General features: G+C 41.7%; 3 protein-coding genes across 4 annotated transcripts in view; 1 reads left to right on the top strand and 2 right to left on the bottom strand.

Moving 5' to 3' along the window:
- The first annotated feature begins 2,442 nt into the window (after nt 1-2,442).
- LOC111961665 (protein APCDD1-like) lies at nt 2,443-23,392 on the top strand. Its single transcript, XM_023984100.2, has 4 exons — nt 2,443-2,916; nt 14,969-15,146; nt 15,456-15,975; nt 16,272-23,392. The coding sequence occupies exons 1-4, from the start codon at nt 2,856-2,858 to the stop codon at nt 17,037-17,039; spliced, it is 1,527 nt and encodes a 508-aa protein (XP_023839868.1). The 5' UTR covers nt 2,443-2,855; the 3' UTR covers nt 17,040-23,392.
- An 8,381-nt stretch (nt 23,393-31,773) lies between these two features.
- On the bottom strand, nt 31,774-62,303 carry LOC111961637 (vesicle-associated membrane protein-associated protein B). 2 transcript variants are annotated; one of them, XM_070438676.1, is made up of 7 exons: nt 62,032-62,303; nt 58,498-58,715; nt 54,713-54,865; nt 37,765-37,868; nt 36,674-36,754; nt 35,569-35,751; nt 31,774-35,004 (listed from the first exon to the last, which is right to left on the bottom strand). In XM_070438676.1, exons 2-7 carry the CDS (start codon nt 58,595-58,597, stop codon nt 34,849-34,851), a joined length of 777 nt encoding a protein of 258 aa, XP_070294777.1. In that variant the 5' UTR covers nt 58,598-58,715; nt 62,032-62,303; the 3' UTR covers nt 31,774-34,848. The 2 variants fall into 2 exon arrangements, with proteins under 2 accessions (XP_070294777.1, XP_023839827.1); XM_023984059.2 differs by lacking the exon at nt 58,498-58,715 and having other exon boundaries at nt 62,032-62,300.
- A 7,894-nt stretch (nt 62,304-70,197) lies between these two features.
- Nucleotides 70,198-72,089, bottom strand: part of LOC111961645 (ras-related protein Rab-22A-like) — a 55,507-nt gene continuing 53,615 nt past the window's right edge. Inside the window, exon 5 of the mRNA XM_023984078.2 lies at nt 70,198-72,089. This exon is cut by the window's right edge and continues 2,869 nt beyond it. The gene's annotated coding sequence lies outside the window, so the exon portion shown is untranslated.

The raw sequence follows: 72,089 nt of genomic DNA, 5'->3' as shown, positions 1-72,089 counted from the left end.
GTTTTTTCCTTTGTGTAATGAAGAAGTACGGTCATCTTGAACGAGGGTCACTAGAAGTGTACGTTAGATAGAGGCGCATGACCAGAAAGCTAGCTACAGTTTGTTTTAATCCTGTATTGAACACAGATCATCCTGTCTTCAATTTTATCGATTATTTACGTTAAAAAAATACCTAAGTTGTATTAAAGTAGTTTGAAATGTTTTGGCAAAGTTTACAGGTAACTTTTGCGATATTTTGTAGTCACGTTGCACAAGTTGGAACCGGTGTTTTTCTGGATCAAACGCGCCAAATAAATGGGCATTTTTTGGATATATATTCGACGGAATTAATCGAACAAAAGGACCATTTGTGATGTTTATGGGACATATTGGAGTGCCAACAACAGAAGCTCGTCAAAGTAAGGCATGCCATTATATTTTTATTTCTGCATTTTCTGCATTCAGCCTGCAGGGTTGAAATATGCTTCTCTCTCTTTGTTTACTCTGTTGCTATCCTCAGATAATAGCATCGTTTGCTTTCGCCGAAAAGCCTATTTGAATTCTGACATGTTGGCTGGATTCACAACAAGTGTAGCTTTAATTTGGTATCTTTCATGTGTGATTTCATGAAAGTTTGATTTTTATAGTAATTTATTTGAATTTGGCGCTCTGCATTTTTACTGGCTTTTGGCCAAGTGGGACGTTAGCGTCCCACATATTCCAGAGAGGTTTTAACAAACTATAGTTTTGGCAAGTCGGTTAGGACATCGTAGTAATTGAAAAAAAATGAAAAAAGACTATGTCCCGCACCAGAGCCGCCACCGCGGTGAAATGCCCACGCAGACACTCCCCTATAGGTTCAGGTTTTGCGGCCGGAGTCCCCACCTTTGGGGGGGGGATACTGTCACGTTCTGACCTTAGTTCCTTTTTTATGTCTTTGTTTTGGTTTGGTCAGGGCGTGAGTTGGGGTGGGCATTCTATGTTGTTTTTCTATGTTTGTATTTCTGTGTTTGGCCTGGTATGGTTCTCAATCAGAGGCAGCTGTCGATCGTTGTCTCTGATTGAGAATCATACTTAGGTAGCCTGTTTTCCCACTATGGGTTGTGGGTAGTTGTTTTCTGTGTCTGTGTTTTACCATACAGAACTGTTTCAGTCTCGTTCATTTCTCTTTTTGTTTTGTCATTCAGTGTTCAGTTGCATTTCATTAAAATGGACACTTACCACRCTGCACATTGGTCCGATCTTTCATACTCGTCATCAGACGAGGACGAGTATCGTTACAGAACTACCCACCAACCAAGGACCAAGCAGCGTGGTAAATTGGAGCAGTGCAATCTGGAGAAATGGACATGGGAGGAGATATTGGACGGTAAGGGACCCTGGGCACAGACTGTCACGTTCTGACCTTAGTCCCTTTTTTATGTCTTTATTTTGGTTTGGTCAGGGCGTGAGTTGGGGTGGGCATTCTATGTTCTATATTATATGTTTTGTTCTATGTGTTGTATTTCTGTGTTTGGCCTAGTATGGTTCCCAATCAGAGGCAGCTGTCAATCGTTGTCTCTGATTGAGAACCATACTTAGGTAGCCTGTTCCCACCTGTGTTTGTGGGTAGTTGTTTCCTGTTTTTGTGTTTGTTTCACCATTCAGGACTGTTTTCTTTGTCATTCACTTTGTTATTTTTGTCTTTTTTCGTGTTCTGTTATATTAAAGCAACATGGACACTTACCAAGCTGCATTTTGGTCTGATCCTTCATATTCCTCATCAGAAGAGGAAGACAACCGTTACACCACCCAAATMTCTTTAGGMCCACCCACCAATGAATTTCTGGCTACGCTACTGGTGTGTGCGAGTGTATGAAAATTCCAGCCATTTGCGTGGAGTGGATCAAAGCTCCACACACCCGGGGTAGAAACTCCTCAGGGAACCAATTGGCTGGCCTGTGATCAGCCCAAAAGCCACCCACCTCTATTACCCGTCTGTGGGGCTGAGCCAGAGCCCCAGTCTGCCCACTGATCCCAGAACCCCTGCCAACACTGCCCTGGCAGCCACCTTTGAAATCCCAGCAAACCYCCACTTTACCTCTGCAGTGGTCAGCAATGTCAACTCCGCCCTTTGAATGTGTGTGTGTGTGCCTCAGCAGTGAGGTGTGATCTGGGGGCTGTGTACTGTGTTGCTATGTAGCTTCCACAAATTAGAGGCATATTCATTTACAACGTACAGTGAGGCGAGTGGAAAAGGAGGGAAATCACTAAAAAAACATTATACATGGTAATTCTCTCAAGTATTAAGACTTTTTCACTTTATAGATATGTTGGGGATTTGATTGTTTCTCACTTAGCCTGCAGCTATTTCTTTGCCCTTTTGCAACTTACTCTGAAAACTCCCAGAGGCTTCAGTTGGAGAAGTTTTAAACTCTCTTTTACTCTCTCTTTTATTCTCTCKCTCGCACACTCACTCCTCTCCGCTCAAACCAACAGTCAGACGGGGGGAGCACACACACAGCCACACATGCACAGGACGCAAACAGAGTGCAGCCCAGGACCAAGATAGACAACTGAGAGAGAGAGAGAAATCCTCTTCTCTACCACTGAGTTTAGTGTGAGGAGGTTCAAGCAATTTATTCTGACTGAGTGGATTGCATTTCATACCATGGGAGGACAAGCTGAAATGGAAGAAGAAACCAACAAACACTATCTGTAAAGGACCACATTTCAAACTGGATTATTGGGCTTTCCTCTCTCAATCTTTGGCATGGTGATGTCCTAAATTACTAGCACGTATTGAAGAGGCTGCTTGTTCTGGACCACAGTGGGCTTTGAGGGTCTTTCTCTGAGTGCGAGTGAGTGTGTGTGTGTGTGTGTGTGTGAGAGGGATCATGTCAAAAGGACATTTCACTCGCCTGTTGAGGGGACTTTGGGTACTGTGGCTGTGGCAAGGTAAGTTCACACTTGCGCTCTCTCTGTCTCTCTGTCTGTCTGTGTCCTCTGGTTGCCCTCGAGACCCAGTTTTTGTCCACTTACTGTGCATCTGGACAGTAACAGCTTTAACAGCCAAGCTTCAAATGAAACTGAAGCCTGATTATGTGCATATGATTCCATGATGATATCTGATTTATATTATGTCAATTATGGTGAATCTTCACCAAAATGTATTATTTTCAGAAGTAGATTTTAAAGGCTACATGTATTAATTTACATGTTATTTAATTCACTGAACATGATTTCAGATGAATGCCTACTTTGATGATTTATTTATTTAACTTGAGGAATCAGATTACATTGCAGCACCATGAATTTGATACAATATTTCCCCATACAGTTTTCATGATCTTTAAAAATATATTTAACATGGATTAAAAAATGTATGAGCACRTATATCTAAAGCACATGGCTTTGAAACTATCGCCGAGAATCAGATTCCTCAAAAACATAATCTAAGGTGAACTGCTTTTTCTGCGCTGTTTACCAAGGTGTTAAAGGATAGCTTAAACACTTACAGAAATATGAATCATGTATGTTTGACCTGTCTTTAACAACTTGTTGCTAGTTGACTCATCCAAAGTTGTAACAAAGCAATACAACTGAATGATTGCATACATAATCAGTGATCAAATTAACTAGCGAATAGCTYGTTTATTTTTACCTCTAGGGCTGTCGTCTAACCGTTGAATTGCTGAAATGTTGAAATCACCGTATCAGAAGTTGTTGAAACTTTGAGCAGGTATCCACCGTTTAAGGGGCAGTAGTTAAAAGCATCCAATTGTTCACACCGGCTGATCTGCTTTCGAAATGTATGTTAAACTTGTCTGACGTGAAGTTAAATTCAGAGAACAATTGACAGTGCCTCTAACAGTGTGTCTATCAGAAATAGCCTGGAGTGGACATTAAATTAAGAGAAATATCCTGAGGACTTTAGCAATGATGCAACTTGTTGATGAAAGATTAAAATCCTTGCAAAAAGTCCCATATTTAAAGTTATATTATAACCTTATAAAAAAAACTGCTTMCTGAAATTAGATTAGTGAAGAATAAGTCTTATCAAAGGCTATCATTCTCTCTCCAGAGAGACAAACAGCATAGTAAGCTCAGGAGTCCTTCTTGAAAAGCCTTCTTAAAAAGCCTTGCATGGTTCCCCAGCAGCAGGGAAGCGTGGTCCTGGAACTAATATTGCCATTATGGTAGTAGATGGAATAACAGGACACTACCATTAACTGACCCTACCTCAGGATAGCGTTTAGAGTTGATTTTCCTCCCAGCAGCCTTGGGGGAGACAAGCATTTTGCCCATCAGGGCCCGCTAAGGTGATGCGCGAGGAGACGGTGGGAGGCATCTGCCCACTCATAATCACCGTAATACACCCGCTGCTCAGGGCCAATAGATTGGTATTTGAAGAGCTGTTTTTCTTTTGCTTCAGCTCAGTCAAGTAGACAGGAGCTTTTGAGTCCCTGGGCCCAGACACATGCCATGAGTCTAGTTTACACCACAACCCAATACTTTTTCTCATTGTTTGTAGATCAAAGTTGTTATCCAAGGAACTTCCATTCACTTTCATTAGTGGTTGGACATACAGTGAGCTCTAAAAGTATTGGGACAGCGACCATAATTCCAAAAGGTTTATGAAGTGAGACAAAAATGATTGGTGTGAAAATCACACAATTAATATAGGATAAGAATCCACAGCACACAATTAAGTAAGCAATTATGTTATTTAKAACCATATACAGTGAGATCCAARAGTATTGGGAGACTGACACATTTTTTGTTGTTTTGGCTCTGTACTCCAGCACTTTGGATTTTGGACTTTGGACTTTGGAGCTTGTGACAGGTGGAATGCTAGTCTCATGACAACGCCACGCAAACAATGCAAGACTACTTAATTCGAAGGGTTTCCAAAAAGACAATAACCTAAGCAATGACTTAAAGGAGCAATGCAGCTGTTTTTTTATAAATACCAAATCATTTCTGGGTAACAATAAAGTCCCTTAGCGTAAAAGATCTCCATTTAAATGGACAAAAAAAGCTTTTTAGCAAAAAACTATTTCTCAAGCAAGAATTTTGTTTTTACTGGCTGGGAGTTTTACTGGCTGGGAGTTGTCTTAGTGGAGAGGGGGAAACTGAAAACTTGCTATTATTAGCAGACATGTTTGGAACTCTCTTTGTTATTGGTCTGTTAACCAATTACCACATGGTGATGTCACCACGGAAAGCCGAAACTCCGCCCATGCCAACCTGCTGATTAGAAGCTCCTTTGTAGAGTGTATTTTCAATCAGCAAATGTCCGGAAATAACACTAATCAAATTTGTTCACACTTTTGCAGTGTTTGTTTTATCAGCTCTTGCACGATATGATATAAAACACAGGAAAAACTGAATGTTGACTGCACTGGGCCTTTAGACTAAGAATCTTCCATATTGATTCAGACTTTTGGGCAACTCTACCTTAACGTTGCAACAACACAGCAACAATGTCCAACAATGTCAATACTTGGCTTATTTACATAATTCCMAATGATCTCACCTCTCTCTTAGTTGTACCCCCTCCCCTCCTCCTGAATCATATTGGYGAGATATGACTGAGCAACCCTGGGTTTAAATTAGACTAAATAGAGTCAAATAGAACCTTGCATGTGATAAACACCATATCATATGAGAAAAGCGTTGACACCCAGCAACTGTTAGAATTTCACCCAACCCAAACAGATAGAATTAAAGAGATAGTTCACTTGTCAAAAAGGTGAACTATCTATTTAAGATGAAACCAACCCACCAATTAGCTCTAGCCMCATAACGTCAATAGACAATCAACTTCCCCCTCTTTCGCTCTGTTATCTTCTCCACTGTTCTCTGTAAGTAGCCCAGCATGCATTGCATGTTAGGTGCTGACTGTTGCTCTTTGGGATTGTTTCAAACTTTGACAAGTTGGATCTCTGTTTTATATCCCTGACCCAGAGTGAAACATCCCTATTAGAGTATATTCAGTAGAACCACCCTACTGGTGCAAAGTACAAGTCTTGCAAGATGGAGGTAGCATAAACCATASAAATAGAATTACTAGAATGGACATTCATTTTTTGTAAACTAAATAAATAATGTTTATACGGCCTAAAGACCCTCCTGCTGTAGAACTTACATGCAAATGACAGAGTGAAAGCACCTACCAGAGCTCGAGTAGACTTGCAATAACAGCCACTGAATTCTCAGAGCTCAGAATCCCAATTTCATCCCTGCCTTTCATCCCTAACATTCCTATCACCCTACTCATCTCACTAACCCATCTGACCTCATTCATTCAAATGTATATCACCTGTGTATATATTTATATAACAGTAGCCACCGTCTGGTTCCATAACGTCACTGGAATTTTTGATGGTAAGCTCCTGCCTTCACCACAGTGTCTGTGGGTGAATATTGGTAGTGTTTGGAGAGAGGAATGTGCGGAGTACTGTTGGGTTAATAGGAGCCAGAGTGAACCACAAGGGAACTGGCAGGCCTTATTGGAAGAACACCCCCCCCCCCCCACCCCCTTCATCCCTTGACTAAATAAACAGGGCCGCTGGATTAAGTTAGGTTTAACTTTGATGAAAAGACAACAATGGGTGGCTATACGACTTGAGGGGACACTCGAGGTGGGGAAAAAACAAAACCGACCTGGTGCCCCCTGTGAAACGCCCTTAAACCCGTGCAGAAAGACATCTCGGTTTGACTGACTTTGTTGTTTCCAGTGAGGATGTCTTTGAGAGAGAGAGAATGTGAATGGCTGAGGCTGCTATAGCGCGAGGAGGATGTAACAGCTTGAGGAGATGAATGGCTGTTGGTACATTGARACCTACGCGTCCCAAATGGCACCATATTTCCTTTATAGTGCACTACTTTTGACCAAGGCCCTTAGGGCTCAGGTTAAACGYAGTGCACTGTATAGTATACAGGGTTCCATTTGGGACACMGATGTTGTATTTACTGACCGCACAGACCGTCCCATAGTGCCCATATGATAGGAGGTGCCCATATGTAAGGTCATCATGYATTTCCAATAACKTACCTGATTTAATAAAGGCAAGTAAAAAATATATATAATTTGATATGATAAACATGTTATACCAAAGTCACATTTGATTTAAGCTGCTATTTGGATAACAGTGGCGGTTAGTGCCGTTTATGATGAGGGAGGACAACAACAAAAAATTCATGAACATGGCCTTATTTCTATTAGAGCATGTTGGATGACTGTCATTCATATTCCATTCMCGCAGTTCAATGTAACATCGTAGTTGAGGCTACTACATGAAACATACATTTTCCCTATACCCACCATGAGGTTGCTACAACCTAGCCTATGAATGAACGTTTACAACATGGGCGCACACAGGTCRAGAGAAACATTTGAGATGACAGACAGGGACACATGGACAGACAGTGACACATTCAATACCGCCTTGCACACTCTTGCCTGCAGTAGCGTATATAGGATGTAATCATTAGTCCAACAGTTGTAAACAAGAGTTCCTATTGGACAAATGCAGGTATGTTTATCCCCGTTTYGTTTGCTTCCGTTTAAGAAACGTTTTTCAACAGAATCRGCAGRATGAATACATCSCTGATCAMAGCAGCCAAGTTGTATTCATTCTAGCTTCTATGCACTCTTCTCCTYTCACCTTTTCCCTTCGTTTGTGGACTTCAATGAACAACACATCAGCTGTACGTGACCAGGCGAAAAAACCTTTCCAAGCCAAACCATGTCATAACCGCTACACACGGCCTACATCGTTGTTCCCATATTAGCTAAAGTAACGTCCTAGTCAACGTAGCTAATAGAACTAATGCGTTAGTAAACTCGCTAMAATCATGCAGTAACGTTACAGTGTATAGTCAGTAAGCAATTACACCAGAGGGCCCCCGGTGGCAATAAATTWATAAAACCAAAAGCTTACCTTGATTTGGAAGAGTTCCAGTGCGSTGTTGGATAGTCATASACAGCTAGATAACATAGCATCCCTCTGTTTGAGCCGGGTGTTTGAGTAACAAAACTAGCCAGCTGCATTTCTAGCTAAGTAAGTGAAACTGAAAGTAATTTTTTTAACGAAATCTCTCTCTCGCTTGCTTCTCCTTCATTTAAGAAATTAATTTGTTGAAAACTGTTCTACTATTGTCTTTCTCTTTGAGTCAACTACTCACCACATGTTATGCACTGCAGTGCTAACTAGCTGTAGTTTATGTGTTCAGTACTAGTTTCATTCTCTGGTCCTTTGATTGGGTGGACACYATTTCAGTTCATGCTGCAAGAGCTCTTGATAGGTTGGAGGACGTCCTCYGGAAGTTGTCATAAATACTGTATAAGTCTATGGAAGGGGGTGAGAACCATGAGTCTCCTAGGTGTTGTTTTGAAGTCAATACACTGAGGAGGATGGTCCTCCCCTTCCTCCTCTGAGGAGCCTCCACTGACGGATAAAAGAGCACCTGGGAAATGCCGAGTAAGCTTCAGGCAAACATTACAGAACATTGCAGATAGAAATGTCATGAATAAAGCTGACATTATTCCTGATTCTACATGTCAGAGAGGCATGTTTGTTTTACATGTTATATTTCTATCAGTGTTGTGTACTGCTGAATGCACAACAKTCCCACTGAGTACACACTGGTTGAATCAATGTTGCTTCTATGTAATTTCAATGAAATTACGTTGAACCAACGTGGATTCGATGTTGAATTGATGTCTGTGCCCAGTAGGTTGAGTATCAATATAGTGGAAATGTTAATGAGTTAGAAGCCTTGTCCCTATGAGGATGCCTGAGGATATTTTTTATCCATCTGTACATGGGCGGTGAGATACTTCCCTCTATTAAAGTGTTGCYGCTATTATATCACTGATCCTTGCTGTGGAGGCCAACGCAGCAGTGTCTGAAAAAACAGCTGTGCTTGATGGGCCCAGGGCCAACTCAACCTGGGAGACAGAGTGTATCTGCACTGTACCACTCAATTTAAGCTTCTCACACACTGACAGACGCCCACACACACTGACGCATACATGCAGGCACACATACACGCACACACAAATACAGGCAGATGCACATATGCATTTACAGACGCACGCACATACACAAMCACACGTGGATGACGTGGATGTCGATTAAGGCAGCCCCCCGCACCTCTCTGATTCAGAGGGATTGGGTTCATGTGGAAGACACATTTTGGCTGAAAGCATTCAGTTGTGCAACTGACTAGGTATCCCCTTTCCCTTTTACCCTACTCCCCCCAGTAATCAGGGGACTGGGAGACTCATTACACCAGACGAAGAAGCTTTCCGCTTTTCCTTCCGACCAACTGTACCTCATCAGTCCCCGGACACACACTCAAAAAAAAGAAACAAAGACAGAAAGAGAAAGAAAAAGAAAAAAATAGAAAATATTCTGAAATCCATCCAAAAGTAATGAGTCGTAAACATGGCTTTTTCATCAAGTTTGCCCTAATCAAGAGGCAGGTGTTAGCTCCACACAAAAGCCATGTAGCAGTGTGTGAAGGAGCTATTCAGGGACAGTTAAAGTGGGTTTTCTCCTCCAGCATTGGAGCAGTAAGACAAGCAGTGAGAGAAAAAGAGAGARAGGCAAACACACAGAACAGTGGCCACAGGCACTGGGAAACACTTGAGTCTGACAGCAGGCTGGCTGAGAGACTGGCTGGCGTCGAGCACTCAACTCCCCCACAAGACGTGGGTGGCAGATTAAAAACCGCCTGGATCCCACCTCATGTGTGTTTGCACCTAGACATATCCAAATAGAGAGGTACATAAAAAGTATTTTCGCTTGGCCTCCGGTAGTTGGCGGATGAGACATGAGATGGAGAAGCCCGAGTTGCCAAACCCTAATCACAAACACAAACAAACAAATAGGAGCCCAGAGGTCCATCATAAATGGCATCCCTTTTATAAATCAAYGTCTGCAGTGTGTGGGATTGATCCTGTGATGGAATTTCCAGGCAGGTAGATAGATGACTTAGGCTGGGGTTCAGACATGCCTGTCTTTCCGGGTGGCAGCGGTAGGGCTGATAGACTAGGGTAATGTCCCAAATGGCACCCTATTCCCTATTAAAGTGTTGCTGCTATTATGTCACTGATCCTTGCTGTGGAGGGTAACTTTGGAATGCAGTCTGGGGGTTAGACCACACTTGATTCACTGCATTGTCCCCTGGAGTTTCTAACTGTGACCACACGCTGGTCAGATACTACAGGTGAGGCCATTGATGAGCAGAGGCTCAGTGGCAGTGCACTGGCACCCTCCATAGGTTACAGCCAGGACTGGTAGTCAGCGAGAAATTACATTCATTTAAGATACAATCTGCAATATGTACAGCTGTTGGTCATTTTAACTAAAGAGGCAATTTGGGATTGATACATGCATTTTTTATGGCTATATGTTTGATGGCTATAACAATGAATTATACTGTATATAGCCATCACTTCTGGAAGAATATAAGTTATAAATACCTCATGAGATTAGTATTCCAATAGTTTTACCAGATCATAACCTAAAGTATAAGGTTGTTTTACTCCATTTTTTTTGTTAACAAACAATGCATAGCTTCAAAACATGTTCAATATTAAAATGTTCATTTCATGGACTGTCAGTCCTTGCATCCATAGCGCCAAATTGAAAGTGGTTGGTTTAAATGTCTCCCCATTCCTCAGCTTCATAGCAAACCAAGGAGTCGCTGAATAACAAATTAGAATATTCCCCTGACCACAGGTGAAGAATCAGTGGTATTCATTGAATTAAGAAACAACTACCTTAATAATCTAAATTAAGAAAAATTGATTATGTTGTAAACCTGTGGAAAATAAAACTRCTACGTTACCTTGTAACAAGTCATGCTATAATACCCCTTTTAGACTAAGTACAATCATTTAAACCCCAGGTTGTACAATTTAGTTTTTATAAAGCACATTTTTTTAAACTTCTATTCTTTTGGTAAATGCAACCATATGTCCCATTGGAATGAGATCCAAGGAAGGAGAGAAACAGAATGACAGCTCAYCTGAAAAACACTAGAAAAATTGGGCAAAACAGAGGCCTGAATATTACACCCTAAAAGATTCTTCAGCCATATCTCATAAGTCCTGTCCATTCAATGGAGTGTGGTGATTCACATTTTCTCTACTAACTTGAAACAGACTTGTCAGATGACCAAGTAGAGGAACAAATTAATAATCTGATTAAAGAAAGAGGATTTTTGTAAATTCCCCCACGTAATCCCTCTCTCCTCTTTTACTTCAAACACAAAGGGAAAATGAAATTTACGCTGAGAGACGAAGTTCCAGGTACGGGGAGTACATTAATACAATCAACGACATTTGGAACCGAGACCATAAACAGTTTAGTCCAAACAGAACCCAAATTCAATCACTTGCGAAAGCTGGCCGCGTGTGTTAACTAAGAGCTGGGGAACTGATTACATAAAATAGGGCGACGAAATTTAAACAGGCTTGGATAAGAGAGTCCGGAGGTGAGTTCAATAAGCGCTTGATGTGTGATTGCGCGTTTAAAGACGAAGAGAATTAGGCAGGTTAGGATAGTCAGTGGAGGTAGGATGGCAGGAGTGAGTGATGCAAGGCAGGTTCTGCGCCCTCAAGCGCCAAGCGGGGATGTTGGGAAGAGCGGGAAGCAGACGTGACAGTACCCCCCCGACTAGGCGGCCGCAATTTACCCGGACGGTCCCCCACACCCTTGGGCAAAACCTGGTACCGAGATTTTGGGCGCCTGGAAAGCCGGTATGAGGCGTGACAAGCCCGATACGAAACCGGCTGGGCGTTGAGAGCTGTGAGCCGGCTTGAGGCAATGGAGCCTGTAATGGAGTCCGGTCTGAGTCCTAGACCGTTTCGGCTCGATCCCCCCGTCTGAGTGAACCCGATGATTACCTCCGGCTGGACTTTGTGGACGTTGGGATGGGAAGTCCCACCCCCATTTCGAGAGCCAACTTTGAGGATTGAACTCCTCTTCGCAGGCTCAGTCCAGGGATTGAAACTATGACTTCGCTTAGGCGGGCTGGCTTATGGCACCTCTTCCTTGGACGGTTCCATCCGGCGGCAGAATCACCCCGACGTCATCCTGACAAATTTACAAAAGATCAAACAAACAGAACAAACTCCCTGGAAACAGGGCTGGGCAGAACAAGAACTGACGACTCCACGCCTGCAGGCCCGACGTGGGCATGGGCGCCGTGCGAACTCAACCGGGGCAAGGAAACCTCTCGAGCCTGCTTAGGGGCGTGGGAAGGCCCGAAGAGCAGGGGCTAGGCACCCCCGGTTGCCGGGATCGGTTAGGAGTGAGCCAGGAGTGGCTAGATGTCCATCCCATTTACCGAAAAATACAGGGCAGAAAACGCCACGTAACTAGGCTCCCGATGCCTATATCGTTTTTGTGATGGCTTCTGGCATTCTGTCCGATCCTATTCACTAGGAATGATCTGCTGGGAGACGAAGCAGTAGTCGGGAGTAACATTTAATACCAATTATTTGACGGAAACATTGGAACTTAGACATAAAGCTCACTTAGCATTACAGAACAAACAATCAACTGCAGAAAAGCGGGGACACATGATAGCTGGGGAGAAATTAAGACACAATATAGGGGAGGTATATAATTAACAGACGTGATTTCAGCAGTCGTTCATGGTGAGTCAAATACGCTGATCGACGCGTGACGAGCGCAAAGAGACAAGATGTTAGGTCGTGATAGTATGGCAGGAGTGAGTGATGCTCAACGGCCACTTCTGGACGCCCTCTCTCAAGCGAAGGTTTGGGCAGGGTAAAGAGCGGTGAAGAGACGTGACAGAGATTGCAAGATGTAACACAAGACCCATGCGTCAAGATCCTTATGTTGATAAAATTGAGTAAAATATATTGATTTTGATAGGATAAATGTACCATGCTGTCATGTTTGTGTTGCTACTCTTGATTGAGCTATGATAATTCCAACACAGTGAAAGTACATAAAAAGTGTCTCTTCTAGGGAATAAAAATGAGTCAATTTGACGGTGGTGCTCGCCAATAATGGAGACACAGAGAATTAAAAAATACATCTTCAGAGAGGGAAAATTGCAACCATGTTTATTCTGCTTTRGACAATTATTTTGTATATTAACTAATTGACTTTGATCACTATTTCCCCAAAAAGTGCCTCAAGACAAAAATCTCCCAAACCAAACATCATGCTGAGCAGAGAGAGTATCTAAGTGAGTCTCGCACAATGCCTATAAGGCAGCTTCAATGGCACGCAGAAACCATTCCAACATCTAAGGAACAAACATCCCCAGGCTGACATTGACACAGAAAATAAAAGCTGTCCAATTACTCTCCGAAAGATTTAAAAGGAAGTAGATTGGCTGACTTTGAGTAAACATTGGTTTCTCTCCAATCAAAGAAGTAGCTGAAAAGTGCCATCTAGTAGGATGCCTTGGTGGCGACTCTGGCAGCGAAGTGAGCTTTATCTGGGACAAACATGGGACATAGAGACAAACTTCCGGTAGCCGACCCAAAGAACATCCATAAAGCTGTCCACRGGGCCATGACRAAGCCCACCAACCCCCGGGGASAGAGGGAAAACAGACAAAGACAAATCAAATCWAATTTTATTGGTCACATACASATGGTTAGCAGATGTTAATGCGAGTGTAGCGAAATRCTTGTGCTTCTAGTTCCGACTATGCAGTAATATCTAACAGTAATCTAACAAATCCACAAGAACTACCTTATACACGCAAATACACACAAATGTAAAGGGATGAATATAATATGTACATAGGGACAAAGAAAGGGAGCGAGAGAGAGGGACAAAGAAAGAGAGAGAGCAAAAGAAAGAGCGGGGACAACATAAGGACACACAGAGAGAGAGACAGCACAGGGACAAAAAGAGAGAGAGAGAGACGAAGAGTGACTAAGGGAAAGGAAGACAAGACACAGAACAAGAGGGGAACAGATATAGAAAAAGAACAGGGTGGGTGAGGGAAAACTAGTGGGTGTCAATGGGGACTCATCCCCTTGCTGTTTGACGTTTGGCTGGGGAGACTGAAACGGGAGCCATAGCGTCCTATTACCAATGAGTGATCTTCGTGCTGGATATCAGTCCCTCTCCTCACGCTCGCATCATTTGGGTTTAATCAAAGAAATCAACTCGGGCACGATTGTCTTGGTCTCTGTTAAAATTGTGGGCCTTGCTCCATCCAAGGCAGGCCAATCGATGCACATAAACGAGTACATAGATACATCACAATGTGTGGCTATAGCAGTCAAAATAAAGAAAGAGATTGCAGATGTACATGCGTCAGATCCCTTATGTTGATAAAATTGAGTAAAATATATTGATTTTGATAGGAGTAAATGTACCATGCTGTCATGTTTGTGTTTGCTACTCTTGATTGAGCTATGATAATTCCAACACAGTGAAAGTACATAAAAAGTGTCAAAGGAGGGTCTAATTCATATAATTTAATATCTTTCATTGCAGCCTAACATGTCAAATCATGTCTGAAACTTCAATTTCAATTTCACAATGTAGATATCACACACACACGCACATGCACACACATTTTGGAAAAATGTGAGTTGGAGTTGGAGCCCAGYTGCTGGCTGATAGATGTGTCAAACCTCGAAAAGGTCCTCTCGGTGGATGTGGCCAAGGTCTGATTCAAATCTATATATGGCCTGTAACGGAGCCAATCACATCTCATTACATGGACAGTTACAGAAATGTGAACCCTCAAACTGCTTCCAGTCAACCAAATCTTGTTTGGACCTGAAAAGCCCAGGGAGTGAATCATTTCCTTTGGCTATTAGTTGTTCTGTGTGTAACCCCTSATTTATGATGGATGAGRTTGATAATCATCTTCCAAGCTTATTATTTTGTGTTTCTGTTTCGTATAAACAGTATGGGGTAAAAATAAACTGTGTTTATCCGATTGACAGAGTGATAACCGGGAGTGTTCTTATTTTTCTTGGTTCTAGCTGATCTTGTGTCGGGTAGTAAGCTCTGGGAGGTACCCATAGCCCTCTTTGGATCTTTGTCCAACCACACGACTAGCCTGGAATGGGAGCCACAGTGTCAGTATCCCCACCTGCAGGACGGCATCAGAATCACAGCCGACATTCCCCCAAGACTGGAGGGCAGCTGGGTGTCAACAAGGCAAGTGTTGTCCAAATAAAGTTTAGAACGGTACGGGCTATTTCCTGAATATATACCATTTATGTCTATCACGTCCTTTGCAATCTAATGATGGATATGGGAAACTCTTCCACAACTGTCACCTTTTTTGTCTTTGTGGAGGTGTGCTCAATTAGCCTCAGGGTGATTCAGAAGGTTGTTGTTTGCATAAGACACCCAGATAATTAATTATTTCATCCAATTTCATTCAAGTCAATCAATCAATCATCCATCCAGCTAGCTGCTAAAATGGAACTGACAACCTCCCTTCAACCTCTTTCTCCCGAGTAGATGTGAAGTTCGGCCTGGCCCTGAGTTCCTGACCCGTTCCTACACCTTCTACCCAAGCCGCCTGTTCAAAGCCCTGCAACACTACTACACTGACAGTGGGTGCGAGGAGCCCGCATACTCTCTGGTGGTCCGGGGCAAGCTCCGTCTGCGCCAGGCGTCCTGGATCACCMGGGGTGCCACCAAGACCGAGCACCACCTCCACAAAGTGGGCATTGTCATCCACAGCCCAGGTGCAATGCACCAGCTGGCCGCCCGTCTACCCTCCATGTGTGTGGRCCTCACCTTGGGTGGCATGGTGCCCGGGCGCCTGTACGAGCTGTACAACGCCCGGGCAGGGAGGGACTGTCTGGGTGCCTCGGGGTACTCAATGATGGAGTTGGGCTTGGTGAGAGTGGAGACCCAGCATCAGCCCCATGGAGGTCTGGTTCAGGAGCTCTTCCTTGGGGACGTGCACACAGACTGGACCCAGAGGACATACTATCGACCAATGGGCTACCAGCAGCCACTGCAGAATGCTATGGTGAGATTACGGACTCCCCATTAATAAGATACATGTAGATCAAGGCAGGGGTTTTATTAAAATGTATTTCAGGACATTGTATGTGAATTTGGTAATTTTCTCTCTATCCATTCTTCATCTGATGCTGAATACCTWCCACAGTGATAAACTAACTAACTGAAACATAAAACAGTGTCCCAATCTCCAAACAAGCATACTACTTTATGGTCAATACAAGGMTTCATATTAACTAGCCTGGCATTTTGGATGACAGTTCTACTGTATAACCCTAACCTTTCTATATCTATTTCCACCAGCACCACATCCACCCCTGCCCAGCGTGCGCCTTGCTGTTCCGGGCCTCAGAACAGCGCCCCCCCGTGTTACCCCATGTCCCTGCAGCAACGCCTCTGTCCTTGGACGGCCGATGGGTGAGCCAACGCTGCGAAGCCCGGCCCGCCGTCCTCTTCCTCACCCGAGACTTCACCTTCCACCCAGATGAGCATTCMTGGGAAGGCCTCTACCGCCACTACTCGGAACCCACTTGCAGCCAGCCCACCTTCACCCTGCGGGCTTCGGGCCACTACGCCCAGGGAGGCCCCTCAGCCAAAGTGGCGGGAGGGACTGAGTTCGTCTTCAAGGTAACCCGGGTCAGAGTCACCGTTCTGGAAGGCGCCACGGCCAGGGTGCTCAACGAGACCAGGCGGGGCAGCTGCGGGAAGGCGGGGGGGTGGGAGGTGGGAGTRGAGCAGGACGTGACCCCCACGGATGGGTGTACCGTCCTGGGGATCAAGCTGCCGCACAAGGAGTACGAGCTGTTCAAGACGGAGCTGGACCATCGACGGCGCACTCTGCTGTTCATCGGGGAGAGGCCGACGGATGGCTCCAGCCCTGACCGGCCCCAGAAGAGGCCCACGTCTTACCAGGCCGCCCTGGTGCATTGTAGCGAGGAAGACACCCCCACGTCGCMACGCCACACCAACCAGCTCAAGCTAGCAGCTAGTGGAACCAATAACCTACCACGGCTCCCTTGTTTTGTCCTAGTACTGGTCTCTTTACTGTGGGGTTGGTACTGTGTGTTCTAGAGACAAACTGAACATTGGAGAAGAACACACAAACGATGGTGGAGCTGCTYGCGGTCTATAAGGAAACTCCATGTGCTCCTCCTCAATATCAAGATAATGCCAGACCACATAATAAATGGCCAAAGCCATCTTCAAGCAAACTGTACATAGACTGTCAGTGTATTCATGTTGCATATCTATCATATTATATGTGTATCATTTTGTTTTCTTTTACACCGGAGATGCCTTTTGGCAAATGTTTAAGTCATGTAAGCGCTCCTTTTCTAAAGAGTGGCAGATTCAGACTTAAGAAAGGYGTGCATTTACYATGTACTTCTCAGTATTTGGTATTCAGACTTACCTTATTCCGTCACGTAACGCGCTCTGCAGGTGTGGCTACCTTCCACGCTCCCAATAAATGTAATTAATCCAATGAAAACCCTCCCCACTTGCTGGCCAACAGATTTTCTCATGGAATTTTCATTCAATAGGGTTTTCACATAGATAATGATAGAGGCTTCTAGCTGCCAAAAGGCCCTATACGCATGGGCAGCACCATTGAGGGCTTCCACCATTTTAATRTAGTCAACTTGGTGGGACTTCCAACTTCATTGGCTGATCCCTCCTGGTGACCCTGTTAGAGTTATGTCCAACCAGGTCATCAGGAGGGATCAGCCAATCATAAAGAAGAAAATAGACTACTTCAAAACGGAGATAACCTCAATGGCGCCGCCCATGCTACCACAGACGCTATAATGGCACAGATAAAAAGATGAGTTCTCTATCTATCTCTATGGGTTTTCAGTACATTTATGTTAAACCATTCCTAGGGTTGGAGAGTAACGGATTACATGGGGATTACAAAAWWACGATAACTGTAATCCATTACGTTACCATCAAAAATATTGTAACCAGATTACAGATACTTTTGAAAAACTAGATGATTACTTCGAGGATTACTTTTAAATTCAGAAAGGATGTTTGCGGGAAATATCTTTGACACTCATTTGTTCGCTCAATGACATTCAAATCAGCATTGAAAAAAGGCGCTAGTTTAAGTTTGTTCCACCTGAGCGAGTCTGACCACAAGTCAGAGACCACTATGATGACACACCAAACGTGTTTGATAGATCGCGGGAAAAGAGAAGGAATAGGCTTTTGTAGGCTACAGTCCAAGCTATGTCTTCCAATGGTGTGACTGCTGTCAGCATCCAAAGATTATCCAACTTGAATAAACGATTGGAGGTAAGGATGACAGCAGTGGTTTAGTCTACGGCGATACGAATATCTACATAGTGCATTGATGTGAATCACACTGCTGCTCTCTCATTTAACTATTGGCTCCGTACGGATTGTKGTTGTTGTGGATGGCTGTTCACAAATCTAAATGTGTATTTGAACCCAATAATGGTTKAATTCAAGAAGTTTAAGCTGCCCATCAATCATTGTTTTTRAAACCAGTGGACAGCCAGTGACAAATGCGCTCTTGCAACAGCTGCACAGTGCGGATCCAAGCCTACGGAATACAAGTGGTGCTTTTTTTCTTCAGTAATGCTCAAAGCATGCCATTCCATAAGCGCTGCATTTATTTTTCAACTCGAATCAATGAGCCCAATCAATCCTCCATGACAACAAAATCATAAACAACAGATTTGGGCTGGCTAATAAATCCTTAGTTTTGGGGTCATGCTTAGGTGAAACAATTTGGCTAATCTAGATTTCCATATTTCCAAGTCCTATTCTTGAAGATTAATTAAGGGTTAGAACACTTATTGGAATGACTGGAATTCTTGTTTTTAATGTAAAGATTTAATCGTATTATTATATGTAGTAGAAAGCGATAGGTTAGAAGAAACCTACATAACCAACCCATAAAGTAAAATGTAACATCCATATATGGCCAGCTATGTAAACTTTAACATTGATTTATCCTGCAAAAGATGTCGTTCAATTGGTAACATACATTTTTGTCTTCTTCTAATGCCTCTTAAGGGGAAAGTAATCTAAAAGTAACAATGTTTGAGTTTGGGTAATCCAAAAGTTACGTTACTGATTACAAATTTGGATAGATAACTAGTAACAGTAAYGGATTACAATTAGAAAGTAACCTWCCCAACCCTGGCCATCCCTTTAAATAGGGTATACCTTTTAGTTAGAATTTTGTCAACAGACTCACTAGAACATATTGCGAGAACGGGCTCCGAATATTAGTGATCAATGAGAAAGCCATCTAAATACATGCATATTCGTATCCGTTTCAGCACCAATTGKTAGATTGAAAATATTCTGATTTTGTAGATTATTTAGGTTTAGGAAATAATCTATGAATAATAAAAAAAACAGGTTTGGAGAGCTTTTACGCACAAAATACAGTACCAGTCAAAAGTTTGGACACACCTACTCATTCAAGGGTTTTTCTTTATTTTTACTATTTTCTACATTGTAGAATAATAGTGAAGACATCAAAACTATGAAATTACACATATGGAATCACGTAGTAACCAAAAAAGTGTTAAACATTTATTTTATATTTAGCCACCCTTTGAAGCTGTTTGAGARAATGCCAAGTGTGCAAAGCTGTCATCAAGGCAAAGGGTGGCTACTTTGAAGAATATAAAATATATTTTGATTTGTTTAACACTTTTTTTGTTACTACATGATTCCTTCCATATGTGTTATTTCCTAGTTTGATGTCTTCACTATTATTCTACAATGTAGAAAATAGTAAAAATAAAGAAAAACCCTTGAGTAGGTGTGTCCAAACYTTTGACTGATACTGTATATTGATTGGTAAAATATAGAATGGTTTGATTCATCCTGAAAGTTGCCACATTCATATCTTCAACCCATGTTAATGTTGGAAGATTAGCGTACATATAATTATAATAGGGAGAATACTGTACAATAGTAGGCTATACCCTCGTATATTGCCTGTATTAACCATGGAATTGTGTGATTACAAGCCATGCATCGGGTTCAAACTGTTACAGCTTGGTCTGTGCTCCGTTCCATAACGATTTAATTAGCCTACCTTTTAAATATTCTCAACTGTTACTAATGATCCGTGACGGAGTTTACAGAGGAAGCAAATKATGGTAAATGAAACAATGTAATTAATTGGAATGATAATGTAGGCTATACCAACTGAAGGGAACTAACAGTAAATTGGCAGTTGAATTTGTGTGGTTATTAGGCTTACTGACGGTCGATGCTGATAGTGGCTAATATTTAACATGAGGAAAATAGGAAACTGAGAAAGTTGGGATAGCCTAAAATAAAGACATTTGAGAGTGTTTATCCCCAACCTGGACTCATGGGTAGACGTAACATTGTAAATGTAAATCCGGAACACTCCAATTAGTATGATACATTTCAGAAAGTATTCATACCCCTCGACTTATTCCACATTTTGTTGTGTTACAGCCTGAATTCAAAATTGATTAAATAGATTTGATTTCTCACCCATCTACACACAGTACCCCATAATGACAAAGTGAAAACATTTATTTAGAAATGTTAGCAAATATAGCGAAAATTAAACACAGAMATWTCTCATTTAAATAAGTATTCACAGCCCTGAGACRATACATGTTAGAATCCACTTTGGTAGCGATTACAGCTGTGAGTCTTTCTGGGTAAGTCACTAAGTGCTTTGCACACCTGGATTGTACAATGTTTGCCCATTATTCTATTCAAAATTCTTCAAGTTGTGTAAAAATTGTTTGTTGATCATTGCTAGACAACCATTTTGAAAATGGTTGCCATAGATTTTCAAGCAGATTTAAGTAAAAACTGTAACTCGGCCACTCAGGAACATTCATGGTCTTCTTAGGAAGCAACTCAAGTGTAGATTTGGCCTTGTGTTTTAGGTTATTGTCCTGCTGAAAGGGGAATTCATCTCCCAGTGCCTGGTGGAAAGGAGACTGAGACAGGTTTTCCTCTATGTAAAAAAAAAAAGTGTCCATTACTAAATACAAATCCTAACACAAAAACATGGTAGTAAAAAATASGTTTACAAAATATGAAAAGTGGATGCTAGTTAGACATGATGGAGCTAAATCACTTTTAACCATATGGACATAGATGCAAAATTCGGTAATAGTCAAAACAGATTCTGCCAAGAGAGATTCTGTTCCAAAAAGCTCCATTCCATAATGTTAACCCACTGTTAACCCACTGTTCCTCAGTAGGCTGTCATTGTAAATAAGAATTTGTTCTTAAACTGACTTGCCTAGTTAAATAAAGGTTAAATAAATAAACAGGATGCATTTAAAAAATATATTTTTATTCTGTACAGGCTTCCTTCTTTTCACTCAATTAGGTTAGTATTGTGGAGTAACTACAATGTTGTTGATCCATCCTCGGTTTTCTCCTATGAGCACGCCTGCAACTTTGTAGTGACTGGATCTATTGATACACCATCCAGAGTGTAATTAATAACTTTACCATGCTCAAAGGGATATTCAATGTCTGTTTTTTTTACCCATCTACCAATAGGAGCCCTTCTTTACGAAGCATTGGAAAACCTCCCTGGTCTTTGGGGTTGAACTTGTATTTGAAATTCACTGTCTTTGACTGAGATACCTTACAGATAATTGTATGGGTGAGGTACAGAGATGAGGTAGTCATTCAAAATGAGGGAGTCCATGCAACTTATTATGTGACTTGTTAAGCAAATGTTTACTCCTGAACGTATTTAGGCTTGCCATAACAAAGGGGTTGAATACTTATTGACTCAAGACATTTCAGCTTTTMATTTTTGTATTAATTTGTAAACATTTTGAAAAACATATTTCCACTTTGATATTATGGGGTATTGTGTCTATGCCAGTGACAAAACATCTCAAYTTAATACATTTTTAAAATTCAGGCTGTAACTCAACAAATTGTGGAAAAAGTCAAGGGGTGTGAATACTTTCTGAAGRCACTGTATTCATTTGTGGATGCCCATCATCCATTTCATATGATCTGTTACGAATTTGCAATATGTATGATATGATACCAATTAAATTAGTTGTGGCTAAAATTAGCTTGATGGCTAAGTGGCTAATGATAAAGTTAGCTAGATGGCTAACAWTAGCTAAACGGCTAACGTTAGCTAAGCTAGGGGTTAAGGTTAGGATTAAGGTTAGAGTTAGCTAACATGCTAAGTAAGTGTAAAGTTGCTAATTAGCTAAAAATTGTCCGTGATGAGATTTGAACATGCAACCTTTGGGTTGCTAGACGTTTGCATTATACACCCACCCATCCACCCCACTAAAATGCTTGCCTCAAGTAACCTTTTGTCTTGTGTAACCTACCAAACGTAATACATCATTCTAATTTGAGTGTCCAGGATTTAYGTTTACTATGTTACGTCTAGTCTATGAGACCAGGATGTCATCMTTGCAAGTTAAAAGGCCATACAATTTAAATTCTGCAAAAGGGCACAGCATTTCATCACTTTTACTGTGGGAAAGTTTATATGCTTCAGATTTCTGCCGTATGACTGGTTTCACATTTCTCTCCAGCGATTTTAAGGTTAAATAGATATAAAAGTGACATTTAACATTTAAATGTACCTTATTCAACAGATTACGCATTTACCAAGCTCTTATTAAATTGGAAAKTACAGTGCATGGAGAATGTTGTTCTTTCAATCAGAAAMAATCTAGTAGATGCTTTTTCCACTTGGAACCAGTAGGTTCGCTAGACCTTATTCATGGTTTCCTCACAGGTAAATGTGGTTGAATTATTAGTCAAGGTCAGAACACAGCGTATCTGTAGACACCTCCGCAACACCTTCATTTATTTGATCTCCACCCCAAACAAATAGCTGGTGAATAGCAAGCTATTCTCATGCTTAACTTTAAGGTCAGAATACAGGTAGAGAGAAAATTGCATAAAAAGGGAAGTACTGTATGTTCCATGTACGCACACTTAACTCGGGTCGGAATTCCACCAACAATGCAGTATATTTTCTAACAAACAAAGCACAAAAAAACAAGACCAATATTTACCAATACCTTCARAGCACAAGCAACAGACATTCCAATCGACTTCAGGTTGTGCAAATCAGGAACTGGATATCATGGAGGAAACGTCAACTTGTGTCTTGTCAACAGRTGTTGACAAGAAACACATTGATTCTCATTGGTCCTGATCTAACGTGTCCATTTTTGATAGGTGGAAAACCAGACATGACCAGTGCACTAATTGGACCCTAGTTCAGAATGCTATTATACATTTTCCTCACAATGTTGAAGTGCCCACAAGCGTACTGCTGCCCAATATCCTCCAATATAACATTGGTGAACTCATTGTAGAGAGAAGACATACAAACCATATTTATTGTCATTGATTTACTAATTTTGATATTAAAAAGAATTATTGAATACTCTTGTCTATGTTTTTATCTGTTATGTACAGTCTGTCCTTGGAGCTTCTTTCTCTTTTTAAATATTTCCACTAGATGTGTTATATTGATTAACTATTGAGCTGCATGAGAAATCAAGTTTCAATCAATCAAGTTTATTTTATATAGCCCTTCGTACATCAGCTAATATCTCGAAGTGCTKTACAGAAACCMAGCCTAAAACCCCAARCAGCAAGCAATGCAGGTGTAGAAGCACGGYGGCTAGGAAAAACTSCCTAGAAAGGCCAAAACCTAGGAAGAAACCTAGAGAGGAACYAGGCTATGAGGGGTGGCCAGTCCTCTTCTGGCTGTGCCGGGTGGAGATTATAACAGAACATGGCCAAGATGTTCAAAATGTTCATAAATGACCAGCATGGTCAAATAATAATCAGGAATAAATGTCAGTTGGCTTTTCATAGCCGATCATTAAGAGTTGAAAACAGCAGGTCTGGGACAGGTAGCACGTCCGGTGGACAGGTCAGGGTCTGTCTCTTATACACATCTAGATGTGTATAAGAGACAGGTCCTAGGGCTCAGGTCCTCCGAGAGAGAGAAAGAAAGAGAGAAGGAGAGAATTAGAGAGAGCATACTTAAATTCACACAGGACACTGGATAAGACAGGAGAAGTACTTCAGATATAACCAACTGACCCTAGCCCCCCGACACATAAACTACTGCAGCATAAATACTGGAGGCTGAGACAGGAGGGGTCAGGAGACACTGTGGCCCCATCCGATGATACCCCCGGACAGGGCCAAACAGGAAGGATATAACCCCACCCACTTTGCCAAAGCACAGCCCCCGCACCACTAGAGGGATATCTTCAACCACCAACTTACAATCCTGAGACAAGGCCGAGAATAGCCCACAAAGATCTCCACCACRGCACAAACCAAGGGGGGGCGCCAACCCAGACAGGAAGATCACGTCAGTAACTCAACCCACTCAAGTGACGCACCCCTCCTAGGGACAGCATGAAAGAGCACCAGTAAGCCAGTGACTCAGCCCCTGTAATAGGGTTAGAGGCAGAGAATCCCAGTGGAGAGAGGGGAACCGGCCAGGCAGAGACAGCAAGGGCGGTTCGTTGCTCCAGAGCCTTTCCGTTCACCTTCACACTCCTGGGCCAGACTACACTCAATCATATGACCTACTGAAGAGATAAGTCTTCAGTCTTATATCATGATACATTAATGCCAAACTTTCAAAAGAAAAAAAGAGTTGGCTGTGAAATTAATAATTAGTCATAAATAATGATTGTGAAATGAATCATAATCATTATTAATCATGTTTAATGTTCATATCATATTAAATTATTAATCCTTAAGATAAAATAGCCACCTCAGTACTACAGTAAAGGTGGGATTCTTCCATTAAAGAAGCTTTCCAAACAATGGTCCAAGTTTGACTGCCCAGTTACTGGATAGGAGTGCTGCTATTTGAGAACTAACTGTCATATGGCTCACATATTAGGCATTGCTATGCATCTCCAACTTTTGGCGCATAACTCAGAGTAAAACACAGAGCAATATCTATTTTGATGCATTTGATTAGAATGCTCACAGTTAAGCCAGCCTATAACACAATGTACCCTCCTCAGCAGAAGTGGGAAATTGTGTAACTGCAGAGAGAATGAAGGACCATGTTGAGGATGAATTAAGACACTTCCTGTTTCCACAGGAAGCTGAACCTCAATACAGGGCATCCCCATAAGGTCACGATTGGTTGTTTGCAAGGACGGTTAGCTAGCTCAATCGCAGTCAACAGGTTATGTGAGGGCTGTTGGTAATGCTTGTCTATGAAAGAAAAGCCTTGTTCTCTGTGGGACCARGTTTTCACTGTGAAGAGTCAAATTCACATGGTCAGATGTAGGCTTGTGTTCATTGGGAGGGTCTGTTGAACAATCCCATGGGTGAATTTTGTTTCTAGCCTCAACCTTTCTGCGGTTGTCACTCAAAAGCACATAACAGGCTTCAAGTGAGGTCTACCCTTCAGCCATGTAGTGGGGGGAAGGGTACATTTATTAATTGTTAATTGGATTAAGGTTAGAGTTATGTCTAGGGTTGAAGCCCTAATCCTAGCTTCATGTCCACATTCCAGCTCAATGCTAAACCTAGCCTCAACCCTAACCCTAGCTTCATATCAACTCCAAGCTCATTCCTAACTCTAACCACGACCCTAACCTTAACCTTCGCTTCATCTCCACATCTTGGTTCAACCCTTCTGCCGATGTCACTCAAAATAACATTAACTCTAGGTCAGGCTTCAAGTTAGGCCTACCTTTCTGCCATGTAGTGGGGGGATGGGTACATTAATTAATTGTTAATTGGATTAAGGTTAGGGTTGAGGCCCTAWCCCTAACTTCATGTCCACTCCCAGCTCAACCCTAACCGTAACTATAGCTTCATGTCCACATCCCAGCTCAACCCGAAACCTAGTCTCTAGCTTCATGTCCACTCCCAGCTCAACCCAAAACCTAGCCCCAACCCTAGTTTCATATCAACTCCTGGCTCAACCCTTACCCTCACTTCATCTCAACATCTTGGCTTAACCCTAACCATAACACTAAATTCTTGTCCTAACTCCAAAATCAGAGCCAAGATGTGGAGGGTTCGGGTTATGGCTAGAGTTGAGCTTGGATGTGGACATGAAGCTAGGGTTATTTCTAGGGTTGAGTTTAGAGTTTGTATGTCTGTGAGTTTATATGTTTGTCGGTCTGTGTCTGCCTGCCTGTCTGTGGATGTCTTTCTGTCTGAGTTCATATGTCTGTCTGTCGAGAGATAGGACAGAGAAAGAGRCAGAAGAGAGAATAGAGAGAATGTCTGTGATTCCTTTCTCTATTGGCTCCCGAGCGGCGCAGCGGTCTAAGGCACTGCATCTCAGTGCTTGAGGCGTCACTACAGACACCCTGGTTCGATTCCAAACTGTATCACAACCGGCCGTGATTGGGAGTCCCATAGGGCGCGGCACACAATTGGCCCAGTGTTGTCTGGGTATGGCTGATATAGATCGCCATTGTAAATAARAATATGTTCTTAACTGACTTGCCTACAGTAGTTAAAAAGGTTAAATATATAAAACAAAAAATGCTTCCACATTGTGATGCTAATCTTCCCCCATTGAATGCAATGTATTCACTTAGGCATCAACCCTGTGACACTTACATTTTCCCATTGACTGCAATGTATTGACAACAGTGACATCTTTTCCTATTGACATWAGCAACAACACTGTGATACTCATCTTCCACCCATTGAATGCAATGTACTCACTTAGGCATCAACCCTGTGACACTCATCTTTTCTGAAAATGAACATTGACAGTCAGAGGCCGGGTGCTCTACAATCATCCTACTTCCAACTATTGACAGGGATAATTGACAGGCATTTATTATTTGTCAGTATGAATGAATGGAGGAAATTAGTGGGTCCTGCCTTGATGAATATATTAGCTATAGTCTTAAATTATTACTTGGAATAAACTGATAGTTAAAGCACTCATTGTCCGGGAATGACATGCTAGCTAGTATCTGCACCTGCTAGCTAGTATCTGCACCTGCTAGCTAGCAGCATATCTACTTGTTGTAACTAGTTTGCTAGGTAGCTATCTAGCTACATTACTAAGGTTTCTGCGTTCGAAATTGGGAGTAAATTTATAGCTTGCATTGATGGTATCATGTTTCTATAACTATATAGATTACAAAAAAAATCTTTACTTGACAGCATTTTAATCGGACAGAGATCTCTCTCGAGCTGTCACCAGCTGTCTACTAAGTTACCTTAGTTACGGATAACGTGATTAGCAGAGATGGATAGTACATAGTTTTTGATTGGTTCACAGTTTACTACTCTGCGATGTTTGCATGTCCAGCTAGCGAACATAAGTTTTTTTTTTTTTTACCTTTCAAGAATTGACATTGTCAACAAACGTAAATGTGTTCAGAAGAAATACATATACACAATATGCAAAAACCAGCTCCTTCCTCAACAGAGATCAATCATCTTGAAAACTAAAGCAGATAGCTTGCTACAGCCCACCGCCTATTAGACTGCCTGAATGAGAAAGACTATGCACTATAGAGAATGCACTATGTTCCTATTCATTTAACTATGGGTCAGACGAACTCTAAATAATTGTTTGCAAAAGTTCCTCTCCGAACTTAATGACCTGACGCTGAAAGTCTTCAAGACAACAAGTTGAAMTGTAAAATGTAGTCTCACTATTCGCCTCTATCCATAGGATTTATAGATACTGTGACGATTATCATTTTGGTTGGTAGTTGACCTGTCCATTTATATTATCGTTAAATCAGCATTGGAATAATAAAATAGGAAGACTGTAGCTGTTCTGTGAAAGAACGGACAAAAGATTGTAGCTGGCTCCGCTGGTGCAGAAAATATGCATATAAGGTACTTCCAAAGGCAACATACTGTTCTGATTAACTCCCGTCAGAATAGTGATGGTGGCTGCTAGCCCCATGAGGTAATCTTTCGGGGTTGAGCAAGTGTACTCCAGTCTTGGATTGAGAATCTAACGAAAAACCGAGAGAGGGAGGGATAGAGAAAAGATGACTGGCATTTATCAGAAAACGAATGTGCAGGATCTGTCATTAAATGGACTCTAAAGCCTCCTAAATCCATGTTCCACCACTGGGCCAATAACAACAAATGGATCCACCCTGGTTGTGTACGGGTTTGGCTGGGTGGAGGGTGGTGATGTTTGAGGAAGGGCAGGAGGGGGGGGGAACGAACGCTTTTCCATCAATCTGTTTGCGGTTTCTGTTGCACGTCATAAAAACTGAGCGGCAGGCAAGGGCAAATTACGGGCCAACCTGTTTGCAATCAAGTCAGTGGCTCGTTAAAGGCATCATTAAACATAAATTATTTTAAAAAAACATTATTTTTTTTAACAGATCCCCATTTGGTGAAACAGCGGCGCCCCGAATGCTTCCAGGTACATGTGTCATTGTGTCCAATGTTGGCTGCAGAGTTTGTTGAGCGGCCTGTTCGTTGAGAGGTTGGTTTAGGATGAAAGCTTAGCAAAACCAGAACTCCATTGTGATGCCATTGTAACTGTCAAACTGATGCGCAATGCCATCTAAAAATGTGTTCAGACATTCAATTATCTGGAGAGCTTCACCAACTGTGGGAAAGTTTGGATTCTGAAGTGGGGTCTCAGATAAGTCTCATACTTTCTGCATTACTACAGGAAAAGAATGCTCCTTAAAATAAGTGGAAAAAAGACAAGCAAAACAATGCTGAGAGGTTTTCTTTCAGCGAAACAGGGTTTCCAAACCTCAACCATTTCAGTGGGTTTGTCTTACTAATGCCCTCGTAAGAGAATACTTCATCCCGTCTTTTGATTGTAGACTACTGAGAAAAATGTGCAMCAAGGGCCAACATACTGAAATTGTTTTTGGAGCATCTCACCTCATATTCATTATGGTTGGCAGCCTTTAATCCTCTATATGCAGCAGAGCCCATACATTAACCCTTACAACAAAGCCAAAGTAGTGAAAAGCTTTACGTCACTGTTTGCACCAATGACTTCCATAGGCTTCCTCTCTCACTCTATAGGCTTCCTCTCTCACACTTTCAAGCTCTGTTAAGAAAATCCAATTATTTTTGTGCGTATATGAGCTACAGCTGTCCCATAAAAATAACATCAGCTGTATGTTASCTTCTCTGGCTCGGAGAATGCATTGCTATTATAAAATGTAAACTCCTTTCCTCTTTGAAACAAATGAAGAAAGTGCAGTGTTCGACCACAGAGCTGCTGCACTTGGCGTACTCTACTCGTCTCATTGGTTGCCAGGAGCAGGGTCCTGTATATCATGACCTAATGTTCATCTGGAAAAATGGAGAAATCCTCAGCAAGTTACTCTCAACAAATCTATTAGGTCCCACTAGTCAACAGCCAGTACTGTTGTCTCCGATTGAGAAACAAGATCAACCTTTGTGGATTGAAGGACCCCCAAAATAGCAATCTATTGTGAGGGCTCTGTTGCTGTTAACGTTACTGGACAAATCTTCAGCACAAAGAACTTAACATGGTCTTTACTTGACCATATTTACAGGTTGAAATGGGTTGTATGTATGCAATCGGTTTCTTCGTCAGGCAAAATATTTCTGCTTTGAGGGCCGTTCAAAATGTTCAGGGTTAAGCTTACAGGTCTGCAAGGAAAACCAAATAAAAGCTGAACATATGCTAGTTTATTTGTTGCTCAAGCTGTTGGAAGGAGGATTATTTTCCCCATGAGCTTGAGCAAAAGTTAAACAATAGTCYGTTCTTTGCCAACACTAATTATGGCATACAGTTAACACCAAGAAACGTATTTGATGGGGATTAAGTGTRCTTGATGCAGAGTTGAATGCAGTGTACTTGGACAGTAATGTTTTATATGTTTTCCAACTTAGAAACACAGCCATACATCCRTTTTATAGCACACACCTCAATGAGTACCAGATTAATTGAAATACAGTGGTGGGAGAGACAGTGAGTCAGTTTACATGCACATGAATCATTTGATATTATACCGATGATGGCAATAGTCATGTAAACACTAGTCTGATTTTCTTAATYGGTGAGGTCAAAATCAAAGTAAGAATAACACCTGGTTTTCTGAGCAATCTTTTGAATTATTAAGACATGTAAATGGCTTAATCGGAGTTCCAGCGKTGCATTTGATCTGTGCATGTGCCAGTACCGGTAGCGTAAGCCTCCTTATGGGCGAGCGAAGTGAGTTTTGAAACATTTTAAGTATGCATCTTAGAAATAGTTTTCGCATACAAACTTTACATGTCCAAACTCAGAATCATATAGGCTTCGCAAAAAAAACATAAGTAGAAAGTTTAATTTAATTGCCGATTTTAAGCTATTATTTCATCAGGTAGCCAGATTTCAGATGTATCCATATAAACAGGATTATTAGTRAATTGGTTGTTCTTGCAAAGCATGTAAACATTTTAAACAAMCTTATCATAAATCTGACTATYCATGTAATCTTACGCAGTGTTGTTGGAGAAGTCACAACCCTCGAGGGGGAGGATAACCATTAAACTGGAGAACAAGTGGATACAGTCCTGATCTGCAACACACCTCATTGTCTCATCCTACAGAGGATACATTTTCTTGGAGGACAGTTACATCTATATAACCTTAATCTTTCTTGTTTGAATATAAATAAATATAAATTGAGTCAGCTAGCTACCTAGAGTTTTGCTTATGGGKTTCGACATTAGCACAACCTAATTTAGGATTGAGATAATTCAGGCCTAAAAGGCAATTTAGCCATAGACGGGCACTTTCTGGGACCCACTCCGTCAGTCTGCAGGCATTCAAATAGCCATGCTGTACACTGCAACGTACCCAATCAAGGGCCAAAACTCAAACACAGAACATCTGTGGTTTACCTGTGGTTACGGTGGGTAAAAACCGTCTGTAGTGTTTCATCCACCAGACTAGCATAAGGTCTGTGAGGACAATTATTGGAAACCATCMATTTCCTCCTAAATCGCTATGACAAGTATTCTGGTGTAAATTCCTCCTTTAAGTGTATATAAACATTTCAATGGAAAATTGTCACGTCAACCCACAGTGTCAATGCTAAGGGGTATTTCCGATTCCCGCTTTCAGGTGCATCGCATGCGGTCGATTGTCATTATCACAGTTGAGAACATTCCTTTGTGATTTTTCTTGGAAATTACACAATTCCCAAGCTGAATCGAAACACTTAAATAAGGGGTAATTTCCACAACGGTGTCTCCAGATGTACCTAGGCTCCACCAACTTAAACTCCACAGTTGCTACGGACTCCAGGTGCACCTCAGAGGTCGTCCTGAGAGCACACTTCACTGAACTCATGCTTAACTACCGGAACCTCAAGTGCTGACAGAAAGTTTGCAGGGTGTTAAAGATACAATATAATATGAATAAAATGACTTCTTATTCAACACTACACTTTAAAGGCCAAGTGGTCATTAATTACCAGAAGGAAACCTTATTTTCAAAGTAAAAAATAAATGAACYGCAGCCAAATGAAGCAAAAATGAACAAGCTCACTAATGTAGCCATAGATATCATTGGTGATGTATTGGCTGTGAGGGGAATGCTAATTTCAGATGCTGACATTTCCCCCTCTCAAATATTTAAGAAGTTATTTGACTGGGAAAGTGGTGTCTTCCAACTGTCCTCCTTCGGACACAGTGATGAGCTTGACACCAAACACCAGAAACATTTGAACTTTGACAACCTAATGTGTTAGCTAGATGAAACCTGTCAACAGGGCTGTATTGTACTCATCTTTCTCAGTCAGATGGAGTATGGGCCGGACGGCTCGTTGAACAAAGTGGAAATAATTTCACACAATTTGGTAGAGGGTTTATTCATTGAATTTATTAAGATGCTACATAGTCCAACAAGGTTGGTTTTTATACACCATAGACTACTTGACTAGGAATATGCATTTTTCTTAGATATTTATATACATACAAAACAGTTGCCTGACTGTTTACATCGATCACGGTGATGGTCAGATACTCCAGGACAGGTCAATTGTAGTGTTTCCACAACTCCTGGGATGGTAGCTCAGCTCTAGCCTGGCTAACGCTTGATCCACGTGACTATACAGCGAGCTGTGACTCACGGTCAGGAAGACTTAGCTCAGGCCTGTGCTGCCCTCGCCCTAAGCAGCAAGTTATCCTTCACTCCGCTCACACGTAGACAGATACAGTAGGTTACACTCTCGCTTTCCTCAACTCTATACCTCCATCTGCAAGTTATCCATTCTTTAATCCATAATAGGCAACAGTGAGATGAAATAAATTGAGTGTATGACATGAATCCTGTTAAGGACAAAACGTTTAAATAGTAAAGAATGGTCCCTTCAGGATATAGCTTTTGTGTGCTTTCATTTTTTTTTTTGTGTGAGTTAAATGCAGTGAGTTGGCTAACTAACAAAACAGTTACATTGATAGATACAGGGAAAAAGCATTCTTGAGAATATAGTGCATTCAAATTAACATAACTTCAGTGTAGTGATGGGTATAACAGTTCAATGAGAAACAAATAAACAAGCATCAAAACCTATTGATGATGACTGTAGTGGGGCTGATGAAGACAATGACCATGTAGTTGGATAAGTGTTCTTTAAGAGTTAAGTGGACTGTCACAGCACGGTGAACAGACAGCATAAACCATTCAAATGATGACTCACATACATTTGCCTGACAAGATCAACAAATGTATGGCTTGGAGAAGGAAAAAACCTGACAAAACAAAAAAGCAGGAACAGACCTATTTCCCTGACATACGACACAGGCCTAAATCTGACAGCAGTATTGCACATTACTTTTGGGTTAGACCTCACCAAAACTCATTCACTTCTACATGCACCGTTTCTCCCGTTTCGTCACTTCCTTCCTGCCATAGAATAACTTACCAATAGCGGTCACAAGGCAAAAGGCTTACATCCAGTAACCCAGTCCCAACCGACCCGGAGTTCATTTAGCTGCGTTATTTTTTAAATAATGCCTCAATCCCTACAAAAAAAAAACAATTTTCAAATCATAAAAACACTACAAAAAAAACAATAATAATAATAATAATCTGAAGATTGAGTTGTGCAAACCTATAGCTGAAAAGAAACATCACAATGATAAAAGCAATTCAATTAAATAAAAAATGTCCCAAAAATGTAATACTCTTTTATGGACGCATGCAATCAAGAATCTACTGCCAACCTGGGTATTTGAAATCAAAGGGGAGGGGTAATGTTCTCACTTGAACAAACATAAGGGGGAGGCGGCGGGGGTTTGCTGTATCGATTAAGGGTATTCCCCAATCGCCGGTCTATACAAAGCCTCTGTTTGGAGGAGTCAGTTTGGTTGACAATAGCCCTGTGCGTATTGGTTTACAAGGATCCCCATTAGCTTTTGCCAAAGCAGCAGCTATTCTTCTTTGCCAGAAGCCGAGGGCATACTCAGTGTAAAGAATCAATAGTAACCCTCTAGTAAAGTGATGCAAGGTGYGCAGCACTCTTTTTGGCTCACCTCCTGTAGAAAATGATTGACAGAGATGCTTCAGAAATAGGTGGGGTTACCTACTTTCTGAAGCATCTCTGTCAATCATTTTCTACAGGAGGTGAGCCAAAAAGAGTGCTGCGCACCTTGCATCACTTTACTAGAGGGTTACTATCGATTCTTTACACAGAGTATGCCCACGGCCTCTTGGAAAAATAAACAATATGTGAAAACGACATTCACACAACGCAAACTGACTCAACTGCACCCACCGGTGTTTAGAAAATCATTTGCTTTGAATTACTATCAATAGCTAGGTTTCCATCCAATTGGCGACAGATAATCATGCAAATATTCTAAAATCGGCATTAAAAAAAATGATGCACATTTTCCCACCAGAGATGTGTTTCCATCAAATTGACAGATAAAAGGCTGTGCGTGATGACATAGGGCACATAAAAATAACTTTTGCAGTTAAATTCCCCATGTACCGAATATACTGTACATATACATATTTTTTWATAGGTTTCCATCGCATTTTCAAATCTACTGATGGTTTTGTCACAAAAACTGTTGCGTTACATAGCCTAGYGAATGTGCCCACTCTGGTCTTGGCACGTGCAGTCTAGCCAAAATCTTGCAGATACAGTGTGAGTATAGCTTACTACATGATGAGATTATTATGGACAAAAGAGCAAGATTCTTTTTGTCATACGGCAGCCAAGCATCGATGATCATGTCACCAGAATAAGACCCCCTCTATTTATTGGAAAGGAGCATCAAGCTCATCACCGTGCACTTTCACCACCCTGTGAAGTTCATCATAACTTATTTCATCTGTAGCCTAATAAACTGAATGCTTTCCCGAGTCATAGTCGGAGGACCACATACTAGATCATCGCGTGACTCCAAGTTTACTTCGAAATGATGGTTATTATATCAATATTTGTGCATAAAGGCATTTCCACCACCTTTTCACTGACACAAAAAGATCCCACCTTGTCTAGTGTATTTTGGTTTGTCGACATTTGGAAAGTTTACCGACACATTTGCTGTTTCCATCCGGCTTGTCGTGACATTTATCCAACGTACTTTACTTGCATAAAAAAAGTTGGATGGAAACCTGGTTAATGATCTGCATTTTTCTTCCTCCTTCTCGTCATCTTGTATTGGTGGTGCAAGTATTTGGGAGGAAGGCCAGAATGATTATGTAATGATCAGTTGCTTTTTTAACTCTCGTTGGTTTGTTCATAACATGATGGATTTTTTTTGTATCTCCTTTTTTTATTAGTACATAAATGAACGATTTCAAAACTACCCCATTGATATGGCATTTCTGAATACCAAAAATCCCAAATCCGTCGTTTGTTTCAATCCCCCGAAAGCATGCGGTTGGCCGTCTCTCGCTTGCCACTCGCTCTTACAAGACCAACTTGCCGATGATGACYCCGACCACGAAGAAGAGCACGATGAGGGCCACCGTGCGCAGGCTCAGCCCCTCCTCTTTCACCATGGAGTGGGAGGAGTGCTGGGAGGACATCACGTTGCTCTTCCTCATCCGCAGGCCATCGTCTTCCTGGAAGGGGGGGGACAGAGAGAGAGGAGAAAGAGATAGGAAGAGAGTGAGGGGGAGAGAGGGACAGATATGGGGAGGGGGGGTAGAGGTAGATATGGAGAAAGAGAAAAAATATAGAAAGAGAGAAAGAGGGTGGGGAATGACCATCATTATTATCCTCATCCTAAATCGTCACCAAAGCCCCTTTGGACTCCGCCAAGCGCCAGCTTTTAACACACTTCATTTCCCAACAGCGGGTGGGGGGGGCTCTGTTAGTTTAATCTGGGCCCTGGGGCGGGAGCTGCCAAGAGCCATTCCGCCTCTGGCACTACTTAAAAGGGGAGGTGGCGGGCGCCGGGAAGTGGGCTGGTTCTGAGTCAGACTCGTCGCCTTTCCTCTTTAAAGAGGCAATCTGGGATTGATTCATACATTTTTTACTCTTAAATTATTGATACATAGCCATTGATTGAGTCATTGCATCCATATCCCTGTCAGTGAATTTGATAGTGGTTACTTATCCAGCCCCATCCCAAATGGCACCCTTTTCCCTACAAAGGGGGGCATTTGGGACGCAGAATAACTTACCCTGATCTGTTTATTCTCTTCCCGTAGCCGCTGTGCCTCCATCTGCAACCTCTTACACTCCTCCATGATCTTCTTCACCTCGCCATCGTCCAGGGTGGAGCTCATGGACTTCATGGACAGTGTGGATGACTCCGACTTGAGCAGGTTGGACGACATCATCTTGTTGGCGTCCAAGTCATGGTGCTGTGGGTGGAGGGGTAGGAGGGTTTAAGTTTATTTGAACATCTCAGTACATATGCAGAAACATACTTAAAATGTGATGTCATACAATTGGGAATCAATATGGAGAAGGTGAATGTTACAAACTGCATTTGTTAACTTCTTCAGCTGCAGGCCCGGCTGGTAGTGATTGCAGTCATGACGTACACACGCACACAGGGAGGCAGGTGCGCACAGAGGGATCACGCACGCACGGGCGCCCGCCCACACACACACACACACACACCCAATCCTACGCTGTGCAATCCCCCAATCCACCCGGGGAGCTTCCAAAAACAGATACATGGCTGGGAGCAGCAACGTTGTGCCACATAGTTTGGAGTGAAAATGGAAACCAGCTTTTGTATCTCGCTGTTCATAATTCACCAACCAAARAAAACAGCCCAAGCACATTTTCCCCTTCATTTTGTTTATGGGGATTATATTTTCTGMTCATCCCGGGAGGAAATTATCTCCTAAGAGCCGAGTGTGGTTTGCTGAGTAATCAGAACAATAATAAACTGTGTGTGACAAGTGAGAGTGGCCCAGGGAACTATGGCTGGGGCTTGGCAAGGGGAGCTCTGCCTCTTCTCCACGGCACATTGTCCCGATGACAGGCCGACAGGGATTTTCTCCACTCGACTAAATCACCAGTTGTACAGGCGTGTAATGGCTGAGATGGAGAGAAAAATAAGTGTGTGTGAGAGGCGGAAGAGGAAAGAGAGGATGACAGAAGGAGATGAGAACAGAGAGGAGCACTTGAAAGAGGKAAGGAGAAAAGAGGGGGAAGCAATAAAGAGAAAGACCGAGGTAGGGAGATAGGTAGACAAAGAGAGACAAGTGCATATAGAAAAACTGCAAGAGAGAAGAAGACGGAGAGGGCGAGGTGAGAGACTATGGAACCCACCGTTTTCTCATTCTCTGCTGGAAGCTCAAAGACACACCTCAGCTTGGAGTCCATCAGCTCCTCTGGCTTTGCCTCCTTCCACTGCAGACAGACATGGTGGAGAGAGACAGAGATAAAATGGGGGTTAGAGTAGGGAGAGGTACAGCTGGGCCTGAGGTCGTGCCTGAAAAAGCATCTCCCCGTCTACACCAACTGCCATATCCACGGGCCACAAAGAAGAGAAACATGGAGGGAAAGAGAGACCACAGCCAAGACTTGTCAGCAACGGCAAGGGAAACCACACTGGACAGTGGTTTACCGGCAGTGAGATGTGTTTCCCATTGTCCTCCTCCACTTGTGTGAAGTGTTTATCTAACCTTTCTGTTCTGTCACAATCAAGAGGGCTTGGCAAAAGCGTCGGCTTGATTTCAGGCTCGGCGGTGTCTAGTTTCTCACCATTCCTATGTGTGTTCCTGTGTGTGTTTCTTAATCGCAATATGAAACCAAATTCTCAAGAGTCCTGTCACTGAGCCCACAAGAGATTGATTAGGCCTACTACTGCATGCAAACGAGACTGAAAGACAAACAGACAGATATTGTGTGAGAGAACAAGACCACACACAAAGCGGTGACAGTGGATATTGCATGCACTGTTTGTATGGTTTCTAGCTAGTTCTGGCCAAATTAAACTAGTTCAGACAGGACAAACCGTTTGGTAAGGGAGAGGAATGGTTAAAATTTTAAAAAAATCGCACTTAAAAGGGAATGTTTCCAGGCTGTGGGCCTAGGGTCACGGATCCGCTATCCCTTCTTTGTCCTTATCTTCCTCAGGGTGTGACCTTAGGGCCTAGGCTGATAACTGGGTTCTATGGGATGCAAAGCATGTGTGTGTGTGTGTGTGTGTGTGTGTGTGTGTGTGTGTGTGTGTGTGTGTGTGTGTGTGTGTGTGTCAGGTATGCACAATATATCAGTGATATTGGTATCACCAGATTNCATGCACTGTTTGTATGGTTTCTAGCTAGTTCTGGCCAAATTAAACTAGTTCAGACAGGACAAACCGTTTGGTAAGGGAGAGGAATGGTTAAAATGGACGGGTGATGGGACACACTCACCACTCCCTCCATGTCCGTCATTTCGGGGGGAGCCAACATGGACTGCACCATGAACTTGTGTTTGCTTTTCTCGTTGGGATCGTAGTCGAAAGGCTGCAGCATCACTGGAATACAGGGCACAGCAGAAAGAAACAAATACATTAACAGAATTGTGTTCATTAGGTACCAAATGGAAGAAAACAGACAAACAGGGATGGACTGCCTGGACCTATCCATTAAACACATATTTTGTTTAGAATTTTAAAATSTTTTCCTATGGTGTGCCCTAATGAACACAACCTTCTGTAGGTCTATGAGAAATCGGGCAACAGAACGTCACTTTAGCTGACTAATGCGCATGTATGGAGCGATTTCAGTGCCAAAAGAAATTGTATTTCAATTCCATAATTTTCATTTGTATTAGGATATTGAATTTGTAATGCACAAATTGAATTCATAAATGTTGCATAGTTTTAAAATGCAATTGAATATATTGAAATTCCATATTTATATATTCACTTTCAATATTGTATTGTCTGTGTATCAAGTTTACAAACGATAATTYTAAAACACTGACGGTCGGCGCCATTTAAGATGAGGGATTTTTAAAATTATTTCTAATACAGCAAATTGGATGACTATCATTCATATTCAATCCACCCAGCTCAATGTAATGTCGATAGGTTACATGATACTTGATACTCTAATTTGCCCTATACACATCATTAGGTTGCTACAATCTAGCCTACAAATGAAAGTTTATAAAACAGCTCGAGAGACAAAAATTGGAGTAATCAAGGTGACAGACAATGACACATTCAATACCGCCTTGCACACTATTGCCTGCATCTAGCTGATCTGGGGTGTAATCATTATTCCAAACAGTTGCAAAAACTAAAACATTTCCACCCCCCTTTTTTTTTTCTTCTATTCAACAAATTCAGGTAGGTTCCTCAACGTTTGCTTCCGTTGACGAACGTTTTGCAACAGAATCGGCGGAATGAATACAATTCTGATCACTCGCACACAATTCACTTTCATAAGAGCCACATACAGCATCATCACTTTTGCTCTTTGTATAATTCCTTCCCGCATCTACACGATCTCCTCCTCTCACTTTTTCTCTTCACWTGTGGACTTCAGTGCACAACACAACAGCTGTCTGTGACCAGGAACAAAAACCTCTCCAAGCCAAACTTTCATTCCATAACTGCTACACAGCCTACATTATTTTCACCAGKTTTTTTTGTTCCGTTCCACTGTTCCGACCAGCAAAATAAAGTTCTGAACCGGTTTGAACCCCAAAAAAGTAACAATTTACATCGTTCCGTTCCGTTCCTTTTTAAAACTCTTAAATATACAGTATTATTTTTAATTTAGCTCGACATTCAATTACTTCACCAATCAGTGCAGATCGAGCAGCTTGCTATGGAGCAGGMAAGCTTTTAACATACATTGGACAGACGAGTGTAGAGTGAGACTGAAATTTTGGGGGGAGAGCGAGAGAGGGTGGAGGACACTTGGCTTGAAGTGCAGGGGATGTTGCTGTTATGACAGCATCATCTGAATTAGGCCCACATAATTATACCAACAGAGGAGCGGCTTCTATGAATTAACTTTGAATGTCTGAACTTCAGAAAGTTGGGTTAACGTTGGACCAGCTAGCTAGCTAACAAGCTTGTGTGTGCAGAGCAGCACCAGAATAAAAATAAAAACACGTCTTACCTTTTTGTAGTTAATAAATCCATTGTGAGACATGATAACTTTAGTATCTTTAACTAGCATTGAAAAGGTTAATCCATTATTTTCCAATTAAAAATCTCTCCCTAATTTCTGAATCGTGCTTGTAACGTCAGTAGGCTACTAGACTATGCTTCCGAGGGGGAGAGGCAGGTTGCCTACACACACACAGGCACAGATTTTTAGGCAGTGAGGCAGACACTGGAATACGTTTCTGAGTGACAGAGAGGGCCTTTGCATAGGCACTTTGTTGCATTTTTTTGTGGGACTGGAAAAAACAGTTCATGTTTAAAATAATGGTTCTGATTCTGTTCCTTGAAAATGTTTGTTATTTCCTGTTTTTTGGTTCTGTTCCCTGATCCGGTTCCAACCCCTGGTTGTCACCATATTAACGTTATAGTCAACAAACTAGAACTAACGCGTTAGTGAACCCACAATCCAATCCATGTACAGCAAGCAGTTTAGCAGTTACACCGGCGGGTCCCGATGGCAATAAATAAATAAAACTGAAAGCTTACAATAACTTGGAAGAGTTGCAGAGTTGGATAGCCTTTGCCAGTTTAACAAATAGCATTCTTCTCTGTTTGAGTCAGGTTGTTGAATATTAAATGACCTGCATTAACTACGTGAAAAAAAAATCTAACGAAATACAGCTAGCTCTCTCTCTCTCTCTGCTGCTTCCCTTTAATTAGTTAAACTGTTGTCTTTCTCTCTCTTCGAGTCAACTACTCACCACACGTTATGCACTGCAGTGCTAGCTAGCTGTAGCTTATGTTTTCAGTACTAGATTCATTCTCTGATCCTTTGATTGGATGGACTAGATGTCAGTTCATACTGCAAGAGCTCTGATAGACTTCCGTAGGACGTCATCCAACCTATGGAAGGGGGTGAGAACTGAGCCTCTTAGGTTTTGTATTGAAGTCAATGTACCCAAAGGAGGACAGAAAATAGCTGTCCTGCGGCTACACCATGGTGCTACTCTAGAGAGTGCTGTTGAGGCTACTATAGACCATTGCAAAACAGTGTATTTTAGTCAGTTATTTGGTGATATGAATATACAGTTGAAGTCGGAAGTTTACATACACCTTTGCCAAATACATTTAACCTGTCTAGGACTACCCCTCGCCAACAGCCAATAAAATTGCAGGGCGCCAAATACAAAACAACAGAAGTCTCATAAATCTAATTTCTCAAACATACAAGTATTAGGCACCATTTTAAAGATACATTTCCTGTTAATCCAGCCACAGTGTCTGATTTCAAAAATGCTTTACAGCGAAAGCTCCACAAACGATTATGTTAGGTCACAGATAAACCCAGCCATTTTTCCCGCCAAAGAGAGGAGTCACAAAAAGCACAAATAAAGATAAAATKAATCACTAACCTTTGATGATCTTCATCAGATGACACTCATAGGACTTCATGTTACAGAATACATGTATGTTTTGTTCGGTAAAGTTCATATTTATATCCAAAAATCGTATTTTACATTGGCGTGTTAGATTCAGTAGTTCCAAAACATGCAGTGATATTGCAGAGCCACATGAATTCACAGAAATACTCATAATAAATGTTGATGAAAATACAGCTATTACACATGAAACTTTAAAAGTAGTGCAATATAAAAGGGAATAGGGTGCCATTTTGGACACAACATGTTCGTGTTACCATGACTGCAAAACATTGATGGATGTACAGAACACCCCCCTGGGAGCAATTTTTCTAACAGGTTAGTTGTTTTTCATTGTAACGTTACATATTGGCCTAACAAAAAACAGGTTTGAGTCTGAATATTCTTTAAACCATCGTCTCGTCACATCCTTCAATGGAGTGTTATTTGATGTCATTCCAATGACCAAAATATATTTTCAAGCTCCTTCAATGATTTACAATGATCGCTTCCTTAGGTCGGCGTCTCAACTGCTCTTGCAGAGAATAAAATGGGTATTGATGGGTAAATCTTTTTCTCCTATTCATTACTCTTTTAAGAGAAGCGTGTTCGGATTCAAAGGGCTGCGCATTTAACATCAATGCAGACTGTGTGCGTGATTTCGGGGGGGGATAACTTTCATTAAAAACAAATGACCTCTTAATTTCAAAGTCAGTGCTCGCGCTTTCAGATGTGACTATTAGCACGGGTCTGGTATATATGGCACATGCAATTCTTCCCGAAGTATGAAAAACCTCAAGCGAGTTCAATATCGCAAACCAGAAACAGATAGAGCGTCCTGTTGCAGTCAGCCCCAATTTGCGYCGCCATCCACCTTGGGTTCAAAGGAACAATATTTGAGAACGGAGGGAAGGAAAGCGTGCAAATTCATTGAGGTGCATTGAATAACCTAAAACAAGTCCCAACTGTCAAATAAGATTTTAAAAAACTCACTCTTTGAACTACAGAATTAAACCGGTCCTGACAGAGCTCCTTTTAATCCTGTGCTATATGAATATCTTCATACGGGGGCCAACATTCAGAGAGGTTAATTGTAGCCAACGTACTGTAGTAAAACATTACATTCTCATTTGCTAGTTTTCCCTGACTGGTTGTTGATTAAATGGAGCCATTAGAAGAGGGAGAGGAAGTTAGAAGTACTTTCCTTCCCTCCCTGTAATTAATTGGGTCCCTGGAGACCCCAGTAAACTACAGTAGTAATTATTCATCTCAACCTCAAAATCTCCCAAGCAGTCTGCTAGTGGATCCATTCACAATGGAAAGACAGAGGATGTCTACTACGGGTGTAACGGTACACATATTAGTACTGAACTGTTTGGTATGGGGATCTTGGCCTATAGGCTATGCCTCGAGTAAATCGGAGCTGGAAAAAAACTAACTAACAATTTCAGGCCATTCCGTTAAAACAACTACAGCCTATACGCATGTTGTAATCAAAATTCAAAATCTTAATTGGCGCATTGCAAACTGCTTTTGTGAGGCGGAGCCAGGAACTAGTTCTGTACGATGGCGAGTGTTCTGGGGTCGACAAACCAGGAGGATTCTCTCCATCGTTGTTTAAATCTCCAGTTTAGGCAAATTTTGGCTTCCCAGTAGATTACAACAGTGATGGACAGAGAGAGTATGTCGCCACTGCTCAACGAGAACATGTTGACACATTTACGCCGACATCACCCCAGTATTCCTACCACCGGAGCAAGACAGAACTTTGTCTTCCCTCTGCATTCAAGCTTCCTTCGCAGCTGATTCTGACCGGGCCAAAGAWATTACAAGAGCGATAGGTATGTTTATAGCCACGGATATGCGCCCATTCTCAGTGGTCAAGAATAATAGGGATTTTCAGCACCTCATGAATTGCTCGAGCCACGTTACGAACTTCACCATCTCACACCCATTTCAGCAAACAGATAGTACCCTCTCTATATAAGCAAGCTAAAGCTGAAGTTGTCAATGAATTGGCCAATGCACTCTGTGTTGAGCTTATTACATATGGATGGACCTCCAGGTATGGCTAGGCGGAATACCGTATTTTACTATATTCTGGTATTGATGCATGGACCGGTTTGGCTTTTTACTTTACCTTCTATAACGGTATTTCAGAGTTTGGTTTGTTAAATGTGATAGGCAACTCGCCTAAAAGTSTTCCGTACACATTTTGCATAACCACAGTATTCAAACAAGGCTGCAATGAAAACCAATGGGACTCTAGCGACTGTGTAGGCATCAAAATCCAGGTTGTAAGCTACTATTTAGTCTCAAATAAATAATGAAACATGTTCAATTTGGTTTAAACAATGCAAAAACAGTGTTGGAGAAGAAAGTAAAAGTGCAATGTGAGTCATGTAAGAAAGCTAACGTTTAAGTTCCTTGCTCAGAACATGAGAACATATGAAAGCTGGTGGTTCCTCTTAACATGAGTCTTAAATATTCCCAGTTAAGAAGTTTTAGGTTGTAGTTACGGGAATTATAGGACTATTTCTCTCAATACCATTTTGTATTTCATATACCTTTGAGTATTGGATGTTCTTATAAGCACTATAGTATTGCCAGCCTAATCTCGGGAGTTGATAGGCTTGAAGTCATAAACAGCGCTGTGCTTCAAACATTGCGAAGAGCTGCTGACAAACGCAGGWAAGTGCTGTTTGAATGAATGCTTACGAGCCTGATGCTGCCTACCACCACTCAGTCAAACTGCTCTATCAAATCATAGACTTAATTATAATATAGTAAACACACAGAAATATGAGCCTTAGGTCATTAATATGGTCAAATCCGGACACTATCATTTCGAAAACAAAAYGTTTATTCTTTCAGTGAAATACAGAACCGTTCCATATTTTATCGAACGGGTGGCATCCATAAGTCTAAATATTGCTGTTACATTGCACAACCTTCAATGTTATGTCATAATTATGTAAAATTCTGGCAAATTAATTATGGTCTTTGTTAGGAAGAAATGGTCTTCACACAGTTCGCAACGAGCCAGGCAGCCCAAACTGCTGCATATACMCTGACTCTACTTGCACAGAAAGCAAGAGAAGTGACACAATTTCGCAGTCTACTCGTGGAGTGCAATGTAATCAGCCATAATCGGCGTCCAAAAATGCCGATTACCGATTATGAAAACTTGAAATCGTCCCTGCCGATTAATCGGTCGACCTCTATTACAAATAAAAACAGATACCTTATTTACATAAGTATCCAGACCCTTTGCTATGAGACTGAAAATTGAGCTCWGGTGCATCCTGTTTCCATTGATCATCCTTGATGTTTCTACAACTTGGAGTCCACCTGTGGTAAATTCAATTGATTGTACATGATTTGGAAAGGCACACACCGGTCTATATAAGGTCCCACAGTTGACAGTGCATGTCAGAGCAAAAACCAAGCCATGAGGTCGAAGGAATTGTCGGTAGAGCTCAAAGACAGGATTTTGTCGAGGCACMGATCTGGGGAAGGGTACCAAAACATGTCTGGGCAAACTGAGCAATCAGGCCTTGGTCAGGGAAGTGACCAAGAACCCGATGGTCACCCTGACAGAGCTCCAGAGTTCCTCTGTGGAGATGGGAGAACCTTCCAGAAGGACAACCATCTCTGCAGCACACCACCAATCAGGCCTTTATCGTAGAGTGGCCAGACAGAAGCCACTCCTCAGTAAGGCACATGACAGCTCGCTTGGAGTTTGCCAAAAAAAAACTAAAGACTCTCCGACCATGAGAAACAAGATTCTCATGGTCGGAGATTGAACTCAAGATTGAACTCTTTAGCCTGAATGCCAGGTGTCACATAAGGAGGAAMCCTGGTACCATCTCTACGGTGAAGCATGGTGGTGGCAGCATCATGCTGTGGTGATGTTTTTCAGCAGCATGGACTTGGAGACTAGTCAGGATCGAGGCAAAGATGAACGGAGCAAAGTGCAGAGAGACCCTTGATGAATACCTGCTCTAGAGCGCTCAGGACCTCAGACTGAGGTAAAGGTTCATCATCCAACAGGATAACAACCCTAACCACACAGCCAAGACAAAGCAGGAGTAGCTTCGGGACAAGTCTCTGAATATCCTTGAGTGGCCCAGCCAGAGCCCGAATACGATCGAACATCTCTGTAGAGACCTGAAATAGCTGTGCAGCAACACTCCCCATTCAACCTGACAGAGCTTGGAGGATCTGCAGAGAAGAATGGGAGAAACTCCCCAAATACAGGTGTGCCAAGCTTGTAGCGTCACACCCAAGAAGACTCAAGGTCGTAATAGCTCCCAAAGGTGCTTCAACAAAGTACTGAGTCAAGGGTCTGAATACTTATGTAATTGTGATATCAGTTGTTTTTTTACAAATTTGCTAAGATTTTCTAAAAACCTGGTTTTTGCTTTGTCATTTTGGGGTATTGTGTGTAGATTGATGGGGGAAAAAACAATTTAATCAGTTTTAAAATAAGGCTGTAACCTAATAAAATGTGGAAAAAGTCAAGGGGTCTGAATACTTCCCGAAGGCACTGTATGATGTGTGTAGAATACTTTTTTGAAAGTTGTACTGATTATGATGAGCTTCTGTTCAGCTTTTTGCCAGCTATGTGTGGCGCCATGTTTGTTGACATCATACAATGAGTTGAGGGATGGTTAACTCATCTTTCGCGTAAACGTCCGGAAGTGAATGAAAGAAAGTGCATGATGGTAGACGACACACTCCGTTCAACATGCATACTGCAAACAGACCAAACTCATCTTGTCTCATCTTATCTTTGGTTGAGCCAAAACTACCCATCRTTGGATTATTTTAGATTTTTAGATAACGTTTCAGTCAACGCTGACTGTTGTGTCAATCGAAACTGGACGTTCTAAATAAGCATTCTAATCCATGTTAGTAATTGGGAAAGGGAACGTTGTGTACCACTGTGAGTTGTACAACTGAATGCATTCAACTGAAATGTCTTCCACATTTAACCCAACCCCTCTGAATCAGAGAGGTGCGTGGGGCTGCCATAATTGACATCCACGTCTTCGGCGCCCGGATCACACTGGTTTGAGCGTACGCTGCAGGCACCACTGTAGAATGATCACACCCATGTGTTGGTATGCGTCAAAAGGTYAACAAACTTGTATGGCATCTGTAAATACTAATACAATTGTTAAATTACGAGCCTAGTTGGTTTAGCCACAGAAAAAGTSAGMAACCTTCCCGCTAGCCATGATTGGCTAAGATAATGAGTGGGCTGGACATGCCGAGAGATGAGTTTGGATTGCTCTGCCATATAGCACGCTTCTGTCTATTTGAGCTGGTCAGTATGTCTAGGTAATCMTGTCTAATGTGGCTTTTTAAAAATGTGTTGCGTAATAAAACTGCATAAGCCTAATGTCAAGTTAAAGTGTACTGTTAGCTAGCTAATGTTAGCTGGCTGGCTCGCTAGCTAACGTTAAGTGTATGCTCTCCACTTTCTGGAGKACCGAGTTTTGAAATCAGTGGAATTCGAGTATGATAACTAAGGAGATGGAGAAAACACCCGTCTCCGGATTACATCTCCAAACTAAGGGTAACCATGGCACCCGACAGGAGACGTGTCCATCCATTATGTTTACGGGTAGCTACATTAAGATAGTACACGTTTCAAACGACAGAAAGTGGTTTCATTTCAAGTTAGTGTACTGTTAGCTAGCTAACGTTAGCTGGCTGACACGCTAGCTAACATTACGTGTATGCTCTTATTATTCGTATCTCAGAGCCATTTGCTTGACTAGTTATAGCCTAATGTTATCTTGCTGACATTGAACCTGGTTGGTTAGCTGTAGMATCTACCTGTAGATTCATGCAGGGTAGTAACATCATGAGTTGAGATTATGGTTAATTGTTTAGCTAGCTAACTATATATGTCTTAACAAGACTCCACTATGCAAGTATCCATTTCAATAGAATTCACTCTGGCTATCAACAGTTGATGCAGTGACATTTACCAGCTAGTACGTCTATTTCAGACCACAGGTAAKATAGTCTAGCTAGCAACATTTTCAGATATTACACGTTTCTAATTTTGCCAAAGTATTTTCATTTCAAGTTAAAGTGTACTGTTAGCTAGCTAATGTTAGCTGGCTGGCTCGCTAGCTAACATTATGTGTATGATCTTATTACTCGTATCTCAGAGCCATTTGCTTGACTAGCTAGCTAACATTGAACCTGGTTGGTTAGTTACCTGCAGATTCATGCAGGGTAGTAACGTCATGAGTTGGGATTATGGTTCATTGTTTACCTAGCTAGCTACATGTCTTAACAAAAGACTCATCTGAGTGCCAGAGCACAGAAAACTGTTGAATTTACGAATGCTCAACACCCGTTGAAAAGGGCCGGTGTCAGTCAACATTGGCAAAAAAGCGTAATTGAATTGTTTCCAGATGCACAGTTACAGTCACCAATGCTCTGGATAACAGCCTAACCAGCTCTGCTAGGGCGAATAAAATGGTCTGAGCGGGGTGCTCTCATTTGTGTCTGGAAATAGCTAGCAAGCTAGCCAATATTAGCTTGGGTGCTTGACTGCGAAGTCAGAACGTTCGGGTCAACCATACTCAAATTGACCATAGCGTCCAGTGTGAGCTCTGAACGCTCCGAGAGCGAAACGCTCTGAATTTACGAACCGACAATCTGACAACACAGTTGCAGTCACCAATGCTCTGGATAACATAAAAGCCTAACCAGCTCTGCTAGGGCAAGTAATGTTCTCTCATTTGTGTCTGGGAGTAGCTAGCAAGCTTGGGTGCTTGACTGGTGTTGTTAGTACAGAATGCTCGGATCAACCCTTAAAGAGATGGGTGGGGCTGAAGCTTAAGAGGGTGGGAATGATGCTGAATGGTTGTAGACAAAGGGCTCTCCAGTAGTAGTACCAAAACATTCAAAGGCCAAGTTTTTCAACTTCCAAAGCAAAATTACTTCCCCAAAAATGTATGATATACCATTTTGTAGCTCTGAGTCTCTACTTTTATCGAATGTAAAAAACACAATTTTGTAGCAATTTGAGCCGGTCGGTCACATATATGTACCTATTCATTTCCCCCCCATCACTAAAGTACACCTACAAAAAGCTGAGAAAATCCTCTATCCAACTGGATTTTAAAAATGTTATACAATCAGGACACTTTTTTCTACCCAAACACTTTTTTGGGGTGTAAAGAAGAGAGAGTGGCTCGCTTGACAAAGTAGCAKGCCCCAGCAAAACGGGTACAGTGTCAGGTAGGCAGACACTTAGAACCGAGACCTCTAGAGGGCGTAGTTCTTCTTGACATTGTGTATTATCTCTAGGTGTCAATGCAATCAGCCCAGCCGTTAATACACTCGTGTCCCCTGGGGACCGGATTGTACATAAAACATCCTCCTATCAGGCTGCAAAGGCTTCCCCCTTAAGTAGATTTAAAGAAGGGCCACAAAAAAATATAATATATATATAWAAATATGCATACCGTCTTAATAAAACAATTTCCCACCAACATGATATGGGGTTAGCTACTTCTGGACGTTGTGTACAGCAGGGGTAAACAGACTGGTGGAACGTGATTGGTTGAACGCTGTACACAACACAGTAGCCACCCTAGCATGGTGGTGGAAATTGTGTTTTATTAAGGAAAGCCATTAAAGCTAGGAGGAAACYGATGCCTTTGCAGCCTGAATGGATTATGTTTTATGTACTCGCTGGTTGCGGGGGGTTAGGAGTGTATTGCTGGCTATGCTATTTGCTTTGGGACCAGATGACCAAAGACCAGACAACGTATACTTTACTGAACCTTGGGGCTMGCAGACACTTTCATTACAGGAATCATGAGGATAATGTACTTTACTGTTTGACCGAATYGGCAGGTATCCTAGTGGTTAGAGCGTTGGGCCAGTAACCGAAAGGTTGCTGGATCGAATCCCCGAGCTGACAAGGTAAAAAYCTGTTGTTCTGCCCCTGAGCAAGGCAGTTAAACCCACTGTTCCCTGGGCACCGAAGAGGTGGATGTCGATTATGGCAGCCCCCTGCACCTCTGATTCCGAGTGGTTGGGTCAAATGCGTTAGACACATTTCAGTTGAATGCATTCAGTTGTACAACTGACTAGGTATCCCCCCTTTCCCAAATCATGGTTCTAGCCTCCTAAAAAAAAAAAAAGGACGTTTTGAGGGAGTCGCAAAATGCGACTACATGGTCGCAGTCTGGAGCCCCGAATAAAAAAATAAGTAATATGCGCAACTCTTTAATGCTCCCCAGAGGTTTATTGAGACACGAGTCTCAATAAACTGTGCATCTCAAAAAAACGCTCGGGAGTTGTGGATACATCTTGTTATTTGAAAGAAGAAAGATCATACAAATGGAGTAAGATGATACATTAAGCAACTTTATCACCCTTGATACRGATATACACCTTGATGAGGAGACTATTTAGAGCATGCTGTCATTATTGGATCTCAAAACAATAATATGGAACAATAACATTAAGGAAAACGTTATTTATGGACAGCCATAAGGAAAGGAATTGCAATATAAGAATGTTTAAGTAAGCTTACTRTAGAATGCTGGGTTTAAAAGGCCTTTGAGACAATTAAGACCTATGACTTCGGCACAAAGTAGATACATTTGTTGACACAAGGGCCCCTTTCTCTGATTGAGACATCCATGCTACATAGTTTCCCATTCAACGCAGCACAATACAAATCAAGTTGAGCACTTCTGTGGTGTGTGTTTAACAAACGTTTTGTGGGGGTCACACTTCAAAAGCTCCATGTGGATCTCCAACTAAGCCTGTAAATGACACATTAGGGATTTTAGGTATCATGTGGCAAAGTGTTTCCTTTCAGTCTAGCCAAAGTGGATTTCCACATTGCCTTTTGTGCTGCGCTGTTTACAATTATAGGAAAAGGCCTCTGTCAGGGTACTGTGACTGTCTGAACAGGGGTTGTTTGGCGCCCACTACTGATTCCCTTGCTGACYTGCAGTCCGACCGGTAAAAAATAAGTTGTGGCAGCAAACAGCCGTGTTAATGAAGCCAGGAAGGCCCTGGGTAGAATTGTCTCCCTCAAAGAACGGCACCGGGGTGAGAACACAGCTGTTGGCCCAGGGAGAAATAGAGGGCCATACCGCTAGCCAACAGAAAGCACTGCAATGAGATGTTCTGTCTGCATAAATGTTCTGCAGAACTGCCTGGATTCTCAACTGATTTCAATATTATTATTTTTTACTGAGGATCGCTTGTATTAAAATTTGAATAAATCTTGATTCCAAGTAATGCAGGGATGTCAAACAAATTTTGCCGTGGGGGCCACATTCAGTCTTCACCTAGGTTCAGGGATGGGCAATTATGACGGTGGGGGCCACAAGAAATCTGAACACATCATGAGGGGCCACAGTGGCAAGGGTCAGCATACCCAATAGGGCTGTCCCCGAAAAGAAAGAAAAAAACATTGGTAGACCGAGAGTCATCTGTTAAATATGTATTTTTCCCTATATAGACATATGTAGGCTAATGAGCTTGTCTGACGCTTTAAGCACACTGTGATTAAATAATTAAACACATGACTCAAGAGGGAGCCAGAGATCAAGATAGYCTAATCAGGAAGAAAAAACCTGTTCCTCCAAATATTCTGCCGTTAATAAGCTCCTGAAGTTGCCGATAATAGGCTACACCAGGGGTCGGCAACCTTTTCCATTTGGAGGGCCAATTTATCTTACCATATCTACCGATCTGCGTGCCAGTTGTGATTGTCATAACTTTTTGTGGAACAGTTTCATTTAGTTTAAAATAAAGTATTCTTATCTCAAAATGAATATGTGGTTAATCAAAATTCTAAAAGTAACTTCTATTGACATGGCCAATTATGCAAAAATATTCTCGCCCCAGTGAGCTCCAGACAGACACAGCTGTAGGCTATTTGCGCAAGGGATAGACCCATTTTATTATGTTTCCACCAGATCAAAACATGACATTTTTCCCCCTTTCACACTGAATGGTTATCTAAAAAAAGAGCTGTAAAGATTTTTGGATGATGTAAAAAAATAAAAATAAACTTTTGACTTGCTTATTTTAGTTTTAAGTTGAATTGYACAGTATAAAAAGAAAGAACCATTGAGATCACTTAGAATGTATTTGTTGCCACCCCAGGGTCACGCACTACTCATAAAAGAGCATTTAGAACTTTTATTATTAAAAAACATAAAAATACCGTCATACCGTAGTTTAGGCGACTACATGATACTCGAATTGTCCCTATACTCATCATGAGGTTGGTACAGCCTAGCTTATTAATGAAAGTTTACAACATAGGTGCACAGGTCGAGAGAAAATKTAGAAATCAAGGTAACAGTGACACATCCAATACTGMCTTGCACTCTTGCCTGCATCTAGCTGATCTAGGGTGTAATAATTAGTCCAACAGTTGCAAATGAGAGTTTCTATTGGAAAAATTCAGGTATGTTTATCCCCGTTTTGTTCAGTTTGCTTCCGTTTAAGAAACGATTTAACAGAATCAGTGGAATGAATACACCCCTGATCACATGCAAATGCAGTTCACTTTCATAGCAGCCACATACAAACAGCATGATCATTTTTGCTCGTTGTATAATTCCAACTCGCATCCATGCACTCTCCTCCTCTCCCTCACCTTTTCCCTTCGTGTGTGGACTTCAGTGCACAACACATCTGCTGTCTGTGACCAGGAGATAAAACCTTTTCAAGCCACACCATATCATAACCGCTACAMMCAGCTAATATGGTGATGACAATGTAGGCTAACGTCATAGTCAACATAGCTATTAGAACTAATGCATTAGTAAACACACTACAATCATGCAGTACAGGTGTACAWTTAGCAAGAAGTTTAGCAGTTACCAAAAGCTTACATTGACTTGGAAGAGTTCCAGTGTTGGATAGCCATAGCCAGCTAGCTAACATAGCATCCTTCTCTGTTTGAGCCAGGTGTTTGAGTAGGCTAAACTAGTTAGCTGCATTCGCTAGCTAAGTGAAAAAACTAAATATATATAGCTAGCCCTCTCTCCCACTTCTCCTTCATTTTTAAATAAAAACATTTGTTAAAACTGTTCAACTATTGTCGTTCTCTCTCCGAGTCAACTACTCACCACATTTTATGCACTGCAGTGCTAGCTAGCTGTAGCTTATGCTTTCAGTACTAAATTCATTCTCTAATCCTTTGATTGGGTGGRCAACATGTCAATTCATGCTGTAAGAGCTCTGATACGTTGGAGGACGTCCTCCGTAAGTTGTCATAATTACTGTGTAAGTCTATGGAAGGGGGTGAGAACCATGACCCTCCTAGGTTTTGAATTGAAGTCAATGTACACAGAGGAGGACAGAAACAACACGGGGCTACCCTATAGAGTGCTGTTGAAGCTACTGTAGACCTTCATTGCAAACTATGTGTTTTAATCAATTATTTGGTATAATATTATCTGAAAAGGATAGCTTTTTTAATGTTTCACTATTTTTATGAAATTCACTGAAGAGGATGGACCTCCCCTTCGTCCTCTAAGGAGCCTCCACTGATCGAAAGACCTGCATCACTATACTGAGAGCGTTGCAGTTTCTAAAAGGTCTTATTTGGAGCMTTTGTTCATATTTTTCAGGACCCACATACTGCACAACAAAGATGAGGAGGAAGTGATTCRCTGTTTGGGGTAAGTTTATCAAAAACAACGGAAATCACAAAAAAGGTGCATGGACCCTTCTATAACATGCAATTTACATCAAKAATTTAGATTTGGTCGTAAATATAAAATTAAAATAACTTCTCCTTTAAATAATTCAGTAATTCCTCAAAAACATTGCACTGTTTTTATCAACAGCAGAGGACTGATAGATAACTGAGAACCGCAGCGAACATAAGGAGAGGAATTTTCTTTCTTATTTGCGCCAACAAAGAAAAAGGGAAATAATATTGTCAAAGTAATGGATTACTTAAATTGAAAAACTCAGGGATGCAAACTGGTGAGGGCCCAAAAAGGCGACACTTTTTCTTTGCACTGAAACATGCAAAAAATCCCTGTTAGGGGGAAATGCAGGTTAACTAATTAAACAACAAAGAATATGATCAACATGATCAGTATCTGTGTGTAAAATAAAAAGTGGTTAATGTGAACCTAACTCACAGCAACAACAAAAAAAGTATTGAGAAAAAAACAATACACTAATATTGCAGTTAGCCATGACAGCCTTTATAATAGAACACTTGTTCTATTATAAAGGCCGTCTTAAAGTAGAAATAGATTGACACAAACAGATATTCTATTTTTGCTCTATTATAGTGGCCACTATAGTAGATGTCGATCAAGTGCACAAGGCTACCTGTGTGCAAAAATAATGTTCACTGAGTAAGAAATTGTATATTCCCCCCTCACTCACACACACACACACACACACACACACACACACACACACACACACACACACGTGTTACTGTCATGTTCAACACAACAAAAGCAATATCTTTGGGCTACACTGCACATTATTACATTGAACACTTTCTCCCTGTGGACATCTGTTCTACAATGTGCCAGCAGAGCCGGATACCCTTTGTTGGCATAATTGATCTCTTTCAGGCAGAGAGTATACCTGGCATACCCCTTTTTATCCACTGTATTGAAAAGTGAGAAAGAGGAAAAGTGGTGGTGTTCCTTTCACCTCTATAGTGGCATCCAACTTAAACCAGGCTCAGCTCCAGCTACACTTGATCCCTGAATCCACTTGTTTAACCTCTCTGCACCAGTGGGACGCTAGCGAACAACCAGTTAAATTGCACCTGGCCAACAACCAGTGAAATTGCAGAGCGCTAAAATTCTAAATACACCATTCGTAATATTAAACATTCTTGTAAATACATGTGTCTTACATCATTTAAAAGCTTAACTCGTTAACACAAAATTAACTGAGTACTCTAACATGTTACTTTGTAACCCCTTACTCCAATCACTGGTTACTATTCTGTGCATAGTAGCCTAGGTTATATGCTGCCGTGTGTGCTCACGTGTGGAATTGTGATTATTCTACAAAAAATATATCTATTTTGAAATAGAATTCATCTGCTCAATTTTGAGAGTTGTTTGGCAAATGTAGGTGTTTTAGAAACCTTAGAATCTGCTCTTCCCGAAAACAAAACGTCTGACCTGCATGAACCTCTGTAGGATGATTTGAAAAAGTTTTGGTAAGCGCTGTTCCCTTCTTTGTCAAATACACACCCTGCGCAGTCTCTTCATTCACAAGACAATTGATCATATTGTCACATTTGACTACTGTCAATTCATTCTTCTCTTCAGCCTTCATCTTTTATTATAGGCATATGTGTGAAATTAGTTTTGATATAGTTTAGGTGTAGTTTTAATGGSCCATTGTCAGATGGCAGTCAACTGTCAGGTGAAAGGAGGGCAGGGAGAAAAAAAAGGAATGTCCTCCTTAAACTCTGATATCAAGATTCTAACAACGATAGTGTGTTGAATAGACCTATTAAGGATAGGTCAAGGACAGGGKGGACATGACTTTAAAAATGGCAGATTTAATTAAAACATGTAATTCTAGTGTTAGACGCCTCACTCGAACACAAGGTAGGTTAGGAAGGACCTGACATACAGTACCTGCTAGTAACATCTAAATAGGGAATACATGGACAATGGTTGTAAACCATAGCACTCATTCAGGCCTACAAACTCCCTGGCCTGGTAGGGTTGCACAATTCCTTCAACCAGGATTTATGAAAAACCTGGGAACTTTGGTTAAGTTTACGTAATTTTGCTACCATACTTCCTGGTGAGATCCACATATACGTACCTGAGACGTTGATTGAGGTGCCGGCGTCGATGACACCGCTGTTTGGCCGGACGCAGTACCGGCGCGGGGCTGTCGTCTTGACTTTGAAGCACACATTCCTGTCTGTGGGGTTGGCGAGCTTTAAGGTTGTGTTGACCACATCYGAGAAGGGACCTGTGATGGGAGAAGAAGGTTTTATCAAATATAAATAAATACTTTACAGAGGTAGGCTTATACACTGACAGAGAAAATATTGGAGACTATCTTTAAAGGTAGATTCAGTAATAGCATTTTACAATTTTAAAACAACACAATAGAAATCTGACAAGACTGCCACTACCGGATTTTACCAATGGGAGCATGCCTCATTCTTTGCTTTGAGACAGTGAGGGGCAATGAGGGGCACAAGGCTATCACATTTTATAACATCTGGATTCATGGGTGGTAACGATGACAGAAAAAGAAGAGTATGAAATTGCCACAAGCAGACAGACTATTGCATGTGAAAGATGCAAACTGTAGAGAAAACATGATGGGCTAATCAAATGAATAGGGTTACTGAATCAGCACATCAAAGGCATAAAAATGTGCTGGATCACCATTGAGGAATGGGGGAGTTTGAAGAGAGAAAGGGAAGTAACAATACAAAAATCATGCTTAAAGCGATTCACATTACGCAATGGTAGAGGAACACATCTTAAGGACAACAAGTCTGAATACTAGGCTTTCAAAACAAAGGAATAGCAGGCCTACTTTAGAGCGAAAATGGCCTACGCTTTTCACTGGGGACATCAATGAACTGTGTTAATGACCCACATCCCGACAATGACGGCTTCACTGAAATGGCAGTAGTCCTAATCATCATCAAATTATTATCTGGGGCTAGGCTTCTTCTAATTCTCTCTCTCTTGGAGGACCTGAGCCCTAGGACCATGCCTCAGGACTAACCTTGGCTGATGACTCCTTGCTGTCCCCAGTCCACCTGGCCGTGCTGCTGCTCCAGTTGTTTCAACTGTTCTGCCTGCGGCTATGGAACCCTGACCTGTTCACCGGACATGCTACCTGTCCCAGACCTGCTGTTTTCAACTCTCTAGAGACAGCAGGAGCGGTAGAGATACTCTGAATGATCGGCTATGAAAAGCCAACTGACATTTACTCCTGAGGTGCTGACCTGTTGCACCCTCGACAACCACTGTGATTATTATTATTTGACCCTGCTGGTCATCTATGAACATTTGAACATCTTGRCCATGTTCTGTTATAATCTYCACCCSGCACAGCCAGAAGAGGACTGGCCACCCCTCATAGCCTGGTTCTTCTCTAAGTTTCTTCCTAAGGTCTGGCCTTTCTAGGGAGTTTTTCCTAGCCACCGTGCTTCTACACCTGCATTGCTTGCTGTTTGGGGTTTTAGGCTGGGTTTCTGTACAGCACTTTGTGACATCAGCTGATGTAAGGGCTTTATAAATAAATGTGATTGATTCACATGTTTGAGATGTATGGATCTTGACACATTAGGCCAGAAGCGAACACCAAATTGCAACCCCAGCCTTTTGTCATTGCCTGAATAATAATACAGTAACCTCACTCTACCAACYTCACTAATATCAGTCAATAACAACCATTCTTGCTACTGTCAAAAACCTTCAAAGAGAAAGCACAGATTGTGTCACGTCAAAGACATCTCCCCTCAATTTTAATAAGTAGAGCAGCTGATGCTATTAAGGCCATGACTAGCCTAATTAAAAAGCATTTTTCATGCCAACCACATCCTTGGGTCCTTCGTCTAGTTCCATTAATTCCTCGGCGGTAGCGAACAATGAACAATCAATATCCAAGTCCTCTTAAAAAAWATAAAAATCAACAAGAGTAATACAAGAGCAGCTTTTTAACTTCAAGAAAGGATTAGCTATCAGTGGTATCGTGAATAATGGCTCTCGTGCTACAGAACAATAAAACAACAAAGACTTTTAACCGATAGCCTAGATTAAACAAATAGCCTAGGCCTACTAGGTTCACCTCACAAAAACAGTAGCATCTAAGAGAATGCCTAGGATCTTGTAGAAAAATAACATCAGTGGCATCTTGAAAGAAGGCACTGGTCCCACAGCGACAGAAATGTGGCCTTTTTAATTTATTAGGCCCATCAAATAGAAAAGTTGCTTAAACCGTATAGTCTAAAACATGTAGCCTGGGCCCCTATCTTAAGAAAAGTCGGCTATGGAGGAGAATTAGGAAGGACGTAGCTGGTTGTAACGGTAACCCAACCAGATGCAGTGAAAATAGATCAAATTAATTTGGTATATTGTAACAGCTTTATTTAACTTGGTCAAAACTATGTGGAATACTTTGAATCGCTGAGGAATCCAACTACCTTCAATTTGTTTCTAATAATCTCTAATAGTCTACAGATAGCCTGGACAAGGTAGGCTAACGGCTGTCCTTGAAGAACAAGAGGACATTTGAGGCACCAGGGGCGTAGGAAGGAACAYTACTAGCCTCAAGCCACTACATCCAACCAGATCCTTTCTTTACTTAGCCATCTCTGTCAAATCCCTCTGCACAGACAGACTTCAAGTTCACACCCAACTTGATCATGTATCTCACAAAGAATGCTAGCCTACAGGAATGCMAACACTAAGTCAAATCTGATTTCAAAATGATATTGCACCACCCGAGTTGTTTCACTGAAGAGTGACCTTCCATTGAAATTCCACGTGTCTGTTGTGGAATTGCTCAATATCAAAMCACTTTTGTTTTTACAACTCTGAATCATGATGGTTGCATTAAGTTGGTGAMCTCACAAGCCAGACCACAAAATGATATCCTCAACAGAATGACTCAGGTCAGCKACACTTTTGTTTCTGTGAAACCAGTTTGATAGGAAGCAAAAGCCTTCGGAAAGCACTTGGCCACTTGACATTGAGCAGCATACAGCTGTACAGGATTTAACTCCTCAACTGGATTTACAAACTAGCCTTAAAACATTCCGCAGGACCTCAGAGTACACTTTGCACTAAAAGGAAGAACATGGGAGATTCGAGGGATGATAAATTAATATCTGAGTCTGAAAGACTCCATTTCAGGCTACCAAAATAAAACACACCTGCATTCTAGCTGGTATAGAGGAGGAAGGCCTTGCATTTGAGGGAGAGATGGATGCATTGTGAATGGAWATGTGGAAGTGAGCTGCCTTAGTCGGAATTAGCACATACACTAAGATTCTAGATAAAGTTTCACCCCACAAATGTCCACAGCAACTGACACTTCCCATTGCACACTGAGCCAAGAGAGGTGAAATTCAGACCCTCACAATTGGTGGAACATCGGTTTCAAWTAAACGACTCACTCAGCTAACTCCTGTGTAGTTGATCTACAACTTCCTGAAAGTGCCTTGGGATACTTTCCAACTGGCAGAAAAAGTACAGCGACAAAAATAGAGTTCTGAAGGACATATATTTGATGCTGTCATGTCGTCTGAAGGGTGTGTTTTAAGGGAGAGCAAGACTGTTTGGTACCTTGAATGTGTAGTTCCAAATTTACATTTTTACAGATTAAGGAGATTTACACTACCAAGCAAATAATTTAGAACACCTACTCATTCAAGGGTTTTTCTTTATTTTTTACTATTTTCTACATTGTAGAATAATAGTGAAGACATCAAAACTATGAAATAACATATACGGAATCATGTAGTAACCAAAAAAGTGTGAAATCAAAATATATTTATATTTGACATTTTTCAAATAGCCACCCTTTGCCTTGATGACAGCTTTGCACACTCTTGGCATTCTCTCAACCAACTTCACCTGGAATGCTTTTCCAACAGTCTTGAAGGAGTTCCCACATATGCTGAGCACTTGTTGGCTGCTTTTCCTTCACTCTGCGGTCTGACTCATCCCAAACCATCTCAATTTGGTTGAGGTCTGGTTATTGTGGAGACCAGGCCATCTGATGCAGCACTCCATCACTCTCCTTCTTGGTAAAATAGCCCTTACACAGCCTGGAGGTGTGTTGGGTCACTGTCCTGTTGAAAACAAATGATAGTCCACTAAGCGCAAACCAGATGGGATGGCGTATCGCTGCAGAATGCTGTGGTAGCCATGCTGGTTAAGTGTGCCTTGAATTCTAAATAAATCACAGACATTGTCACCAGAAGAGACACCCCCACACCATAACACCTCCATGCTTTACGGTGGGAAATACACATGCAGAGATCATCCGTTCACCCACACCGCGTCTCACAAAGACATGGCGGTTGGAACCAAAATCTCAAAATTTGGACTCCAGACTAAGGACACATTTCCACTGGTCTATTGTCCATCGCTCGTGTTTCTTGACCCAAGCAAGTCTCTTCTTATATTGGTGTCCTTTAGTGGTATCTTTGCAGCAATTCGACCATGAAGGCCTGATTCACATAGTCTCCTCTGAACAGTTGATGTTGAGATGTGTCTGTAACTTGAACTTCGTGGAGCATTAATTTAGGCTGCAATTTCTGAGGCTGGTAACTCTAATGAACTCTGGTAACTCTAATGAATATCCTCTGCAGCAGAGGTAACTCTGGGTCTTCCTCTCCTGTGGCGGTCCTCATGAGACGCAGTTTCATCATAGCGCTTGATGGTTTTTGCGACTGCACTTGAAGAAACGTTCAAAGTTCTTGACATTTTCCGTATTAACTGACCTTCATGTCTTAAAGTAATGATGGACTGTTGTTTATCTTTGCTTATTTGAGCTGTTCTTGAAATAATATGGACTTGGTCTTTACCATAAGGGACATTGTCTGTATACCACCCCTACCTTGTCACAACACAACTGATTGGCTCAAACACATTAAGGAAAGAAATTCCACAAATTAACTTTTAACAAGGCACACCTGTTAATTGAAATGCATTCCAGGTGACTACCTTATGAATGCCAAGAGTGTGCAAAGCTGTCATCAAGGCAAGGGGTTGCTATTTAAAGAATCTCAAATATAAAATATTTTTTGATTTGCTTAACACTTTTTTGGTTGCTACATGATTCCATATGTGTTATTTCATTGTTTTGATGTCTTCACCATTATTCTACAATGTAAAAAATAGTAAAAATAAAGAAAAACCCTTGAATGAGTAGGTGTTCTAAAACTTTTGACCAGTAGTGTTTAAAGATGCTCTAGCTCATTGGTGAACACTTGAGCCCAAAAAGGACCACAGCAGAATTTGTTGTCACCAAAGGCCTACCTTTCAATGGGCAATTTTAGCCTATGATGCTAGGTGATTTGATTCTCTGTCCAGTCAGACTTTAATGAATCACAATCAATTAAGTGTTACAGCACAATGGAAACTGACATGTTTATCAATATGCCATGTGTGGAGCATTTCATAMAAATAAACTGTGTGTAGGCCTAATATAGTTTACCTTAATAAAGATCTATCACAAATAAATTGTAAAGTCCCCCCTTCCATCTGCTCACTCTAATGCCCTGCTCCAGTTACAGCCATGGCCACTGCGCTGTCTCTACTTTACCAATGTACTGTACATCAGTGAATGATGAAGTCTTCAAGACTGGAATTGAGCTCATCCRACTCTGGGTAAGTAGAACGGCTGCCTTCACTGCCAAAATCTTGTAATGTGGTTGTTATCAGCTGTGTGTGCAGGGCAGGAAACTGTCTCGTGAGTGCTGAGCAGCAGCCAAACAGAGCAGTTTCTATGGGTAACGTTACTCACATGCAGAGCRGGGGACAGACAGACGAGCAGCTAATGGAGGAAGTTATTCCTGATTTCTGCACGTAAAAATGAGCAAGGGACGGGAGTGATTTTTATCAGGATGGGACAGGAAAGTTTCAGGACTATAGAACTGTTGCGGGATCAGGATAGTACGGGAAAATTTGACAAGACGGGACAGGAATGGATTTTCACTCCCATGTCAACCTCCATCTCAGACTACTCACCCCACTAGGCTATAAATAGAAAATCACTACTAGTAGGCCTAATCAAAAATRCATAAATGAAAAGCTTAGTTCAGGTGTGTTGTAATGTTCTCGAAACATGGCCATAATTTAAAGGAAACATATTGAAAATCATTTCTTAGACCCTGGGTTCCCAAACTTTTTMATGTAGAGGACCCCTAAATAACAAAAAGAACATCAGGCTTATAGGAGAGGCCTATGATTGTGAATTGCCTGACAGAAGTCATGACTTTCTTGTGAATGAAATATTGGTATGAGTAAAACTAAAATTGTKTCAATTTGCCAAAGACCCTGAAACCCCCTTGCAGACCTCCAGGGGCACCTGGACCCAAGTTTGGAATACTCCTGAACTGGCCCGTGTGGTTTGGTATTTCCTTGAGGTTAGGCTAGCCTACTTCTTGTCATTAGCAATTATCTTWGTTGGCTCAACTTGCAATGAGCCAAGACAAATAAAGAGCCTACCCTCACAACAAGCAGAGCAGTTTTAGCAATGTATTATATTGGCTTGACATGTCTACCAAGGCCGTGGGGCATCTCAAAAAGTCTGTAGAAAGACACTAATTCAACAGGCACAGATKAATGGCTATTTATTATTTTGGATCTCAAAGATGACCTAGAATTAATTTGTGATAATGCTTCAGGAAACATACAGAAGCTCCTGGAACTCAATGGGTCAATAAATTCAAATTTACCTGGACACATTGTAATTCTTAGGATGCTCAGTACAAACTGTCCATATGGCACCCTGAGYTATATTGTGCTCCTTAACACACCTGGTCAAGAACACCTGGTCACCGATGAGAAAAACCTCCAGATAAAAATGGTATTTCATGCCTAGTTCCATCTGAAAGCCATTAGAATGACAGCTAGCGAATTAACAAGTTATCTACTCGCTAGCTAGGAAACGAACTACTGTTAGCGTGCTATCATTATGCTTGAAAGTAGAGGCAATCAGCTGGCATTCATTGCTAGCTCAAAGGGCTACTACCTACACTGACAATGTTGTCAGTCAAGCACGATAATAAAACGACTGACTGGCCTATTGGAAAGCTATTGCACAATGCACGTGAAACAGAATGCACCAACGTTAGCTAAGTAGTTAAAATACTAGGTTAACTAGACATTATTAATAGCGCCAAAGACCTGTCAGGGCGCTGCAGTTGGAACGTTAGGTAGCTTTTTTTCCAGCAGGCCTGCCTGGTCAAGGTAACGTAAACTGGCTAAAACGTTAGCTAGCTAGCGAACGCAAGTCAATGTTCATTCGAAATKATTATCCTCCTTAACTCCATATTAAGATTTTACAAATGAAGGGTATGATGTGCCCCCCCTCATTACGCTGGGCCTGTTACTACCTCCCCCTCCCTTCAGAGTTGGGCCCTCCCCTCAGTCTCTTACCTCGGAATTTCAGTTCGTGCTGTGGCTCCAAGAGCAGGACCTGATCTTGCCTGGCCATGTYCTAGCGGTATCAAGGGGATAGCTCAATGTAAATGGTTTCCGTAGATTACTCTATTGTGGTGATGTTAACTAGTGTTATGTTTAGAGTTAGTATTATGCTAATTAGTTATGACTATCCAGTCCCCCGGTCACCGCAATTAGACAGGGTGCTACTAGCGGCTGTTGTGATGATGATGATGATGATGATGATGCAGCAGGAAGGGAGTGAGAGTGAGTGAGAGAGGCTTCGTGCGACGTCACTGACCCTGCATAGCCACTGAATTGTAATGGCGTCTTTTTGTAGGCACTAACTCCTTCATGGTTCGTTTGTCAAAGCCTATAGGAARRTKWWKGGRKKWTTTGGRRKRWWYKSSRAWAAWMKSSWMWRWKRTRRWCWSWRGYWWAMRMWAKCTWAWRRKWTYTRWTMTRTKWKRTWMWMTKARWYAAWSTYAMTYWWYKWRWRTYWYKWWKYRTKMRTWTWRTSAAAATTCTATATAGCTCGCAAGCWTGTAGTCCTAAAAACGGAAATGAGGTAAGSCTACCTCTGGTTCGTTCAGCCATTCCGATGGGGAAAATTAATGGGGAAAGAATAGGGTTTCGCAGGCTTAGGAGATCTTATATGTTTTGTTCTACGAGATAATATAAGTCAGTTAACATGACCTTTATGAMTTATGAAGCCTTTATGTGCTTCTTTTGATTACATGAATGCTTAAACATTCACAAAAAGTGACGTTAGCTGATGAAGATTATCTCATAGAACAAAACCTATAAGATTTCCTAAGCCTGTGTTTACCACAGACCTTATTTTCTTAGTTAATCCAAAAACTCCATTAATTTCCACATAGGCTTTGTCCAACGAACCATGGCAGAGTTAGTGCCAACAAAAATACACCATTACTATTGCTCTCTATGAGGAGTGAAGTGGGGATGCGAGGAGTACAGGGGCAACGGCAATACAGTAGGTAAGTACAGACAGTACAAGTTTAGAAACTCTGGTACAAGCGAGAGGGAATATTCTTCTCCTTCTTTAAATTTATTGGCGGATCGCATCCAACTAAGAGGTGCATACTCCGCCACCTACTGTATTTATACATCTATACAAAAAGGGGAGGGAAAAAGGATGGGGATAAGGGAAGAAAAATATTCCTATCGAATAACCCTACTCCCATTAAAACGTCACCACTTTTCCACTACTTGGCCCTATCTGATCCTACACCAGGCCGGCAGCCTKGGAGGATGGGATACTATCGTTCAACACACTCTTCTGCAGTAAAATCTCGTACACCCAAGAACTTCTCTGCAGCTGCCACCACAAAATYTATTTTCTGTGATTTACATTCCATTTCTGTGGTACAGTTGATAATCATGGCTATGAACGCTAAGAACACAGCCTTACTGAAACACGTTATTCCTATCACTGTCTATTGGCCTCGGCCTACTCACAGGGAGCTTCTTATGATCCCTTGCCCTGGACCCATCTTCCTCTACTACTCTCTTCACTGYCTCAGCATACGACACCTTCTGTACTACTCTGATCCTGGCAACCGGCTTGAACTGCCTTTCTCTCACCGGACACTCAAGCACCATGGATAACCCTACAGTTAACACATACAGCTTTTTCTTCTCACATATAGGAATCTCCCTTCTACACACTGATGCTTGTCACATATGGATAGGTGCAGTGACAATGTGTTGTTTTTACAGGGTCAGSCATAGTAGTACGGCGCCCCTGGAGCAAATTAAGGTTACATGCCTTGCTCAAGGGCACGTCAACATTTTTCACCTTGTCGGCTGGGTATTCAAACCAGCAACCTTTCAGTTACTGGCCTAACATTCTAACCGCTACCTGCCACGTTATGGCTTCATAAAATTAATCCCATACATCATGCACTTCTAGTTCAAACACAACCTACAATGTTTKAAGTTTTGTTAATCCTGTGCAGTTTATCAGACAAGTGTAAATTGATCAAACTTAAATAATTAAATCACTTTGATAAATGATTTACTCATGAAAGGACAGATATATCATTTATGATGTGTCTGTATGTCAGGAGGTGTGTCTGTAAACCATATCTGCAAATGTGGGAAAAGTCACAGTCCCAATACACAGCTCTGTGGTGCACCTATTTAGGTATCCCCCTAAACAATTGTCACTTCATGTAGTGAATTCATAACATGCATGTAACACAGGTTTACTTGAAATAACAAAAATTACTAGCCCTCAGCACTATTCAAACTGAGTGTGGAACCATCTCCCAGTGATACACATACCTGAAGTGTATATATATAGCCAGAGGGCTGGCTGTCACTGGAGCAAGAGGACCTATTACTTAACACTGTCACTATCTCCCTGAAGCACATAAGCACACACACCCTCCAAGGTACACTACATGACCAAAAGTATGTGGACACCTGCTCGTCTAACATCTCATTCTCAAATTGGTCCCCCCTTTGGTGCTATAATAGCCTCCACTCTTCTGGGGAGGCTTTCCACTAGATGTTGGAACATTGCTGCAGGAACTTGCTTCCATTCAGCCACTAGATCATTAGTGACGTCGGGCACTGATGTTGGGCGATTAGGCCTGGATCGCAGTAGGCATTCCAATTCATCCCAAAGGTGTTGGATGGATTTGAGGTCAGGGCTCTGTGCAGGCCAATCAAGTTCTTCCACACCGATCTCGACAAACCATTTCTGTATGGACCTCACTTTGTGCACGGGGGCATTGTCATGCTGAAACAGGAAAGGGCCTTCCCTAAACTGTTGCCACAAAGTTGGAAGCACAGAATCATCTAGAATGTCATTGTATGCTGTAGCGTGAAGATTTCCTTTCACTGGAACTAAGGGGCCAAGCCAGAACCAGTCCCAGACCATTATTATGCATTTGGGCAGGTAGCGTTCTCCTGGCATCCGGCAAACCCAGATTAGTCCGTTGGACTGCCAGATGGTGAAACGTGATTCATCACACCATAGAATGCGTTTCCACTGCTCCAGAGTCCAATGGCGGCGAGCTTTACACCACTCCAACCATGCTTGGCATTGCGCATGGTGATCTTAGGCTTGTGTGCAGCTGCTTGGCCATGGAAACCCATTTCATAAAGCTTCAGACGAACAGATCTTGTCCTGACATTGCTTCCAGAGGCAGTTTGAAACTCGGTAGAGTGTTGCAACCGAGGACAGATTATTTTTATGCTCTTCAGCACCCGGCGGTCCCGTTGTGTGAGCTTGTGTGGCCTATCACTTTGCTAGCCGATGTTGCTCCCAGACATTTCCACTTCACAATAACAGCACTTATAGTTGACCGGGGCAACTCTAGCAGGGCAGAAATTTGACGGACTGACTCGTTGGAAAGATGGCACTTATGATGGTGCAACATTGAAAGTCACTGAGCTCTTCAGTTAGGCCATTCTACTGCCAATGTTTGTCTATGGAGATTGCATGGCTGTGTGTTCGATGTTATACACCTGTCAGCAACAGGTATGGTTGAAATAGCTGAATCCACTGATTTGAAGGGGTGTCCTCATACTTTTGTATATATAGTGTAGCTCTGGTCCAGGGAGGTAGTGTGTTCCTCTACTGTCTTAGAAGAGGAGTGTGCTCCTACGCCCTTGACCAGAGCTACCACCAAGGTATTCTCAGTCCAGCCCATTAGACTGTATCCACACACACCTTCCTTTAATATCTTTTTTTRTTATTAGTAAACCCTTTTAGACATTTAGCAACTCACTGCTAACAAATGTTTTCAGGCTTTTTTATTTATATTTACAATCATTATGAAAAGTATGAAGGCTAAATATGGCAAAATACTAGTGGAATTATTTATACTGAACAAAAATATAAATGCAACATGCAAACATTTCAAAGACTTTACTGAGTTACAGTTCATATAAGGAAATCAGTCAATTGAAATGAACAAACAAAAATAAAATAAAATTGCATTTGTCACGTGTGCCGAATACACCAGGTGAAATGCTTACTTACAAGCCCTTAACCAACAATGCAGTTTTAAGAAAAACAAGTGTTAAGAAAGTATTTACTAAAATAAACTGAAATAAAAATAATAATTATCAGTCAGTTTTCTCTGCAGTAGCTGTTAAGAAGCCCTTTGAACCTAGACTTGAAACTCCGGTACCTCTTTCYGTGCGGTAGCAGAGAGAACAGTCTATGACTAGGGTGGCTGGAGTCTTTTAGGGCYTTCCTCTGACACTGCCTGGTATAGAGGTRCTGGATGGCAGGAAGCTTGGCCCCAGTGATGTACTGGCCCATGCAGCTGTAAGGATCTGAGGACCCATGCCAAATCGTTTCAGTCTCCTGAGGGGGAATAGGCGTTGTCGTGCCCTCTTCATGACTGTCTTGCTGTGTTTGGACCATAATAGTTTTTTGGTGATGTGGACACCAAGGAACTTGAAACTCTCAACCTGCTCCACCACAGCCCTGTCGATTAGAATGGGGGCGTGCTCGGTCCTCCTTTTCCTGTAGTCCACAATCATCTCCTTTGTCTTGATCACATTGATGGATAGGTTGTTATCCTGGCACCACACTGCCAGGTCTCTGACCTCCTCCCTATAGGATGTCTCATCGTTGTCGGTGATCAGGCCTACCATTGTTGGATCAGGCCTAATGATGGTGTTGGAGTCGTGCTTGGCCATGCAGTCATGAACAGGGAGTACAKGAGGGGATTGAGCACGCACCCCCGAGGGGCCCCGTGTTGAGGATCAGCGTGGCAGATGTGTTGTTACCTACCCTTACCACCTGGGGGCGGCCCRTCAGGAAGTCCATGATCCAGTTGCAGAGRGAAATGTTTAGTCCCAGGGTCCTTAGCTTAGTGATGAGCTTTGAGGGCACTATGGTGTTGAATGCTGAGCTGTAGTCAATGAATAGCATTCTCAGGTAGGTGTTCCTTTCATCCAGGTGGGAAAGGGCAGTGCGTGCAGTGCAATAGATTGCATCATCTGTGGATCTGTTTGGGCGGTATGCAAATTGGAGTGGGTCTAGGGTTTCTGGAATAATGGTGTTAATGTGAGCCAAGACCAGCCTTTCAAAGCACTTCATGGCTACAGATGTGTGTGCTATGGGTCGGTAGTCRTTTAGGCAGGTTACCTTGGTGTTCTTGGGCWCAGGGACTATGGTGGTCTGCTTGAAACATGTTGGTATTACAGACTCGGTCTTGGACAGGTTGAAAATGTCAGTGAAGTAATTCATCTGGCCCTGCGGCCATGTGAATGTTGACCTGTTTAAAGTTCTTACTCACATTGGGCTACAGAGAGCGTGATCACATAGTTGTCCGGAACAGCTGATGGTCTCATGCATGCTTCAGTGTTGCTTGCCTCGAAACGAGCAGAAGTAATTTAGGTAGGCTTGGTAGGCTTGTGTCACTGAGCAGCTGTGACAGCTGCGCGGCTGTGCTTCCCTTTGTAGTCAGAAATAGTTTGCAAGCCMTGCCACATCTGAYGAGCATCGGAGCCGGCGTAGTACRATTCAATCTTAGTCCTGTATTGACACTTTTTCTGTTTGATGGTTCGTCGTAGGGCATAGCGGCATTTCTTATAAGTGTCCGGGTTARAGTCCCACTCCTTGAAAGTGGCAGCTCTACCCTTTAACTCAGTGTGGATGTTGCCTGTAATCCATGGCTTCTGGTTAGGGTATGTACGTACGGTTACTGTGGGGACGACATCATCAATGCACTTATTGATGAAGCCAGTGACTGATGGGGTGTACTCCTCAATGTCAAAGGAAGAATCCCAGAACATATTCCAGTCTGTGCTTGAAAAACAATCCTGCAGCTTAGCATCTGTGTCATCTGACCACTTCTTTATTGAGCGAGTCACTGGTACTTCCTGCTTTAACTTTAGCTTGTAAGCAGGAATCAGGAGAATAGAGTTATGGTCAGATTTGCAAAATGGAGGGTGAGGAAGAGCTTTGTACTTGTCTCTGTGTGTGGAGTAAAGGTGGTCTAGAATTTCCCCTCTGGTTGCACATGTAACATGCTGGTAGAAATGAGGTAAAACAGATAAAAATTTTCCTGCATTAAAGTCCCCGGCCACTAGGAGCGCCGCCTCTGGATGAGCATTTTCTTGTTTGCTTATGGCCTTATATAGCTTGTTGAGTGCCGTCTTAGTGTCAGCATCGGTTTGTGGTGGAAATAGACAGCTATGAAAAATATAGATGAAAACTGTCTTGGTAAATAGTGTGGTCTACAGCTTATCATGAGATACTCTACCTCAGCAGATACTCTACCTCAGGCGAAACCTAGCGACTTCCTTAATATTAGATTTCATGCACCAGCTGTTATTTACAAATATACATAGACCGCCACCCCTTGTCTTACCGGAGGCAGTGGTTCTATCTTGCCGATGGACCGAAAACTCAGCCAGCTGTATGTTATCCATGTCGTCGTTCAGCCACGACACAGTGAAACATAAGATATTACAGTTTTTAATGTCCCGTTGTTAGGATACTCTTGATCGGAGCTCATCCATTTTTATTATCCAATGATTGCATGTTGGTTATAGGACTGATGGTAAAGGCGGATTACTCACTTGCCATCGGATACTTACAAGGCTCCCCGACCTAAGTCCTCGATATCTCCGTCTCTTCTTCATACGAAAGACAGGGATTTGGGCCCTGTCGGGTGTCTGAAGTAAATACTTTGTGTCCGACTCCTTAAAGAAAAAATCTTCATCCAGTACGAGGTGAGTAATCGCTGTCCTGATATCCAGAAACATTATGTACAACATAAGTTACNGTGGAGTAAAGGTGGTCTAGAATTTCCCCTCTGGTTGCACATGTAACATGCTGGTAGAAATGAGGTAAAACAGATTAAAATTTTCCTGCATTAAAGTCCCCGGCCACTAGGAGCGCCGCCTCTGGATGAGCATTTTCTTGTTTGCTTATGGCCTTATATAGCTTGTTGAGTGCCGTCTTAGTGTCAGCATCGGTTTGTGGTGGAAATAGACAGCTATGAAAAATATAGATGAAAACTGTCTTGGTAAATAGTGTGGTCTACAGCTTATCATGAGATACTCTACCTCAGCAGATACTCTACCTCCGGCGAAACCTAGCGACTATGTACAAATATACATAGACCGCCACCCCTTGTCTTACCGGAGGCAGCGGTTCTATCTTGCCGATGGACCGAAAACTCAGCCAGCTGTATGTTATCCATGTCGTCGTTCAGCCACGACACAGTGAAACATAAGATATTACAGTTTTTAATGTCCCGTTGTTAGGATACTCTTGATCGGAGCTCATCCATTTTTATTATCCAATGATTGCATGTTGGTTATAGGACTGATGGTAAAGGCGGATTACTCACTTGCCATCGGATACTTACAAGGCTCCCCGACCTAAGTCCTCGATATCTCCGTCTCTTCTTCATACGAAAGACAGGGATTTGGGCCCTGTCGGGTGTCTGAAGTAAATACTTTGTGTCCGACTCCTTAAAGAAAAAATCTTCATCCAGTACGAGGTGAGTAATCGCTGTCCTGATATCCAGAAACATTATGTACAACATAAGTTACTAATAGCGTGAAAAAACACACACAGTAGCACAATTGGTTAGGAGCCTGTAAAACGGCAGACATCTCCTCCGGYGCCATTCAAATGTCCCAAATCCCTAATTAGGCCCTAATGTATGGATTTCACATGACTGGGAATACAGATATGCCTCTGTAGGTCACAGATACCTTAAAAGAAAATGGGCCTCACAATGGGCTTCAGGATCTCGTCACAGTATCTCCGTGCATTCAAACTGCCATCGATAAAATGCAATTGTGTTCGTTGTCTGTAGGTTATGCCTGTCTGTGGTTGTGAGGCCGTTGGAAGCGGCTTAGGGTAGAGAAATTAACATTAAATTCTCTGGCAACAACGCTGGTGGACATTTCTGCAGTCAGCATGCCAATTTCATGCTCCCTCAAATCTGTGGCATTGTGTTGTGTGACAAAACTGCACATTTTTGAGTTTTTTATTTATTGTTCCCAGCACAAGGTGTACCTGTKTAATGATCATGCTGTTTAATTAGCTTCTTGTTATGCCATACCTGTCAGGTGGATGGATTATCTTGGCAAAGGAGAAATACTCACTAACAGGGATGTAAAAAGATYGTGAACAAAATTTGAGAGAAATAGGCATTTGTGTATGGAACATTTCTGCGATCTTTTATTTCATCTCACAAAACATGGGACCAACACTTTACATGTTGCGTTTATATATTGGTTCAGTGTACATGTGTTTGTCTATCTATGCCAGGTCTAGCATCTCAGACAATGTACAATAAATTATATTCAATCTTACAGATTAAATAGTCATTGCTTTTTGTGCAATGTACTGTACATGTTTGGTGGTATCTACATTGAAAAACAGACAATTTAAACATAGATTTTGCAGCAACACATTCCCAGGAYCAGCTCAAGACTTGGTATTTTTCAAAAACATAATTCATGTAAGACTGCAGGTCTTTCTATGATACCCCCTAAACACTATAATGCCTCATATAATATGCCAAATGCAGTAACTTTATCTTGTCACATACCAGACATAATCAGTACAATTTAGACATTGCATCGTTATTTATGTATTACAAATACCCACTTTTCCAACCGTTAAGCATTAGAACAAATGTGAGCAATGAAAGTGATATTATGATGTGCTATTAAAATGACTTTTTAAATGGCACAGAGTAGCTGCACCACCTTCTACAACAGAGTGCAAAATAAAAAGCTATACTGTAAAATAATTACTGCTGGAATGCAAAGGCAGCATGTTATGCAATGGCCTTACAGAAACAATGAATCAAGTTGATTAGCAAGATGTATTGGGACTTGTCTGGTTAGTATTTTTCAGATATATGTTTTCTTCAGAAAAATGGCAATTAATCGACTATTATATATAAATATATTTTTTTTTATCTAGGCAAGTCAGTTAAGAACAAATTCTTATTTACAATGACGGCCTAGGAACAGTGGGTKAACTGCCTTGTTAAGGGGCAGAACAGATTTTTACCTTGTCAGCTCGGGGATTTAATCTAGCAACCTTTCGGTTACTGGCCCAACGCTCTAACCACTAGGCTACCAGRAATAATATACCTGAAACGGGATAGGTTTTGGTGCACAAATCAATACGAATACTTGATCTGAAAGTGCAGTTGTAGAAGTACCAGAGCTATAATAAATTTCCCTTTAAAAAAAAATGCATTGTCCTTGCGAAATACGATATCATTTCAAGTGGAAATCATTGAGGAACACTTTAAAATGCCACAAAATCATTAACATTGAACTTTTAAAGGCCTTTTGAAGAATTGATGATCAGAAATCAACACATCACACCTAAAAGTAACATATAACCATATTATAAATCTCCTTGATCCCTAGGAATTCTTGTTTGTCACATTTGAGTAACCCTTGCCATAAAGACAATTATTGCACTGACATGGTTGTTAAAACAAATTCCTGAAGAATGTACAGTCTACCCTGCTATTTACACAACTCACTATCAACGCTTATTAAAATGCACAATGGTCAATAAAAAAAAACCATGTTGAGTAAAAAGGAAAGGACACAAGCCACTAAGACAACCGAACCTCAAGAGACCCACCTTGCATTCCAATTATCGGTCCACTTACTTTTATCGGTGTGCACTTGTATACTCCTGCTCTCATTTAAATAATTGAATTAGATTGGTGTACAATGCATACAAAGAGAGTTTCCAACACATTTCTTAGACCAGTCATTAAATCCATGATGGGAAGTGAACAAATACACACATTAGGAGAAAGGACAGACAACTGGGAGGCATAGTGGCCAGTTTACAACTGGAGTTAAAATGTGGCCCATTTCTGTATTTTTGGCATGAGGGAAAGCCACTAAGAGGAAATCAAAAGGAAAGGGGAACAATTCCATTGACAACTCTGTGCTAAGTGTTATCCCTAAATTKCCAGTCAAATGGCAATAGCAATGGCTCATGAACTACTGTAACATGCGAGACTTAACATTAATGTGCTACACAGAGGAGCAATTTAAGACAT

This window comes from Salvelinus sp. IW2-2015, linkage group LG1, assembly GCF_002910315.2.
Source record: "Salvelinus sp. IW2-2015 linkage group LG1, ASM291031v2, whole genome shotgun sequence".
Lineage (NCBI taxonomy): Eukaryota > Metazoa > Chordata > Actinopteri > Salmoniformes > Salmonidae > Salvelinus > Salvelinus sp. IW2-2015.
The sequence above is the reverse complement of the archived record's forward strand: the minus strand, read 5'-3'. Positions and strand labels throughout refer to the sequence as shown.